Source organism: Grampus griseus (assembly GCF_964374135.1).
Source record: "Grampus griseus genome assembly, chromosome: 2".
NCBI classification, from domain to species: Eukaryota; Metazoa; Chordata; class Mammalia; order Artiodactyla; family Delphinidae; genus Grampus; species Grampus griseus.
Genome location: NC_139018.1, coordinates 151,424,693 through 151,491,590, shown reverse-complemented (window position 1 = coordinate 151,491,590; position 66,898 = coordinate 151,424,693). Strand labels below are relative to the sequence as shown.

General features: G+C 48.0%; 1 protein-coding gene across 2 annotated transcripts; it reads left to right on the top strand.

Annotated features, from left to right (window-relative positions):
* Nucleotides 1–6,209: 6,209 nt before the first annotated feature.
* ASB13 (ankyrin repeat and SOCS box containing 13) lies at nt 6,210–33,338 on the top strand. Of its 2 annotated transcripts, XM_082648629.1 has the most exons (7): nt 6,210–6,306; nt 19,844–20,031; nt 21,176–21,326; nt 23,560–23,694; nt 29,993–30,184; nt 31,380–31,411; nt 32,358–33,338. In XM_082648629.1, the coding sequence occupies exons 1-7, from the start codon at nt 6,264–6,266 to the stop codon at nt 32,547–32,549; spliced, it is 933 nt and encodes a 310-aa protein (XP_082504755.1). In that variant the 5' UTR covers nt 6,210–6,263; the 3' UTR covers nt 32,550–33,338. The 2 variants fall into 2 exon arrangements, with proteins under 2 accessions (XP_082504755.1, XP_082504756.1); XM_082648630.1 differs by having other exon boundaries at nt 31,380–32,485.
* Nucleotides 33,339–66,898: the final 33,560 nt, after the last annotated feature.

The following is a 66,898-nucleotide window of genomic DNA, read 5'->3' as shown; positions in this document are numbered from 1 at the left end:
GAAAAACCATATGATCATCTCAATAGATGCAGAGAAAGCTTTTGACAAAATTCAACACCCATTTATGATAAAATCCCTTCAGGAAGTAGGCAGAGAGGGAAGTTACCTCAACATAATAAAGGTCATATATGACAAACCCACAGCCAACATTGGTCTCAATGGTGAAAAACTGAAACCACTTCCACTAAGATCAGGAGCAAGACAAGGTTGCCCACTCTCACCACTATTATTCAACATAATTTTATAGTTTTGGAACTTTTAGCCACAGCAATCAGAGAAGAAAAAGAAATAAAAGGAATCCAAATCGGGTAAGAAGTAAAGCTGTCACTGTTTGCAGATGACATGAAACTATACATAGAGAATACTAAAGATGCTACCAGAAAACTACTAGAGCTAATCAATGAATTTGGTAAAGTAGCAGGATACAAAATTTATGCACAGAAGTCTCTTGCATTCCTATACACTAATGATAAAAAAATCTGAAAGAGAAATTAAGGAAACACTCCCATTTACCACTGCAACAAAAAGAATAAAATACCTAGGAATAAACCTACCTAAGGACACAAAAATCCTGTATGCAGCAAATTATAAGACACTGATGAAAGAAATCAAAGATGATACAAATAGATGGAGAGATATACCATGTTCTTGGATTGGAAGAATCAATATTGTGAAAATGACTATACTACCCAAAGCAATCTACAGATTCAATGCAATCCCTATCAAACTACCACTGGCATTTTCCACAGAACTAGAACAAAAAATTTCACAATTTGTATGGAAACACAAAAGACCCCGAATAGCCAAAGCAATCTTGAGAAAGAAAAACGGAGCTGGAAGAATCAGGCTCCCTGTCTTCCGACTATACTACAAAGCTACAGTAATCAAGACAGAATGGTACTGGCACAAAAACAGAAATAGATAGTGGAAAAGGATAGAATGACCAGAGATAAACCCACACACATATGGTCACCTTATCTTTGATAAAGTAGGCAAGAATATACAATGGAGAAAAGACAGACTCTTCAATAAGTGGTGCTGGGAAAACTGGACAGCTAAATGTAAAGAGTGAAATTAGAACACTCCCTAACAACATACACAAAAATAAACTCAAAATGGATTAAAGACCTAAATGTAAGGGCAGATACTATAAAACTCTTAGAGGAAAACATAGGCAGAACACTCTATGACATACATCACAGCAAGATCCTTTTTGACCCATCTCCTAGAGTAATGGAAATAAAAACAAAAATAAACAAATGGGACCTGATGAAACTTAAAAGCTTTTACACAGCAAAGGAAAACACAAACAAGATGAAAAGACAACCCTCAGAATGGGAGAAAATATTTGCAAATGAAGCAACTGACAAAGGATTAATCTCCAAAATTTACAAGCAGCTCATGCAGCTCAGTATCAAAAAAACAAACAACCCAATCCAAAAATGGGCAGAAGACCTAAACAGACATTTCTACAAAGAAGATATACAGATTGCCAAGAAACACATGAAAGAATGCTCAACATCATTAATCATTAGAGAAATGCAAATCAAAACTACATTGAGATATCATCTCACACCAGTCAGAATGGCCATCATCAAAAAAATCCACAAACAATAAATGCTGGAGAGGGTGTGGAGAAAAGGGAAGCCTCTTGCACTGTTGGTGGGAATGTAAATTGGTGCAGCCACTATGGAGAACAGTATGGAGGTTCCTTAAAAAACTAAAAATAGAACTACCATAAGGCCCAGCAATCCCACTACTGGGCATATACCCTGAGAAAATCATAATTCAAGAAGAGTCATGTAACACAATGTTCATTGCAGCTCTATTTATAATAGCCAGGACATGGAAGCAACCTAAGTGTCCATCGACAGATGAATGGATAAATAAGACATGGTACATACATACAATGGAATACTACTCAGAGTACATTAACCTATGTATAATGGGAGTAGCAGGAGAGGAGAGAGAACAGAGAAGGAAATATATTTGGAGAAATAATAGCTAAAAACTCCCCAAATTGATGGAAAAATAATAATATAGACATCCAGGAAGCTCAATGAACTCCAAGTGGTATAAATTCAGAGAGTCACAAACAAACACATCATAGGAAAAAAATGCTCAAAGTCAAAGACAAGGACAAAATCTTGAAAGCAGCAACAAAAAAATAACTTGTCGCTTATAATAGACCCCTGATAAGATTAACAGCCGACTTCTCAGCAGAAACAGTGGAATCTAGAAGACAGTGAGATGACATATTTAAAGTACTCAAAGAAAAAAAACTGTCAACCAAGGATCCTATATCCAGCAACTTTATGTTTCAAAAGTGAAAGTGAATAAAAGACTGTCCCAAATAAACAAAAACTGAAAGAATTTTTTGCTAGCAGATCTGCATTGCAACAAATACTAAAGAAGTTCTTCAGGTTGAAACCAAGTGACCACAAATGGTAATCTGAATCTGCATGAAAAAGCAAAGAACTCTGGTAAAATTTATTACATAAAGATAAAAAACAGTATAAATGCATATTTTTCTTCTTCATTCTCATAACTAATTTTAAAAGCCATGAAATAATATGTACATAATGTAATATTGGGCTTATTGGGGCTTATAACATGTAGAAATGAAATATATGTACAGTACAGTTGCCAATAAAAGCACAAAGGAGGTAAGTGGGGGCAAAGCTGCATTTGGCTAAGGAAATGACAACAGATGGTAAGGTAATAATTATAAGAATGTATTCTTGGGTTTGTAACATTTGTATGTGTAATATGTATGACAATAATAATGCAAAAGGAAAAAATGGATTAGATCTAAATAGGTGTAGCATTTTTATATATCACTGAATTAAGCTAGTATAAATCTGAAGCTGATTCCGATAAGATGTATATAGCAAACCCTAGAGAAAAACTAAAATAAACAAACAAAATTAAAGAAATGAAAATGCTACAATAGAAAATATTACTTAATGCAAATGAAAGCAGTAACGGAGGAACAGAGAAACAAATAAGACATGAGACATATAGAAAACAAAAAATAAAATGGCAAGACATTAATCCAACTATATAAATATAATTAAATGTGAATGGATTAAACAACAAATCAAAAGGAGAATTAGTAGAGAGTTCAGCAGAATGGATTAAAAGATGATATAACTATAGTCTGTTTGCAGGAGAGACACTCTAGATCCAAAGATATAAATATATTGAAAGTAAAAGGATGGGAGTATATTCACCCATAAGAAAGCTGAAATGGCTATACTAATATAAGACAAAACATACTTTGAAACAAAAAAGATATTCCTAGAGATAAGGAGGGAAATTTATATAAGTATCAATTCATAAGGAAGAGATACCAGTTATAAATAGATATGCACCTAATAACAGAACTCCGAAACACATGAAGAAAAAAACTGCAGAAATGAAGAGAGAAATAGGCAATTAAACAACATAGTTGGAGACGTCAATACTCACTTTCAATAATGGATAGAATAATAAGATCAACAAGTAAACCTTCTTTTCCTAAGTTCCCCCTTGAGAGGGCCTTGGGAACCACGGAGGAACTGCTCCCCAAATGTGTGTGGAGCAATGGATCTGTGTGGTGCAAAGGATTGACTGTGATGGCACTGGAGGTGAACTCGTTCAAGAGCACCTGCTGTGGAAGTGTAGTTGAGTCACGGACTCCAGCAGCCAGCCCACTGGACCCACCATGGCATTCACATTTCCTTCAGGATGCTCCTAGACAGTAACCATTGGCATGGAGAATTGGGAAATTTTAGGCAAAACAAGTTTAATCACGCATTAATAGTTGTTAAAACTAAAAACACCAAAACAGCATTTTGCTTTCTGGCCATGATGAAGTAACTGGTGTCATTTTAGCTTTTCACTATAAATTTCTGGAAAACTGGGAAAAACATTTACAACAACTATTTTCAGACTTTGAACAAGAGATAGCCCAGCACTTTGATCCCTGAACTGAAAGAAAGTGAACAAACAAGCTTTCTGACTGGATGCATGTATTGCACCATGGGTGGGAAGGGAGAACCCCACATAGAATGATGGTATTGTTGAGCTAAGGAAACAGAAATTTGAGTTTCAAGAAACTAAGGTGGTTTGAATTTTTGGGACAGTACACAAGGAGGAGAAAGATATGTGAAGAACTCCAGAAATTTGCATAGGGGTTCACTAAAGTCTGACTGAATACTAAGTTTCACATGTATAGCGAGAGACTCCAAGAGGTCAGGAAAAGAACTCCCAGAAAAAGACTCCTGGGGAGCTGTAGAATTACCAAGTACCAGAGCTCACACAGGCTTGGAAGACATTTGAGTTCTGACCTACCAGAGAGGAAAGAAAGACCTTGCTGAACACCTGGGGCATTCAGGAGAAACCCCTGAAAGCCTTGCCTTAGTAGGTTAGCAAAAAAAATAGTAGCCTTAGAGATTAACAAAAAAATAGATAAATGAATTACTACATAATAAGTATTTTGGGAACAATTCTTTTTAAGTTCAGAAAAAAATTACCTTAGATTCTACACATAGCAACAAATTCCAGATGGGTTAAAGACTTAACAGAACAGAACAAAACAGAATAATATACATATTCTGGCTCTTGGTGGGTAAATACATTCAGAATATTGAAGATAAAAGAAATACTCTAAGAGAATATATTTCTGAATATATAAAAACTTAAAAAATCTTTTCTACAAGAAAATGTTGAAATCAAGCAACAGAGTGGAGAAAAATTATAACATAGTAAGCTAATAATAAGGAAATGTTTGCTTTCTAATATATTTAGTAAATACTTGCATACACATATATGTGTGTATATATGCATACAGATACAGATATAAATACATCTATACATAAGTATATAAATATATGGTATATACATATATAAATATAAATTTTAAAATATAGTCTATACTCAGATCTAGATGATCCTTTGTTAAGGAAGAAATATTGAAGAAAATACAAACATACAAACACACGGCATTGTCATAGGGAAAAACATAACATCCCCTGGGCAAATATATTCATTAAAAAATGTACTGCACTTAGTAAAAAATGCAAGAAACTTGCAAGAAAAATGCAAGAGCCTAATTTTGGTAGACAAGTGGCAAAAAGGTTATAAACACATATTGCTAATAGGCTTGAAATGTCACTTCCAGGCCTGGGGCTATGAATTTCCCCGCGCTTGGGATTCGGATAGACGGGGTTCAAACCCTTGTGGGTACAGCGCCGGACTGGTGGTAAAGACTCAGTCTTAGGGGAGACCTCTCCTGGGTCTGCTCTCTGCTAGTCCTTATGTGTTTCCAGATGGGATCATTCCTGCTATTTTTACTTTTCAGCTCAAACTAACTTCTGCATTTAGGCTCAGTACAGGTCCCGTGATGTGGCTGCAATCGATTACGCAATCGCCCACTTGGAATCATTTGTAAACAGTCTTCATTTCTGTCATGAGACTTCAAAAGGCGTGGTGTATGCGTGCGTTTTAACGAAACTGAACAATTTGGAATTTATGATTTCTCTGGAAAGATGAAAGAAACAGGGGTATGCCAACTCGGGTAGGAAGTGTGTCTTTAAAATGAAAGTATGGGGGGAGGGGCGGGGAGGCTCTGGAGCTTTGCTGAGGTCGATTCAATACAAAGGAAGGTAGTGAGTTGTAGCAGCTGGACACTTTTGCACACGGACACTTAGACACGTGGACACGTTTTACACACGGACACAGGACATGTTCTGCACGTGGACACATGGGCGCAATTTGCATGCACATACATATTTTGCACACGGACGCTGATTTTGCCCGTGGATACTTGGACATGTGGAAATGTTTTGCACACGGACACTTGTTCTGCACTTAGACACGTTTTGCACACTGACACGGACGCGCTGTGCACATGGACATACGGGCACGTTTTGCATGTGGACATATTTTGCACCTGGACACGTGTTTTGCAGAGGGACGTATGGACACGTTTTGCACACTGACACCCTCTGCACATGGACACACGGCACGGTTTGCACAAGAATATTTTGCACGTGAACACGTTTGCCTAGCAAACACCAGCGGCGAGCGCGGAGTCAGACGCAGGTGTCTGCGGCTTGGCGAAGGCCCTGAGCTGGGGGAGCCGCGCCGGCCGGGCCTGGAACTACAACTCCCAGAGCGCGCGGCCGCCTCTCCTGGACGAGCGGCGACGCCGATTGGCCCCGCCCAGCGGGCGGTGCTAGTGGCGGGGCCGCAGAGCCGGGACGCGGGGAGCCGGTGGCATGGAGACCCGTGCCGCAGACGGCAGCTTCCTGGGCGACTTGGGTACGTGCGGGTTGCCGGGAGCGCGGGGCCGCCTTCGTGGACCGAGAGCTGCATCTGCTTACATTCGCCCCGGGCAGGGACGAACCCGCTCCGAGGGGTCGTCAGGGGCGTCTGGCTGGGTCCGGGTCGGAGGGCCGTGTCTTTAAAGGAGCAGGTCCGGGGGTCCCATGCAGCTCAGACGCGGTTTCTGCGTCCGGCTCCTGGTCCCCTGCCGGCCGGGTCATCCTTGTGACTTCAGAACCGGAGACCCACCGGAGCGCTGCGCACCCTGGGGAGGATGCGGGACTGTGCGTGGTCATTGCCAGGTTCCGAGGGGAACCTAGGAAATGCCCACGCGGGACCACTCGTAGGGCAGCCCTGGCACGGGCCCGGGGTGGGAGCTGGACCGTCTTCCAGGCGCCCTGTGGGAAGTTCGTGCGCAGGGTCGTTCGCATGCAACGGATACACCCAGGAATCCAATCCAGAATGAGCATGTGCCCTTGTCGCACTGTGTGAGACATGCGACCTCGGTTCTTAACTGAACCTTCTTTACCGTTTGGGCAACCCGAGAATAAAATGGATTCGAGGGCAAAAGCCCATTCTTTGGGGAAGCAAACTTTCCCGCCTACGGAGTAATTCTAGGGCAAATGAGCAGTGAAAACACTTCCAAAGACTGCAAAGAAAAAAATAATCTATAAAGTATTTTTACACTGATAAAAAAAATGTAGTGCGAATGAAAGTGAGAAGTCTTATGGGTTAATTTAGCTTAAGACGAAGTGCAGTCCTCGCAAAGCTATTTTAGTTGATTTTGCAAAACAGCCACCTGCCACAGGATCAAAGGCATTTAATAAGCATCTCTGTTTTTACTTGGCATTCCACCCCAGGCAGGCACAGGGCTTTGACCCTGCCAGTGTGTGCTGTGTTTGGTTGGTTTACCGTGGAAGCTTTTTAAACACGTTTTAATATTTTTGTTCATGTGCAAGGTTCAATAGCATAGCATCACTTCCGAGTATGTTTTTTGTATAGTTTAAGGAATGTATCTTTAAAAGAAAAACATATTCTAAACTAATAGATGCACCGTTTCTGGGATTTGTGGCTACTTTTGACATTGTCATTGTTTAATTTCATATATTTCTCTCAAAATACATCCTACTGACAGTTTTATTCTCAACACTAATGAATAAACTCAATGTGTTGAATCCAGAGCGACACTGCTATCCCAGCAGAAGTAGAGGCCCATCATAGGAACTTTAATGCATTTTATCATTCTGATCTCAAATTCTATACATGTGGTATACTCTAACCAAACCGTGTAGCTTTATTTTTATTTTTTTAAATTAAAAAATTTTTTTATTGGAGTATAGGTGCTTTACAATGTTGTGTTAGTTTCTACTGTACAGCAAAAGTGAATCAGCTATACGTATACATATATCCCCTTTTTTGGATTTCCTTCCAATTTGGTCACCACAGAACACTGAGTAGAGTTCCCTGTGCTATACAGTAGGTTCTCCGTAGTTTTATTATTATTTTTTAATGAATTTATTTATTTAATTTTTTTGGCTGCGTTGGGTCTTCGTTGCTGCGTGCGGGCTTTCTCTAGTTGCAGGAAGTGGGGGCTACTCTTCGTTGTGGTACGTGGGCTTCTCACTGCGGTGGCTTCTCTTGTCGCGGAGTACGGGCTTTAGGTGCACAGGCTTCAGTAGTTGTGGCTCGTGGGCTCTAGAGCGCAGGCTCAGTAGTTGTGGTGCATGGGCTTAGGTGGTCCGCGGCATGTGGGATCTTCCCGGACCAGGGCTTGAACCCGTGTCCCCTGCATTGGCAGGCGGATTCTTAACCACTGCGCCACCAGGGAAGCCCTGTAGCTTTATTTTTAATGTAACACCTCACAGAGGTAAAGGTTGCAGTCTTATAATATGGCCTTATCAATAAGAACCAAGAATTTAGGGCAAGTCACATCCTAAAGTGAATCAGTGTTTGTTACTTAGCAAATGTAATTCATATCATTATTGACCCTAGGTTGTGTCTATTTGTAAAGTTGAAAACGTGACTCTCGTATTCAGCATCTGTGCTCAAGGGCTTCTGACTTGGAAGCAAGAGGTTGGCAGAAGATGAAAGGGTGCCTTAGGGATCTGGGCTCTAAGCAAGGTGAGCTGCTGGTGTTCTTCAGTTATCCTCAGCCGAGAAGTCTAACCAGTTCATTGGCCTCTGGGGTGTTGGGAAGATGGGATGGAGAGAGAAAAGGAGAGGCAGCCCCTGGGACCGTGATGAGAGCCACTGAGCTGCTTTGCTGTGGGCCAGGCGCTGGCCACGAGCCCTGTGACAGTTGCAGGACAGTCATCATTATCGATTAACTTAGAGGTGAAACTGAGTTCGCACAGCTAGGAAGTCACAAAGCTGAGGTTTTAACACAGGTGGTTCTTTTTTGTTTCGTTTCTTTTTGCTTTGCTTGTTTTATGTTAAAGATCCTTTTGTTCTTCCTATCAGATAGGTTCATCTGTAATCAATTTGTAGGGCTGCCTGGAGCGCTGAGCTGGTTTTGTGACTGGGATGGATGAGCCATGTTCGCTGTGGGTTCTCAGGGGACTGGGGAGCACCGCTACCAGCCATCATCTCTGTACTATAGCACCTTTCGGGCTCTGAGAAATGTCTTTGCCTCCAGGGGTCCACAATCAGGATGGTAGACTGATCTGAGTCCCCGGGCCCGGGAACCTGTAGCCAAGTTCATCCTTTTGTTGAGTCTGTGGAATTGGATTTTTTTTTTTTTGCTGCGCTGCGTGGCTTGCGGGATCCTAGTTCCCCGACCAGGGATGGAACCTGGGGCCCTGGCAGTGAGAGCAAGGAGTCCTATCCACTGGACTGCCACGGAATTCCGGAATTTGATTTTTTAAACATAGAATTGTATGGAAAGTACTCTGAGAGATCTAGATAATCAGTGCCCTGGCTGGGAGGTCAACTTCCTTAAAATCTTCTCAAATCGTGCTTCTGTTTCTGCCTTAGCGAAAGCTGCATTCTAGAAGTGTCTAGATGTGTCCTTTAGTGGAGAAGCCTCTGGGCACTATATTACACTGCTAATAACAACGTTTGAAGGAAATTAGGCTGATTTTAACACCAGCTGGGATTCCGGGTAGTCACTGCGGCCAGGAGTGGCTGCCGACTATAGCAGTACAAGTGAGTTTTGATTTTTTTGGTATAACCCTCCTGCCCTGGTCATCAGCACCGTGGGGTGGGAGGGAGGCAAGGGGAGGGGTTGGGTGGCAGAGAATTGGATAAGCGGTTAGTAGGGGCTGCTGAGTGAGGGCGAAAGTTGGATTCGGGCGTTTCTCCTTAAGCATGTTTAGGAAGATCTTTCTTTCCTTTTCCCTGGCTGTCTGCTGCTTCGGTAACCTCTTCCCGCTTTTCTCTTTTGCTTTCACTTGTTCTCTTTCACTTTCCTTTTGCCTCTCCTAACTGAGCTTTGACTGTCTTGTCCCTGTCGGAAAGTAAACCTTTTCTCTTTAATTTTTATCACATTTAACAGATCTTAAAACCACGTATGCCAACCTCAAGTTTACTGACAAACAGTATTTGGGGTATTCATAATTAAAACACTGAAATAGAACTTGTTGAAAAATCTCTTCAAGAGTAACAAAATTCTCAGCCCCAGTTTCTAAATAAGTGTTTCTACATATAAAAATGAGTTCCATTTTCCCTGAGAATCAAGGTGACTGGTAATATCAAGCTCACTGAACTTTAATTCGGACAGCATGTTAAAGATGGGTGGTCGCCACAAAACATTTATTAAGCACCACCTGTGCCAGGCACTTTGCATGTATTGTGTCTTTGGTCTTTGCAGCATCCTCTGGAGCAGGTCTGTCGTTCTCAGGTGCTGGTTTCTTTGTGCTTCTGGGGTTTTGCCCCTATTTTGTTTTTTCACTCTTTACTGTCAGATGGATGGGTGCACTTTGCCATGATTTCTAGGTCCTTTTAGCTCTTCAATTTGTTTTTGCTTTGTACACACAAATCCTTGGCCTTCTGGGACCTTGGGGGACAAGTCACTCGGGACCCCTGACTTTCCCGAAAGCTGAGTTTAGCCCGCTGAGAGCGGTCCTCAAAACACCAGCTCCACTGTGGCTTCAGCAGCCGCTCCCGGCGGCTACATCTGCACACAGGTGCCCCACGGGCATGGATGGGGTATGGGGAGGCTATCCACCATCATTTCAAGAATATTTATCTACTGGGGTATTTGGGGAGAAGGGCTTATTTCAGAGCTGCAGCTGTGGCCGAGAAGGACATGTCTGCAGCGAGGGCCCTGGGCCCCCCTTCATGACATACCTGGAGCAAGATTCCTGGCCCAAGCAGCATTGAAGGGTGCCTGGTGGATACTGAGCACATTGGATCCGCTTGTGGTGTAGGTGTTCTCCGTGGCGTTTGGAAAACACTTTGTTTGAGCGGGGCTGCTGTGTGGAGGGGCCCCTGGCTGAGGGAGGAGCGGTCAGGGTCAGGGTCTGCACAGGGGTCGGGTTCTAGACTCTGGACAGGTGGGTAGGGCCGATGAGTGCTCCGCTCTGCATGTGGAACGGGAGCCCGGCAGGCCCTGCACGTCGCAAGGCCAGGCTCTCGAGGAGGGCCGGTGGGGCCCTGGCTGAGAGCTGCGGTTTGGGCTCAAAGAGCAGGATTCTGGGCTCTGGATGACTAAGCAGGATGTTGGTAAATTGGCTCTCTGGAGAAAAAAGGAAAAAAAAAAAAAAAAAAGGAAACCTGATCTGATTTTCTGCTTTCCCTGGTGTAAATACTCACCCTCACGCTGATTTCAGCTCCCAGGGGTTTCCGCCTGGTGGACTTGCTGAATATTGAACAGTCGGCCAGGGGAGCTGGTCTGGAACACCCACTGCTGGACACGCGTAGAGAAGGCGGGTGCCAGGGCCAAGGGGCTGGGACTCCATGCAGGGGACTCATGCGGGATCCAGACGCTGGAGCCGGAGTCCCAGGTGGGGCTTTGGAACATGACAGGCAGTAGAACTGGAGGCTGGGACCCAAGCAGGACCAGCAGAAATAGAATGATGCTAACAATCCCATCATGGTCATAGTGTGTGCTGTCGTCGTACACTTGCCTGCCACCGTGCCGGTCGTGCCCAGCAGGATTTCACTGTCATTACAGCCACCCCAGGGGAGTAGGCAAAAACATCGCCATTTTATATGAGAGAAAGCTGAGGCTTAAAAAAAATTGATGTGTAATTGAAAACTGAGGCTTTGAGAGGATAAGTGACGTGCCCCAGGTCACGGGGCTAAAGGACAGACAGGCGTTGGACTCACGAGCTGAGTGGTTCCTGAGGCTCCTCACCATGTATCCCGCTCCCAAGGGAAGGCTGACGCTGAACCACTTGAAGTGTTCAGCTGGGGTTTCTTGACTCCCGAAGGCTGGGCCTGGGCCGGGCAGGGCCAGCCCTCAGATGTGAGAGTGTCAGGGCCCGGCCAAGGTACACAGGGGTGTCGGGTTGGGAGTCAGCAGGTGCACGTCTGGTGCCCAGGCTGGATCAGTCAGGTCAGGCAGGGGTGCAGAAGAGTGGCAGAAATGTTCTCAGGCGTCTGTCATTCCTTCTCGGGGTGACCTTGCACTTGTCCGGTAGAAGATCCTGTAGGTGGTGTTGGTGAGACTCTAGTGTTGCAGATGACGGTTTTCACTTAGTCCTTCGTGAGCTTGGCTTGCCAGCAGCCACTCAGCAGAAGGAGTGACACAGGTATCTCCGTGGCCTTGAACCGAAGCCCGGGCAGGAGGCAGGAGGGACCTGGGCGCTGCTGTCTGCCCTTTAGCACCAGCGCCCTGGTGCTCTGTCTTCTGGGGACTGCAGCCTGGGCTCTGCTACAACAAACTCCTGTTTAATTGATGCCCTGGCCGCTGGCACGGCTGGAGTGGGCAAGGCCAACGTGTGGCCCAGGTCAGTGTCAGGGCTGGGCAGGCCTGTAAGGGGCCGGTAGTGGGGTGTACTCTGGCGGGGGCAGACCCAACTGCAGTAGAAGTTTTCCGGCAAGTACAACAGGCTTCTGGAGGTATTTATTTGATACCTGTGTGTCAGGCGCTGTGCTGGAACAGGAGGTCGGCGGCTGCGGTCCTGTCCTAAAGATGCCCGTGGAAGGATGGAAGAGGCGTGAAATCAGGTGCAGCTGTGTGTACAGAGGTGGCTTACAGGAGGGCCTGGGTGGGCAGGCTGCACGCTGGAAGGCTTCCTGAAGGCGCTAAGACTCGGTCTCGGTGGGGAGGATGGAGAGTGGGGGGCTGAGTGGGGCACAGCACCCCCAAAGGCACAGGCCCTGGACCACCCGACCCTATGTCAGCTACATGAAGCTCAGCGTAATTGGAGACAAGGGTGTGTGTGTGAGGGTGGTGATGGGAGGGTGTGGGGGGAGACTGGAAAATGGGGCTGGGACTCCATCCTGGAGGGTCAGTTTGCCTGGCTTGCAAAGGAGTGTGGATGCTTTTCTGGAATCAGGAGCAATCTAAGGGTCCTGAGCAGGCCCCCCGTGACCCGCTGATGACCTAGCTGCATTAGGGAGGGGGCGAGGGGAGGGGGTGCTGGGGCAGGGGAGCACCAGAGGGGGCTGTTGACGGGATGAAGGGAGGGAGGGTGACGGGAAGGGGGTGCTAGGAGTCCACTTATGTGGCAGGGCTGGGATTTAGGGGAAGGCTCATCCCCGAGGGAACTTGCCAGAGGGAGGGTCTCAGGTTTCCAGGGCGGCCCCTCTCCCAGGGCGATGGTACAGGGGTGGGGGCATCTGGTCACAAGTGGGGTCCAGGCATAGGGCCAGAAACAAAGCCTGAGGTCAGTGGGTTGACCAACGTACAGCGTTTTCCTGCCTCTCTTCCCTGCTAGCAGACGTCTTTTTGCTTTAAAGTTGATAAGTACGTGTCAGCCGTCCCCCGTCTTCTCTCTGGTGGGGGGTCGTGGGAGGGGGTCGGGGGTGGATGCCTCTGAGCTTCCCACTGAGGACCAGCGCTCCTTCATGCAGCTGCAGCCCTGTGGGCCACCAGGCACCCCGTGTTCTTTATCTCTGGGGTGGCTCTCCCCTCCCCCTGTGCTTCTCGGGGTCTCCAGAGGCCATTGAGGCTACCACCTCCCCCTGACCCCCACCTCCCACTGTAAAGGTGTCCCCCCAATGACATCCTGTGGTTGGTACCAGCTGTGGGTGACAACCTCCCCCATCTCCGGGGCCTCCTCCATCTTTGTTACTTCTTTAAAAAATAATTTTTAGGGCTTCCCTGGTGGCGCAGTGGTTAAGAATCTGCCTGCCAATGCAGGGGACACGGGTTCGAGCCCTGGTCTGGGAAGATCCCACATGCTGCGGAGCAACTAAGCCCATGCGCCACAACTACTGAGCCTGTGCTCTAGAGCCTGCGAGCCACAGCTACTGAAGCCCGCGTGCCTAAAGCCCGTGCTCCAGACTTCCCTGGTGGTGCAGTGGTTAAGAATCCACCTGCCAATGCAGGGGACATGGGTTTGAACCCTGGTCCGGGAAGATCCCACGTGCCGCAGAGCAACTAAGCCCATGCGCCACAACTACTGAGCCTGTGCTCTAGAGCCCGTGAGCCACAGCTGCTGAGCCCGCGTGCCACAACTACAGGAGCCCACGCGCCTAGAGCCTGTGCTCTGCAACAAGAGAAGCCACTGCAATGAGAAGCCCGCGCACTGCAATGAAGAGTAGCCCCCACTCGCCACAACTAGAGAAAACCCACGTGTAGCATCGAAGACCCAACGCAGCCAAAAATAAATAAAAATTTTAAAAGTGACATTTAAAAAACATAATTTTTAAAGTTTTAATTGTGGCTAAAAACATAGAAATGGTTAAGATGGTAAATTTTAAGTGTGCAGTTCAGCAGTATTAACTACATGCACATTTTGGTACAACAGAGCTCCAGAATTTTTCATCTTATAACACAGGAAACTCTGCACCTGTTCACCTTCCCATTTCTCCCCTTCCCCACCCCCGGCAGCCACTATTCCATTTTCTGTCTCTACGACTTTGATTCTAGGAACCTCATATAAGTGGAATTGTACAGTATTTGTCTTTTGTGACTTGCTTATTTTACTGAGCATCATGTCCTCAAGGTTCATTTACGTTGTAGCCTGTGACAGAATCTCTTTCGTTTTTAAGGCTGAGTAATAAATATTCCATTGTGTGTATATATCACATCTTCTTTATCCATTCTTCCCTTCATGGACACTTAGGTTGTTTCCATGTCATGCCTATTGTAAGTAATACAGCAGTGAATAGGGGTGCACATATCTTATCGAGTTAGTGTTTGCATTTTCTTAGGATAAAAACTGCTGGATCGTATGGTAGTTCTGTTTGAATTTTTGAGGAACCAGAATACTCTTGTCCAAAGTCCTTGCACCGCTTTACATTCCCATCAACAATGCACAAGCGTTCCAGTTTCTCCACATCTTTGGCAACATTTATTTTTTGTTTTTTGATAGTAGCCATCCTAATTGGTGTGAGGTGGTATCTTGCTGTGGTTTTAATTTGCATTCCTCTGATAACTGGTGATGTTGAATATCTTTTCTTGTGCCTGTTGACCATTTGTATATCTTTTTTAGGGAAATACCTATTTAAGTCCTTTGTTAATTTTTTAATTGGGTTATTTATGTTATTGAGTTGTAGGCATTCTTTATATATTCTGATATACATGGTTTACAAATATTCCTCCCTATCCTATAGGTGCCTTTTCACTGTTGACTGCGCTCTTTGATGCACACAATGCTCTCCTGTGTTATCACACCTGCTGCTTCTGATCTCTGCCCTCAGTTGCTGCTAAGACAACTGCAGCTGATGTTTATTCACTAGAAAATATGGTTCCCAGTAAGTTGCACTTCCTCTATAGACTGGTCATAAGGAGATAGAATTAGATTTTCTTTAAAAAATTTTATGTCCATACTTTATCATTCACATTAGTAATTCCTTCCATTCATTCGTCCCTTATGCACTCAACAAGCAAGTGACGTGAGCATCTTTTTTGGGCCTCACACTGTGCCAGGTGCTGGGAATAGAGCCAAGCCAGTGATGCCCAGCAGGCTCACTGCAGCCCCGCCTCCTCGGTGATGCTTTCCTGATGGGCTGTCTTGCTTCTAAGTTCCCGTAGCGTGACCTGTTCCACCACTGTCGCAGTCGTCCTGTCCTGTTGTTCTGAATTGTTTCCCCACCCTCCCCAGCCCATGACCGTGACCTGCTGATTGCCATGTCCATCCGTCTCTGTGCAACGCGGTGGGAGAGGCTGCATCTACCTGCACAGGCTGCTGAGGGATGCTCAGGCCTTCCCTGCACCGCCTTCCTGAGCTGCACTTTCCTCCTTCCTGCAGGACCCAGGACTCGCCCTGCTCTCCTCTTTTTACTCAGTCTGCCCTTGGGGTTCTGCTCCCTCCAGACTGACTTGAGAGTGATCCACAGCTGCTTTCCACTACCCACCCCACAAGACAGGCATACGGGCGGCCATTCATCACGACTGGGAGACATACTGGGGTCCCCAAGCTTGGCTTACTTACTTACTCCTGGGACAGTAAGTAAGAAGTTCCCCAAGCCTGGCTTTTACGTTTGTGGGGATCAGATCTTCCTCTGCATTCCAGTCCTCCCTTCATTTCCCTGGCCCCCATGACCCCTGTGGGGTCGCACAGTTAGGTACAATGAGGGGGTTAAAATACCACAAATAGACTCCATTTATGGAGCACTTACTCTGTGCTGGGCCCAACGCTAAGTGCTTTTACTTTCATTCATTTAATTTTCATAACCCACCGATGAATGAACTATATTATTATCCCAATTTACAGGTGACAAAACTGACAGTCAGGGAAGCTATTTCTCGCACAAGCTAATAAACGGCCACGCTGAGTTTTAGCCCTGAGCCGTTTGGCTCTGGAGAACCCTGAGCCACGCATCATGCGGCTCCACTGCGGGGGTGGGGTAGGGCTGTAGGTCGGCGGAAATGAGGGGATCTCCAAGAGGGGACGGTCATCAACACATAACCCGGGGGTTATCCACCTGCCAAGGAAACACATTCACCCCAGATATGGTTCGTGAAAGTGCTTCTGATAAGACTTGGGAACCATGTGGTTGATCAGAAGGTTTTCTAGGGAGATGTGATAATAAAATGTAGTTATAATAAAAGGAAACTGCTTATTATGAAGAGGTGTGTAATGTGGTCATCTGCCGAAGTTGGGGCTTGACAGTAAGGATGTGTCAGCATAATCCAGCACTGTTGTCATTTATGACGTTTTAAAAGAGTGTCTAGAAGACTGCCCTGTATCCCAGGTGCTCTGACGGGTGTTGAGAAAACGTCCTGTAGTTTCTGCATCTGGGGAGTTTACACTCTGAGTTTGCATGCGTTTGTCTGCACCTGGCTTAAACCGTAAAGAAACATCACCCTCACACCACGGGAAGCCTGGCTGTCAGGGCTGCAGGCCCCACGTGACCAGTGACTCACCTGGTGCTTCCCATCCTCAGAGCCGACGTTAGGCAGGTGGTCCGACGGCCACGGCACTTCCCAGCTCGCGTCTAGGCAACATCGGGGGCGAGGGGTGTGTCGAAACTGTGAACGCTGTCAGCAGCCTCTCCCTCATGTGTCGTTCACTGGAGTTGGGTCAGACGTCCTACGGGAAATGGGAATCCTGTGGTTAACTTAGACCGCTTGTCTGGGTGGGATGGATACACGGCACTACTAGTCTACTGCTGCTGCACGGCAGGCAGCCAGGTGGGGACCGCAGCACAGTAAGCCCTGGTGGAGGCACAGACGAGGGGCTCACCCAGCACGGATGAGGCTGAGGCTGGGCAAGGCCTCCTGCAAACCTGACCACTGCACTTCAGTCAGGAAAGGAACAAGCAGGCGTTATCTAGGATGAACAGGGAGGGGTGGAAGGTGAGATAGAGAGGCTAGAGGTGGGGAGAGAAGGGGGAGAAGTGGTGTCGGTTCTTAAGTGTGGTCTCCAGACCAGCTACATCAGCATCGTCTGGGCACGTTTTAGAAACTTAGATTCCCAGGTCCCACCAAGACCCACTCAGCTCTGGGGGTGGGGCTCAGCAGCCTTCGATTTCACAAGCCCTCCAGGCGATGCTGATGGAAGCTCCAGTTTGAGAACCCTTGGCTAAAACATGGGAGGTCAGGGTGCTGCATCTCGTGCACCTGGTTCTCTAGAGCTGAGGGCAGGGGAGGGGGAGAGGTAAGGCATTGTGGAAGAAAGGGGGGATGTTAGAGAATTTTACTCCTTTTTGGGAGAGGAGTCGTGCCTTTGTTTATTTCTTAATCAACACATTGTTGTTGAATATGTATTTTACGAGGTTGGAATGCAAAAATAAATAATTATAGTTTGAGATGAATGAAAATGAAGAGATAACATACCAAACTTATAAGCTGCAACTCATGCCATACTTAGAGAAGATTTATAGCTGTAAACGTTTACATTAAAAAAAAGAAGAAAGAGCTCAAATCAATAACCTAATAACCTTTCATCTTAAGACATTGGAAATAAAAAAGCAAACTAAACCTAAAGACAGCAGAAGCAAAGAAATAATAAAGATTAGAGAGGAAATTAATGAAATAGAATAGAGAAACAATGCAGAATATCAACAAAACAGAAGTTGGTTCTTTGAAAAGATCAACAAAATTGACAAGTCTTTAGTTAAACTGACCAAGGGTGTGTGGGGGGGAAAGATGCAAATGACAAAATCAGCAATGAAAGAGGGGATGTTATTATGGACATTACAGACATAAAATGATTATAAGGGAATACTATGAGCAATTGTTTGTTAGTCTGCTTGGGCTGCCATACCAGAACACCACAGACTGGAGGCTTAAACAACACGTTTATTTCTGAGGTTCTGGAGGCTGGACGTCCAAGATCAAGGTGCCAGCAGGCTTGATTTCTCCTGAGGCTTCTCTCCTATGCTTGCAGACAGCGCCTTCTTGCATGTCCTCACATGGTCTTTCCTCTGTTCATACTCATCCCTGGTGTCTGTGTGTCCTAATCTCCTCTTCTTATAAGGGCACCAGTCAGATTGGATTAGGGCCCACACTAATGGCCTCACTTTATTTGGAGTTACATCTCCAAATACAGTCACATTCTGAGGTATTAGGGGTTAGGGCTTCAACATATGGATTTTGTGACAGGGGGCACAGTTCAGTCCATAACAAATTGTATGCCAACAAATTAGATAATGTACATTAAGTGGACAAATTCCTAAAAAAGATAAACTACCAAAGTGGACTCAAAAAAAAAAGGAATAGATTTGTAACAAATGAAGAGATTGAATTATTAAAAAAACTTAAATAAATGAAAGCTCAGGCCCAGATGTCTTCACAGATGAATTTGACCAAATATTTAAAGATTGAATACCAATTCTTCATAAACTCTTCCAAAAATTAAAAGAGAGAATACTTCCCAACTCATTCTCTGAGTCCAGTATTACTTTGATGCCAAAACCAGACAAATACATCAATCACAAGAAAAATGACACTTATGAATGTAGACCCCCAAATTCTCAAAATATGCACCAACCAAATTGAGCCATGTATAAAAAAGATTATACACCATGACCAAGTGGAATTTATCCCAGGGACGCATGGTTGGTTTAACATCTGAAAATCAATCCATGTAATACAGCATTTTGACAGAATTAAGGAAAAAAAGCCAGCCTGATCTTTGCAATAGATGCAGATAAAGTACTTGACAAAATGCAACACCCTCTCATGATAAAAAGACTCAACAAACTAGAAATAGAAGAGAACTTCCTTGACCTGATAAAGGGCATTTATGAAAACCCACAGCTCACATGGTGGTTCGTGGTGAAGGACATAGCTCCAGGACCAGGAACATGGCAGGAGGTGCCTCTCGGCACTTTTGGTCAACGTGGGGCTAGACGTTCAAACCAAGGCAGTTAGGCAAGAAAAAGAAAAGGCATTCAGATTAGAAAGGAAGAAGCACAGCTACCTCTATCTAAATGCATATGACATGATTTTGTATGTAGGAAATCCTGAGATTTCTGCTAAAATTGAATAATTAAATCAAGTCCCTACTTTGAAGGCTCTCCCAGGCCAGGAGTGGGGACAGTATAATTGCTGCATTATAAGCATGTAGATGTCAGGGTTGTGGGAGACGTGTCTTCCGGAGAAGGAGCTATTTCAAATGGGTCCACGTGGGTGACATAACATCTAAACAGGAGATGCAGAATGGATGATCGGGGTGGGGGCAAAGGTGGGCTTCTCAGGCAGAGAGAATATATGCAGAGATGCAGGTGTGCAAGGGCAGGGGGCCACATTGAGCCAGCTGTGTGTCTGGAGAGAGGGGGCTTGTGTAGGGCAGTGGTGGCAGATGGGTCAAGGAGGTGAGCAAGCTCCAGATCATGAAGGACCTTGCAGGCCTCACCAAAGACTTGGACTCCACCCCTGGGCAGTGGGAATCACTCAAGGGTTTTGAGTAGGGGTGTTTGGACCAATTACACCACTGTGTATACAATGGCTTGGGTTTCGTAAAGGGTCCTGGGGTTCATCTGACCTGGACAGAAGTGGCGTGCTCTTAGCACTGCATGTTTTTCTTTCCAGGTTTCTGGGTGGAGCGCACCCCCGTGCACGAGGCAGCCCAGCGGGGGGAGACACGGCAGCTGCAGCAGCTGATCGAGAGTGGGGCCTGCGTCAACCAGGTCATGGTGGACTCCATCACGCCCCTGCACGCGGCCAGCCTGCAGGGCCAGGCGCAGTGCGTGCAGCTGCTGCTGGCCGCCGGGGCCCAGGTAAGCCACCTGCAGCATGGTCCCCAGACTGATGGGACCAGCTCCAGAGAAAAAGAGGCTTGGGAAGAGCGTTCTGTGTTATGCAACACATGGGAAGAAAGGAAACCACTGCAGGAGGCTGAGAAGGAGAGGAAGGAGGAAACCAGAGTGGGCTGTAGTGGAGGCTGAAGGAGGAGGGAGGGCTGGTCTCCATGGCAACCACACCCTGAGAGGACCGGTGAGGGTGCTCGTGGACCTGGCTGTTGGGAGGTCACTGGTGGTGGAAGAGAAGTCCGGGTTAGCAAAGTGATGGCATGCTCTGCTCTGCATGTGGGCAGGCAGGCTGTGGACACAGAGGCGGGCTGCCTACCGGGCTGGCGGGGCCTTGACGGCAGGAGCCTTTTGGGCTCAGAGAGCAGGATGACTAAGTGGGATGCTGGCAAACTAGCTCTGGAAGGACAGGTAAAAGGAACAAGAACAAGATTCTGATTCGCTGCTTTCCCCTAGTTTACGTACTCACACCACAGCCCACGTGGAGTCCCCAGCATATGGTATCTGGTATCCGGCTGGTAGAATTGCTGGGTATTTACCAGTTGGCTGGGCGAGCTGGTAGGAGCTGCCCTGGGACAGCGGTGGGGGGTGAGGAAGAAGGGAAGGCTGTGTTCTGCTCACTCTTCCCAGAACTCAGCTATGAAGGCGGTTCCAGAGGAAATGGAACAGGCTTCAGCGTGAACCCAAGTAAACAGCTGAATTTGGACAAATTCTAAGCAGAATCTGCCAGTTTGGGGAGTTGCCTTTTCCTGCCTCATGATTTTCCAACTAGAAGAGGCATGTTAAACAGTTTCAGGCACACCTCCTAGCTGAGGCTGGAGTTAAAGCCCGTTTTCACACCCCGCCTGTGCTTAGTAGGTGTTGGGGTGGTGGCCGGAGTGAGGCTAAGCTAAAAAAAGCCCCCAGTTGCACGCCCGCTGTACTCAGGCGGCCAGTAGACACGCCCTACTTTCTATCTCTGAACCCCCTTGCCTGGCACGGCACCTCAGCACGTAATAGAAAACCTAAGAACTTCGAAAAACTACGTGGTGTTTCAAAGATGAACGTGCATCAGGATGAGAAGGCGAGTGGCCTGCACCTTGCCCTCTGATGCTCGTTTCCTCCCCCCCTCAAGGTGGACGCCCGCAACATCGATGGCAGCACCCCGCTCTGTGACGCCTGTGCCTCGGGCAGCATCGAGTGCGTGAAGCTCCTGCTCTCCCACGGGGCCAAGGTCAACCCGCCCCTGTACACGGCATCCCCGCTGCACGAGGCCTGCATGAGCGGTGAGTCGGGTAGCGGTGATAGCCAGGAGGGGAAGCCATCCGCTGGTGAAGCCGGGCTCCTGGGCTGGGTCTGGCTCTTGGTCCGTCAGCCGTGGAATCTGACGCTTTTCCTCCTGGAGATACGGTCCTCACCCAGGGCTGGGGGCTGAAGGTAGGGTTCTATTTCTAGCTCATTCGGTGCCTTTCAGATGCTAACCCTGGAAACGGATGCCCTCGGCAGCCGCTCACTTAGTGGCTGCTGTCGTTCTGGCCTGCAGGCCCCTGATCTTGTGGGGAGATGAGGCCCAGACGCACCCCCAGGCAGGAACTCTCAGAGGAGCCGAGAGCTGGTCCTCAAGGCTCAGGGTTGCCCTCTGAGAATAGGTGGATTTCAGACGGTGGGAGGATATGGCTGCTCCAGCCTCGCTGGGTCAGACGTGCCCAGCAGAGGAGCTACAACAGGCAGAACTGGAAGTTTGGGGTGAGGCCAGCTGATGGGCAGTGTTTCAGATGACAGACCAGGGAGTTTGGGTTCGACTGTTTTGAGCAAGGTTTGCACACTTGTGTCTTGTGCTTTGGTCGGCACGGTGTTCGTCTTCGCTGCATTTGTTAGGGTGCGGGGTGTGGGCTCTTCCACGGCTGCACACAGGGCCAGTCTTTGCTGCCCTCACCCCGAATCCCACAGTTAGGTCACCTTGGTCGCCCACAGGCACTGGGAATTGCTACAGACGGCTCTGAAGGTTTTTGAGCAGATGCTGAATGATAAGAACACATTTTTGAAAGGTTCGTTTAGTGGCCATCCATGTGCAGCGTAGGGGAGGGAAGCTTATTTTTCTTCCTTCACCTATCTTTGGTTCATTGGCCGGGGCCCTGCCGATGAGACTGACAAGGGACCAATTAACAAGAGAAAAACAAGTGGAAGTTAGCGTGTGCATTGCACATACGCACGGGAGAGCTCAGGTAAAGGGTGGTTAGAATTGGGGTTTATGTAGCATTTTAACAAAGAGCAGTAATTCTGTCGAGCAGACACAAGACCAACGAAAAGGACTATGAGCTTCTAGGGATGATAAGTTATATGAAGGCAAATACAGCGGGGAACTCCTGGGAGACAAAGGCCAGTTAGTAAGATTTGCGGTGTGGACTCCTCTGGTGCCGGCTCTGGGCTGATCAGGGTCTAGAGTTGTCCCTGGTGGTTCACTTCTGTCCTTCCTAGTAGAGACGGGAGGGGACACCTTTATACATTTATGTCCTGCTTTTAGGCAAATGGGGGAAGACAAGAGAGCTTTTCTTGTATCTGCTGCTTTTTACTTGTCTTCAGCTCCAAACAGTCCTTATGCCAAAGTGGCATATTTTGGGGTGGCATATTCTGCTGCCCTTCAATATGAAATGGGGGGGGCGATATCCTGGAAATGAAGAGATGAGCTGGGGGCCATCGCAGTGACCCAAGTGCAAAGCTCTTGGAGCCCAGGTGGGATGGATTCATGTGCAGAGCTTTGAGGGAAGAATCAATGGGATTTGACGTGAGGGAGAGGAGAGCATGGCGTCAAGACCGACTCAGGGTGAGGAGGAGGCTGGCTGGGGAGTGGGGGGAGGACCTCGTCGTGGGGGGCATGTCCCCCGGTGAAGGGCCAGCGCCCGGTGGTGGAGGTGGGGCTGGGTTTCAGGGCTGGAGGTGGAGAGTCGGTGCCAACAGCCAAGCATGATCAAGGGGTGAGAGAGGATGGAGTCTGGGACGGGATGAAGCCTGACCCCAAACCAGAGTTAAAGATGCCAGAGAGGAGCCGGGAAAGGGGCCAGAAAGGTGTCTGCTGAGAGGGGGCAGGGAACCCAAGCAGTGGGGAAGTCTAGGGAAGTTCATCCAGGCGGCTTGGCGTTCCTGACACAGCTTGGGGGACAGCTGGAGGTGGGGAGCCCCTTCCTTTTCCCCCGAGGGCTCGAGAGCAGTGAGGAGCCTTCTCTGCGTCCACAGCTGGTGAGCCCAATTTTGTGTTCTCCCAGCACGGGCGCTAGCCGTGCCCTCCCTCCCTTTTTCCCACTGCCTGGTGAGCTCGGGGGGCCACTGAGCTCCTGGGGGAAGGACACCCACGCCGTGTCCAGGACCCACTGCTCCTGGTCAGGATGCAGGCCCACTTCCCTTCCCTCCTGCTGCCGCCAAGCTCGGGGCTCACCTGCTCCAGCAGCCGCGTGTCTGCCAAGCCTGTTATTTCAAATATATGTGATACGATGCCTTTCCTCCGTCTCCATTTCTTTTAAGGAAGTTCTGAGTGTGTGAGGCTTCTTATTGATGTTGGGGCCAACCTGGAAGCGCACGACTGCCACTTTGGGACCCCTCTGCACGTGGCCTGCGCCCGGGAGCATCTGGACTGCGTCAAAATGCTGCTCAATGCAGGTGCGTCATGTTTATACCTGCCCGGCTCACTGCAGGTGCGTGGTGTTCACCTGTGCTGCAAGCTGGCAGAGAGCTGACTGGTGCAGTCAGGCAGCCCAGGTTTGCAGCTGGTTCTCCCACTTGTCAGCTGAGTCCTTGGGCCTCAGTTTCTGCATCTATAAAACCAGACAAATAAAACTTATTTTGCAGGACTGTTGGGAGGATTCGTGATAACATTTCCACAGTACTTGCTGAACAGTAGGTGCTCAACGAACATGAATGATTATTTTTGGCAGCCGCAGGGGATTGTCCCCAAGGCCTGCCTGGTCTGAATCAGGAGATGGGGTCCAGGGGAAGCGGGTCAGTTGCATCAGGATCCAGGAGGCTGTTAGGTGTCCTAAGGATAGAGAGGTTCCCATGGTGAAAAACAAAAACGAAATAAAAAGAACCCACCAAGAGGCTTCCCTCGTGGCGCAGTGGTTAAGAATCCACCTGCCAATGCAGGGGACACGGGTGCAATCCCTGTTCTGGGAAGATCCCACATGCCACGGAGCAACTAAGCCCGTTCACCATAACTACTGAGCCTGCGCTCTAGAGCCTGCAAGCCACAACTACTGAGCCCATGCACCTAGAGCCCGGGCTGTGCGATAAGAGAAGCCCGCACAATGAAGCCCGCGTACCACAACAAAGAGTAGCCTCCGCTCGCCACAACTAGAGAAAGCCCGCACACAGCAACGAAGACTCAACGCAGCCAAAAATAAATTAATTAATTTATTAAAAACAAACAAACAACCTGCCCAACTGAAGCTAGAGTCAGGACCTGTTGACCACAGAAGTTTTAAAATGTAGCCAAAGCGGCTATGGGCAAGGAGTTATTATGAACCCAACTTAAATTTCTTTTTTTTCAAGATTTTCTTTATAAAGTAGGGTCACATCTAATGCATTCTTTTTTTCTTTAATTAATTTACTTACTTTTGGCTGCATTGGGTCTTCGTTGCTGCACGTGGGCTTTCTCTAGTTGTGGTGAGCGGGGGCTACTCTTCATTGCGGTGAGCGGGCTTCTCATTGCGGTGGCTTCTCTTGTTGCAGAGCACGGGCTCTAGGCGTGTGGGCTTCAGTAGTTGTGGCTCGCGGGATCTAGAGCACAGGCTCAGTAGTTGTGGCGCATGGGCTTAGTTGCTCTGCGGCACGTGGGATCTTCTGGGACCAGGGCTTCAACCCGTGTCTCCTGCACTGGCAGGCGGATTCTTAACCACTGTGCCACCAGGGAAGCCCCCAACTTAAATGTTTTGTTGAGGGAACATTTTAGCTCAGCCATCTTGTCCATTCTGGGGGCAACCTAGGGAAAAACCAAAATGGTTCAGAAATAGAGGATGAATTCTTTCCGGATGACGGTCTTTTGAGCATCAGTTATATACAGTTTTCTACTACTGAGTCTTATTCACTTTAGCATGCCACCCTTAAGTGTTTTCAGTGAACACGCTTCATTTTGTGTAAGGTTAGTCACTGGGGTAGTTTTTGTTTTTTACGCAAAGATTAAATATCTAGATTAGAAACAGTGGGTCTTCCAGCCGAGTTGCTCATGGGATGGTTGGATCCCATTTTTACCAACGGCATCTACCTATTGTTCCTGTTGAGATTTTTTTTTTTTTTTTTTTTTTTTTTGCGGTACGCGGGCCTCTCACTGTTGTGGCCTCTCCCATTGCGGAGCACAGGCTCCGGACGCGCAGGCTCGGTGGCCATGGCTCACGGGCCCAGCCGCTCCGTGGCATGTGGGATCTTCCCGGACCGGGGCACGAACCCGTGTCCCCTGCATGGGCAGGCGGACTCTCAACCACTGCGCCACCGGGGAAGCCCTGTTGAGCTTATTAAAATAAAAATTTCATAGCACAGCCACCCTCTGCGGGGCGCCTGGCGTGCACGTGTGCAGTACACCTTCATCTGTTTTCTCTCTGGTTCCTTTCTCGTGGTTGGAGGGGAGAGGATCAAGCGAGTGGTGTAACCCACTGTCCTTTCCGTGTCCTGAGGACCCTGTGTAAGTGATGACTCCTTTGTAAGAAGTAGGAAACCAGCTCCCCTCGACCCCTGGGTGATGGAGTTTCCTGGTTCAGTAACCGAAAGGATCAGAAGTAGAGCAGATTTCAGGGTCTCTCTGACGCGGGGGGCTCAGCAATGTCAGCAAGAACTCACCTCGTCTGAATCTTACATCTCTGCCTTCCTCACCGTTCCCTTTATCCCACGCCTGGCGTCCCTAGTAGGGGAGAAATGGCTGCAGCAGCAGAGTTTGGCTAAAATGCAGATTCTTGACTCCTGAGGCTTCTGATGGCTTCCTCCCCTCAGAAGAGCGAAACTCCCCCCTCACACCTCCTCCATGTCCCATCGGCCTGAAATGGGTTCGTGTCCAAACCTTATCCCATCCCTTTGGCTGAATTGTGCCACATTCTGAGCGGCTGGGGTCTGGGTTGAGGAGAGGGATTCACCCAATCAGGGCCCAGCCCTGCCCTAAGACCTCTGCCCCGGGACCCCTGCCCCACACCACAGGGTGCAGCTCCTGGGTGGGAGGCAGCCATGATGTCCATGACGGCCTTAAGCAGGGGATCCGGTGGTTACAAAGGGGGTTTCCATCCCCTGGGAGTGAGGGCTGAGGAGACTTCCCCTGGGGCAGGATCCTGAGGTGTCAGTGTCTACCACCAGCTCCAGATTTCATCCCTGATTCTGTTGTAATCTCAGATGGTCTCCTTGACACCCCTTCCTAGATCACATGCATTCTTTTTTCTTCTTAAAGAAAACTACTTGTTAACTATGGAAAATCTCAAACATACGGAAAAGTAGAGAGAAGAGGACAGCATATGCTTTATTTTTAGAGTAGTGATTTGTCACTTTTTGCTGGAACATCTAATGAAAGCTATGGACCACATCTCTAGAAAAATACACGTGCAGGTGCTTTTGCACGCGATTTTGGAGAGGGCCCTGGCCCCGCAGGAGGAGCAGAGCCGTCGGGGCCACGTGGTGCCCCCCGGGGTGGACTCAGAGGCTTTCTGTTGGCAGCGAGGTCAAGCTGCCAAGCTGTGGATTATTTTTGCAGAGGATTGCGGCCAAGGGGGTGAAAGTCCAGTTATTTCTGGTGAGGTAACTTTTAATCTGGTCCCCGGCAGTAAATATTTAACCGTGCTGGGAGCGTTCAGAAGGGGCGTCCACCTTCCCAGCAGTGCTGGTCCCTCACGTCTCTGCTGTTGTCTCAGTGAGCGAATCCCAAGACGCTGTGCTTGCCACCCCGTCCTGGGCATTGCGCTGGGTTCTATTTTTATATATATGTGTATTAAAATTTTTTTTATTGGAGTATAGTTGATTTACAATGTTATGTTAGTTTCAGGTGTACAGCAAAGTGAATCAGTTATACATATACATGTATCCACTCTTTTTTAGATTCTTTTCCCATATAGGCCATTACAGAGTATTGGGTAGAGTTCCCTGTGCTATACAGTAGGTCCTTATTAGTTATCTATTTTATATATAGTATTGTGTATGTGTCAGTCCCAATCTTCCAACTTATCCCTCCCCACTTCCTTTCCCCCGGTAATTGTAAGTTTGTTTTCTACATCTGTGACTCTATTTCTGTTTTTGTAAATAAGTTCATTTGTATCGTTTTTTTTAGATTCTACATGTATGCGATATCATATATTTGTCTGTCTGACTTACTTCACTCAATATGACAATCTCTAGGTCCATCTATGTTGCTGCAAATGGCATTATTTCATTCTTTCTCATGGCTGCGTAGTATTCCATTGTATATATGTGCCACATCTTCTTTATCCATTCATCTGTCAATGGACATTTAGGTTGCTTCCATGTCTTGGCTATTGTAAATAGTGTTACAATGAACATAGGGGTGCATGTATCTTTTTGAATTAGAGTTTTGTCTGGCTATATGCCCAGGAGTGGGATTGCTGGGTCATATGGTAGCTCTATTTTTAGTTTTTTGAGGAACCTCCATACTGTTCTCCATAGTGTCGTGCTGGGTTCTTGGTGGGCATGTGACAGCCCCTGTCCTTGTTCCCGGAGGTTTTACTGAATCCACTCTAATCCTGTTTTGCTTTGAAATCAGGCTTTTGATCACGAGCAAACATTGATCCCTTCTCTCTGACGCGTGAATGGAGAATTTTTAAGGCCTAGGTGGCGTCAGGTGTTTTGCTGGCTCTGGCTTTTGTCCTCAGTTCCAGGCAATGTCATCGTTAGTCCCATAAAGCCACTTTCTCCCTGGCTTCTCTGTCCCTTCTTTCCTCTGCCCCCCTCCCCATCCCACTGTTCTAATGAGTATCTGTGTGTTATTGGTTGAGACATGAACTTTTCATCGCGGTAAATGGTGTTGTTATAGATTTGACTCTCCTTCCTGTTTGCTCACCCATTCCTGAATTTTCGAGACCCACCCGTGTTGCTCCAGGAAGCTCTGGTCTGTTGTTTCCAGCTTCTGCGGAGATGCCAGCTGCCCCTCTTAATCACCAGCCTTCTCTCTGCGCCCAATCCAGTGATACCAAGGCACATTTTAAACAGATCCCATTTGTCCCTTGGAACAGTCACCCCGCCAAGCCTTGTGTACCGAGAACCCACAGTGGGCGGGAGGGAAGAGCTGTTCAGTGCTGGTTCTCCTTGACCTTGAGAGTGACTCTGCTTCCCCACCCACCCTTCTCCATCCCTAAAATAGAGACAGCCTCTTTCCTCCCCGATTGGCAAGAATATTGAGAGCATTAATGACCTGAGAGGAAGCCACAGGGACTTTAGATTCTGCAGACTTTGCAGCTTATTTTTCATTACAAGTTTAATGTTCAAATTCATATTTGCATTATGACTGCAACACTGTAACATTACTTATTTGTATCAGCAATATTGGAAGAAACCCCTGATGTGGTAGATTGGTTAGATTGTGGGGAAAATGCTTCTTTTATTTCATGGGTTGATTTTTACTATTATTTTTGTAATACGTATCTGCTAAGTTAAACAATTAGGTAATTCATCCTGCTTCCTAACTGACGGATTCTTTTTCCTGAACTGCCGTCTGAGTTTTGACTCTGGGAAGTATGGGAGCTTTTCGTCACGTGTGTTGTGTGCTTGCATGCTTGCTATCTTCTTAGCATCACACAGGCCGCTTTAGGAACACAGTTCTTATATTCTACTAGGGGATTAAAATGATTTTAAGTCAGAAAGCAGTTTTCAAGTATTTTTGAGCTGTGGGACTAGAACATCTACTAGCCTTATACCCCCTCATTTCCTCTTGTTCTGACCCTCAGAATTTCTTATTACACAGTGACATACTGGTGATCTGACTTTTTTTAAGCCTCACCTTGATAATATTTTATGATTGTGATTTGAATCTGTTATTGGAGGGAATATCTTCACTGATCCTGGGCTCTTTGCTGGCTTCTTGAAAATACTTTTCTCCCATCTCCTTTCTCTTGTAACCTCCTTATCCACTTGGGAGCAGACCTCAAAGAAGTTGGTATTTTCTTAAAAAAAATTCTGAGGCTCCAGGGGATCCCACTGTATAGAATGGTGATGGTCGTGCCCTAAGAATGGTGTTTTACACAAATCATATTTTTATCAAAATCTCTTATTTTTAAAAAGCGTCTAAAAATGCTGTGTTTAGCTATTACTTGTTTGCATCTTTCTGAATGTCTGCTGTCATCCCGAGAGTGAGGTGGATGGCAGAGCTGAATTCACAGTTACTATACTTCCTCTCTATCTGAACTTCAGGGAATTTGGGGGGAACATTCCCTATTTTCCCTTTGAGCTTCCCTTTTGTAAAAGATTTCTTATATTTAATGTTCATTCATTCATACAACACACATTTTTAGAGCCACTGTCCTGTGTACGTGGTGTGTGCGTGCACGTGATGTGTGTGCCTGAGTGCATGTTTGTATCTGAGGTGTGTGCAACTGTGTACCTGTGTGCACGTGTGTGTGCCTGTGTGTGTGTGTCCATGGTGTGTGTGTGTGTACACGTGGAGGACGGCAGGAGAGCTTGAGCAACTCACCTGAGCTTCCAGAGCCTCAGGACCTGGGGACAGACAGCATAGGGCATTAGAGCAGCCTCTGAACTCACAGGGAAGGTTTCTGTCTTGTTTTTCTTCTTTTTGGTTGTTTCCAGTTATACTTCTTTTTTAGCTCTCTTTTCCTAAGGAAAAATAAAAGGAATCAGTGCTTCTGGATTTTGAAGAAGGTTTTGAAAAGGCTGCAGCAGAGTCTTGATTTTGTTCCCGGGGAGGGGTTGCCGCTTTTGTGTCCTGTGCTCCTTGGTGACGTTTGTTCCTGCTCCGGACCTGCAGGGGCCAACGTGAACGCGGCAAAGCTCCACGAGACGGCACTGCACCATGCAGCCAAGGTGAAGAACGTGGACCTCATCGAGATGCTCATCCAGTTTGGAGGCAACATCTATGCCCGGGACAACCGGGGGCGGAAGCCATCCGACTACACATGGAGCAGCAGTGCCTCCGCCAAGTGCCTGGAGCACTATGAGAGTGAGTGTGTGTCGTTTGTGTGACGCCTGCACTAAGGTCTGCAGGGGAACCTCATGCAGGAGGGCTTTGTTCTGATCACGTATCAGTTCATCTCTGAGTCAGTCGTTTCTTGACTCAGACTGGGTCCCTATGAGGCCGATGATATAGATGCAGCCCTCACTCTTCAGGAAACAAAGGACAAACCATCTGGCTAAGACAAGACCTCCTCTCTGGGACACAATTTTAAATGAGTTTACATAGAATTACAGTCACAAGAGGCTTTCAAACACTTATCAATTGAAAAAGAGCCCATTTATTCCACATTTTGCCAACCTTACCCAACCAAAATCCATCATGAGTTTAGAGGCAAATACCATCCACGTCTACTGGGGAAACATTTCCTAGAAGGTGTTTCTTTTCCTGCATTCAAATAATTTGGGGGAGGAAGTAAATGGGAAAATGAATGTCACTAGTAATTCTGTTTATTTTTCTTTCAGGGAGCTTTGTCTTTCATAATGTTTCATAAGTTGAGAATACTTTCTTTGGTTGATTTATACTTTGATCAAACACAGATGGTCCTAAAGGCAGCCTTCGAGGCCAGGCTCTGCTCTGTACACATTCCCGTGGCCCAGCTGCCAGGGACCTCCAGGCACTTTCCTTCTTTGGCCCTGGTGTCCATCCCTCGTGAGCTGTAGCTCCAGGCTTCATCTTCAGGCCTGTGGCCCTGACCCTCTGCCACCAGGATGTGCATTTGTGGACTGTCTGCCCCTGTGGGTCAGTTCTCCGTGGGTCCCTGTGGCCTGCAGCGATCAGGAGCAGAGCAGAGCCAGCACTGCCCGCCCGAACCCTCCCCCAGCCCTCATTTGTCTGGAAGTTTGACAAACAAGCCTACTAGCTGTAGATTAGTGCTTTGCTGGCAAATATGTGTGCTGAGTTATAACGTTATGGGGGAAAAAAAATCACAAAACCCCAAAAGCCAGAAGCTCACAAAGTGAAATCCCAGTGGCCATGACCTGAATTCCATTTCCTGATCTTCCATCCTTGGTCCCTATTTGTCCTTCCTGGTCGCCTTCCAGAGAAGGTACTCAGGGTTCAGCCTCTTTTCAGGAAAAGGGAGGTGTTTTCAGTTCCATGTTGGTACTTGTTAAGTTGAAGGATGCTGTGCTTCTTTCTTAAGTTAAGCTAACCTCACGTGCGTCTTGTCCCCTTTTTCCAGAGACACCTCTGAGCCTGTCCCAGCTCTGCAGGGTGAGCCTGAGGAGGGCGGCTGGCGTCAGGGGGCTGGAGAAAATTGCCAGGTTGAACATCCCTCCCCGGCTCATTGACTACCTTTCCTACAACTGAGCTGCAGACACGGGGTCAGGGTGGGCTGGTGACACCGGGCTGCTGGCCTTGCTGAGCCCAGCGTTGGGCCACAGGGTTGCTCTGCCCTGGGTGCCTGAAGCCATGCTGTTGCTGTAGAGAACTGGAGTCTCTCCGGGCCGTCCTGTTTCGTCTTCTCTGCAGACCCTTGGCAGGTGTTTCTGAGGCCCTGGGAAGGCCCTGGGCTGGCCCTCCTGGGACTTCAGTCTAACTCTGGCATCCTCCCGGCCATGCAGTTGTCTCTCTTCACAGATCCCTTGGAGGGATCGTCAGGAAAGACTCTCCCAGGAGCACAAGGGAGCCCGGTGGGGCTGGGGGTCCAGGGCCCTGATGCTGATTCCACATGCCCGGGAATGATTCCTTCATCACCAGGTGGCCCTGGGTGTTCAAGAGGAGGACCTGTGCTGAAGAGGGGTGGGGCCCTGGGAGGGGGGTCCTGACTGCGGCCTGGACGCCACTTTGGGGACAGCCTGCCACTTGGGTGCTGTTTTCTGAAGCCACAGTTGGCACTTTCCGAGACCCACCTGCGCCCAGGTGTACCCATCACTCAGGGGGCTTTATACGGGTCTTAGTGGGGGAAGCCTCAGGCTTCTTATTCCCCACAATAAGCTCAGTGTTTCTTAGGAAGTTTTTCTTTGAGGTCTTAATTCTTTTAAAAAGTGTATAAAGCAAAAACTTCTAGACACATACGCTGTAACACTTAGGTTTCGTTAACAAGTCTCTAAAGCAACAGGTAAAAGGAAGGCATCTCAGCACATCTTCCCAGGGCTAGTGATCCAGTGTGAAGCACTGTTAGGAAGCTCTTCAGAGATTGTTTTTCATCTCTCTACAGCTGCCAAATGAATCCTATTGCCACCCTAAGTTTTGCTCATTCCTTGAAGCTCTGCAATTGCAATTGGCAGGAGAGGTCGCTGGCACCTGGTGGGTACTGTCAACCGTGGACTTATGCATTTTGTGGATACCTAAGGAACATCTGTTATGCTTCAGGCACTGGCTCAGTGTTTTGAACTGGCTAAGAATGTGACTCACCATCAAGGCAGGGAAAGAAACGGTTTCACAATCTGTTTCTTTAGTAATAGAAACAAGTAATTCTACATGATAAACCATGAGGTAACATGACGTAGTATGTTTAGACTGCATCTGTCTGCTTAAGATTCTATATCATAGTTTAAAAAACGAACCCAAAACCCGGGAGTTAAACTAGAGGACTTCTGTATAAGTAGTTGAGGTCTATTTGGTTTCAGGGGAAATGGAGAAGGTACCGCTTGTGAACCCTCTTGAGGGTCAAGCCTGAAGCCATCGTCCCCAGAAATGTGACCTCACCAGATTCTCCCAGGAGTGTGGGGAGCAGAGTGAGCGGGGATGGGCCAAGGCTACGCCAGCTGTGCTCACAACCAGAGGCACCTCTTGGCAGGTCTGCTTGGGTGGGGCCCAGATCTGGTGGAAAGTTCCATGCTGGCAGCCGTGGGTATTTTCCAGCTCCTCGGTTCTGGCTGTTGTTACGATGGTGCTTCATCGTATGTGGAGATAAGAGCCCCTCCCATTCGGCTGCAGGTGTACATGCACGTTCTGGGTAAATCAGTGTATCTGCGTGTACTAATAAAATTAAAAAGAGCTTTGGGTTCTGCCCTTTCATCTTTGTAACAGGAACTTGCCTCTAGCCATGACAGTTGCTAACATTTCCACACGCGGAGTGCTCAGGGCAGAATCCGGTCCCCATACTCACTGCTCAATAAAGGTTGTTGGAGAGAGTCCATCCTTGTGTTCACATGGCCCTTTTCTTACTTGGGTGTGTGTGTGTGTCAGCTTCATCCTACGGGAGTCAGAGGGGCCACTGTCATCTCCTCTGGGTTTTAGATGGTCAAGTGATGTCTGTCTCACATTCCCATCTTCCCCCCTCTCTGTCCCTGATGCTGGTCTCAATGCCACCCACATGCGGAGAGACCCTGCCCAAGGGATCAGATGACTAAGATTCTAGGGCCTCCAGTACCTACCCCTCCCCATCTTTACTGAGATGTAATTGACATAAGATTCTTCAGTCTAGACCCATCCGTAGGGTGGGGCTGAAGACATCTCTCCAGCCCTCTGAGCCTGGGTCTTCCCAGCTGCAGGAGAGGGATCAAAGGTCAGACTTTGATCACTGAAAGGATGTTGATGATCAACCACTGAATCTTAGCAGTGAGAAAATGAGGCCCTGTTAGGCTCAGATGTTTTTGTGAGGCCAAAATTAGGTGATTAGAAGATGCTTTGAAAACTGAGATGTGCTCCTCAAATGTAAAAGTTGTATGTATGACTGTACTGTGGCTTTGCTGATGTGTGTAGATCTTACAGCCATGTAAATGATTGTCTTCTGACTTTGGGATAGGACCACCTATTTCAGGAGTAATCGATTCAGAAGTCCTCGCAGTTTACATTTTAAAACTCAATGTGCACCTAGGGAACTATATTTAATATCCTGTGATAAACCATAATGGAAAAGAATATGAAAAAGAATATATATATGTGTATAAATGAGTCACTTTGCTGAACAGCAGAAATTAACACAACACTGTAAATCAACTATACTTCAACAAAATTAAAAAAAAATTCAACATGCAGCTAACAGATTTGGAGAAGACATTTGCAACACTGATATAAATGGTGATCGAAATATATAAGGATGTTTTATAAATCATTCAGAAAAAGATTAACAACCCAGTAAAAAAAACAGGCAAAGACGATGAACAAGAAATTTACAAAAGCGGAAACCTCAAATGTCCCGTGGAAAGGATGGTCACTAATGAAGAGAGAAATGCAAATTAGTGAATACACAGTTCAACAAAATGATACTGTTATATACCAATATCTTGACGAAAATGAAAAGGTCTGACAGTTACTTAATGTTGATAGATTGTATGGGTAAATGGGAACTCACAGACTGCCAATGGGGATATAAACTGGTACTTGTGTTTTGGAGAGCTATTAAATGGTACTGTTAAAAGTGCTTATACCACATGTGCACAGCATTTCTATTTGTTGGGGAGTTTTTTTTCCCCTTCCAGTTTTGTTGAGATATAGTTGACATACGGCACTGTATAAGTTTAAGGTGTACATCGTGAAATGATGACCACCTTAGATTTAGCGAATATCCATCATCTCATACAGTTACATTAAAGAAATAGAACCCTCAGAATGGGAGAAAATATTTGCAAATGAGGCAACTGACAAAGGATTAATCTCCAAAATTTATAAGCGGCTCATGCAGCTCAATAACAAAAAACCAAACAACCCAATCCAAAAATGGGCAGAAAACCTAAACAGACATTTCTCCAAAGAAGATATACAGACTGCCAACAAACACATGAAAGAATGCTCAACATCATTAATCATTAGAGAAATGCAAATCAAAACTACAATGAGATATCATCTCACACCAGTCAGAATGGCCATCATCAAAAAATCTAGAAACAATAAATGCTGGAGAGGGTGCAGAGAAAAGGGAACACTCTTGCACTGCTGGTGGGAATGTGAATTGGTACAGCCACTATGGAGAACAGTATGGAGGTTCCTTAAAAAACTACAAATAGAACTACCATATGACCCAACAATCCCACTACTGGGCATATACCCCGAGAAAACCATAATTCAAAGAGTCATGTACCAAAATGTTCATTGCAGCTCTATTTACAATAGCCCGGAGATGGAAACAACCTAAGTGTCCATCATCGGATGAATGGATAAAGAAGATGTGGCACATATATACAATGGAATATTACTCAGCCATAAAAAGAAATGAAATTGAGCTATTTGTAATGAGGTGGATGGACCTAGAGTCTGTCATACAGAGTGAAGTAAGTCAGAAAGAGAAAGACAAATACTGTATGTTAACACATATATATGGAATTTAAGGGAAAAAAATGTCATGAAGAACCTAGGGGTGACAGGAATCAAGACACAGACCTACTAGAGAATGGACTTGAGGATATGGGGAGGGGGAAGGGTGAGCTGTGACAAAGCGAGAGAGTGGCATGGACATATATACACTACCAAACGTAAGGTAGATAGCTAGTGGGAAGCAGCCGCATAGCACAGGGAGGTCAGCTCGGTGCTTTGTGACCGCCTGGAGGGTTGGGATAGGGAGGGTGGGAGGGAGGGAGACGCAAGAGGGAAGAGATATGGGAACATATGTATATGTATAACTGATTCACTTTGTTATAAAGCAGAAACTAACACACCATTGTAAAGCAATTATACTCCAATAAAGATGTAAACAAACAAACAAAAGAAATAGAGAAAAAATGTTTTTCCTTGTGATGAAAACTCAGGATTTACTCTCTTAACGACTTTCATACAATGTACAGCAGTTAATTATCTCTATCACATTGTACGTTACATCCCTAGTACTTATTTAACTTGTAACTGGAAGTTTGTACCTTTTGACCGCTTTCATCCAATTCCCCCTGGTATTTCTACTTTAGCGAATGTACCTTAAAGAAACGCTCAGATGTATCAAAAGGAGATGAGTGGGGATGTTTAGTGCCGCAGTGTTTGTCATAGTGAAAGACCCCATCAGTAGGGGAGAAGTTGTACAAGATATTCATGTATTCACATAATGCTTACACTCCGTGACAGTTAAGATGAATTAAGAGTTACATGTCTTACCACTAATGGATCTAAAAATTATAATGGCAAACGAAAAAATGTTGCCAACCTTATTTACATGTAGTATGAATCCATTTGTATAAACTGAAATACAAAACAGTCTAACAATACCCGTGTGTAGTGAACACACATCATGGAACCCACACGCCAGTGTCACGCAGTGGTTACCTCTGTGTGAGGAAGAGACATGTGACTTGGGGATGGGAACAAAGGGAACTTCAACTCTGTGAGGTTTCATTTGTTTTAAAAAAAAGACATGAAGCCAATATGACAGAATGCTGCAATTTGTTCATGTTGGGTGGTGAATATGTATGTGGCATTAATATACATGTAATAACACACGGGTGTTATTCTCCATGTGTTTCAGCATTTTTATTCATAACAAAAATTTAATGCAGAGGAGGGACAAAGGGTAGAATTATCTTAAAAAAAAGAGATCTGTGTGACTGTTATTAAGTGGATTCTGTTTAAGAATCCCTCTCAGCTTCCTATTGGCGATGAGGTCGTGTTTTGGGTTCTAAGATCTTGTATTCATTCCACAATATGTGCTGACACTTTTTTAAAAAAATTAATTATTTTTGGCTGTGTTGGGTCTTCATTGCTGTGCGCAGGCTTTCTCTAGTTGCGGCGAGCGGGGACTACTCTTCGTTGTGGTGTGTGGGCTTCTCATTGCGGTGGCTTCTCTTGTTGGAGAGCATGGGCTTTAGGTGCGTGGGCTTCAGTAGTTGTGGCTCGCGGGCTCTAGAGCACAGGCTCAGTAGTTGTGGCGCACGGGCTTAGTTGCTCCGTGGCACGTGGGATCTTCCTGGACCAGGGCTCGAACCCGTGTCCCCTGCATTGGCAGGCAGATTCTTAACCACTGTGCCACCAGGGAAGTCCCTAACACTTCTTTTTGACCCACCTCGTTCATGGACGAGGAAACAGGCTGCGGCTACTTCCTTAGATAAACTAGGCTTTAAAAGCCCTGAGCGTGCTGCGCGCTGTGTGGCTCCCAGGGCTGGCCTGCATCTCATCGGAAGGAAAACGTCAGGTAAGATCCCTTCCATTGCTTGGCCTCTCCTGCTTTGGTGTGACTTACTCCCTGGATGACTGTGAACCTTCCAAAGTCCCTAGCTTCCAAATCCCAGCCGTTGGAGAGATCAAAGTGTGTTCCTATAACCGGAGGAACCAGTTCACAGCAGGAAGACTGGCCTCAGGTTCCTGGGCACTGCCCAACCTCTGCAGGTGGAAACAAAGGGAGGGGCAGGAAAGAGTGGGTCTCCTGGCTGCCTGTGTCCCCATCTCCCTCAAAGGAGGTGAAGTCTCCTCCCTCCCTCCTGCCCTCACTGATGCCTGCACAGAGATACTACATGGGGTGACCCATCGATACTCCTAGATGAGCTTTGGCATTTGTTAAAAGCAAGACAACAGACCCCAATAAAGCCACTTATGCTAAGCCCCACGTCACCAAACCGAGACATAATTACAGTTTCCAGCCTCCCAGAACTGAACCCAGAGCAGTCAATCAGGAACCACCTGACCAGCACTAGTTACACAATCTGCCTGACAGACCCCTGCACTCCCTAAAGAAAAGTGACCTTGCAGTAACCAAGCCGCTTTTTTTGCCTAAAATAACTTCCTTAACCTGGCTCCCCCTGGCCTATCAAAGTCTCTCATTTTGTACAGCTAGACGGACGCTGCTAGACTTGACTCAGTTTCCTCAAATAAACTCTTACAATTTTTAATATTCCTCAGTTTATCTTTTAACAAGTTCTTGCAGACACAAAGGATGCCTTTGCAAGCCCATTTCCTCTCCTGGGCTGCTTTCCTTCCGGGGGTAACACCCCTCACGTTTAAGCATTTGAGTTCCTTTATTTGGGAAAATGAGCCTAAACCTGGCTCCCGGCACGAAGCTCACCAGCTCACGTTGTGAACAGCTATGCTGTCCCAGGGGAGTGCTAGCAGGCTGATTGCTTTCCCACCCTCGGCGGCCCCGCAGCATTGACTGTTCTCCCTGTAATGGCCTGGAAAAGACTTCCAGATCCCGGAGACTTTGCTTCCTCTTTCTTCAGTGTGAGTACCATATGCATCGACAGCTAAGCCCATGTTATGTTGGAGTCGAAGTCTGGTGATCTCTGGCAGTTTGAATGCAAATATGTCCTAAGTTGGCCCCATCTAAACAGGGTGCCTCCTAAAAGCCTAATGTCTCAAAACCACAAATAAAGGGAGGAGAGATTCGTGACAAGTCTCTCTCTCACACACAGTTCCTTCCCCGTATAGAATTTGACTTCCCAACAGCTGGTCTCTAGGTGTGTAGTTCTCAGGAACCACAGACCTCAGAGATGAGAATTGGCAGCTGAACTCTGAGCTGGGTGTGCAAGTGGCTTAGCTCTCTGCTTTCTGCATGATCTACAGAGAACACTCCCACTGCTTCTCGTTGTTCACCAAATCCCGAGGCTCATTCTGCTGTGGTAGAGGCAGGGCACTGGATGAGATGAGAAGCAGAACATTCTCTCAGCCCCTTGGTCCACTTACCCCTCCCTCCCTCCCTTCCATCCAACTTTCCATCCATTCATCCATCCTTCCTTCCCACATCCATACATCTATCCTTTTTTTCTTTCTTGTTTTAACCAGTTATTCTATTTTCAGTTCTCTGCTGGGCACTGAGGATACCAAAAAACCCCACCAAAACCCAAAAGCAACATCCCAAACAAACACAAATCCTGGCCCTGAAGGATCTGAGATCACTTCTCAGGGAGCAGACACAGGAACTGCAACTGGAAACAGGGCAGGTGAGGGTCATGAGCCCCAAACAGGAAGGAAGCTCCAACTCTACTCTTAGGAGGGAAAGAGAGAGATGACCTTGCTTCTGTTTCTCAGGTCTGGGGTTAATAAATACGATTGCATTCATTTTTATATCCATGGTGTTGTATAGTTTACAAAGCTTTATAAGGACTTGAATTATTGGCAGGAGTGAGTGTGAAGATGCAAAAGACTCATTGATGCAGTTTCTCTTGTTTCATACTTTTCTCCCAAACGCAGAAACAAGAGACTGAAGTTTAATTTTACACGTGTGAAGTGTTTACTCTAATCCCTTCTTATGCTTACTGTTTCCAAAGACCTGGAGGAGACTTTTACAAAGGGCCAGATTGGGCCACGCAGGGAGCAAGAGATTTTGCCTGTGAGCCTCTGGGGATCTATACCATGCAGAACACGGACAGATGATTAAAAAAACTGAAATTAATTGAGCTGTAGGAAAAAAAAATCATCACAAGCTACCTTCAAAGAATCTAATCATTACTTTTTCCCCCCCTTTTTTTCTGGAGAGTCAGAGGGGTCCCTTGCTTCTTTTAAAAAAGCAAAGAGTGTACAGCAAAAATAGGAGTTAGTTCTACTTAATAACCACCTGAAAAGGGATAAGGGTAGCACAGCGAGAGGGTGGAAGGTGGAGGCACGGAGGAGGGGAAAAGGAGAGAGAGCTAGTGGAAGATGGGTGGGGCACCGGGTCCTGCTTGTCGGGATTACCAGTTCTACCAACTGCCCTTGGCATCTCACAAGAGAAGACTGGCCAAAGCTCTCAGAACAGGCTGACAGTAGGGTGCTGTTTCTGACATATAGGGCACCGATTAGAGCAATATTACCTGCAAGGCTTGAGGACATCAACCTCCACACCTGTAAGCCAGGGAGCCACACCTGAAAGGCAGCCCCAGGATCAACTCCACATGCCTCTAAAACAAGGGCCGCACAATCGCGGAGACCTGATCAAACCGAATGACATTTCTAATCACAAGGAAACTAATCACGAGGAACCAGACGGGGGACTTTGGTTCTTAGTTGAACACATTGCTTTACAGAAACAAATATGACAAGCTCCCAGCCCAGCCTGCAACAACGTGTTCCTTTGTGTTTTAGAAACATGTAATCGGTTTAACTGATTGCCTGTGATGGTTAGAGCATCCTGCTAGGGTCTGCCCTGGTCACAGAAGAATAAAACCCAAAGCAAGGCAGCCAGCTGACTGCAAACTCGAGGGCTCTGCTCAGGGCTGTGGGGACACTGCTCGGGGAGGGGCCGTCACCCACAAATGGAAGCATGACGGAGTCCAAAGGCTGGATGGTGAAGGATGAGGACCGAATGCACTCGAGACTAAACAAAACAATTTCAAAGACAGGCATTTGGTTTATATTGAAATTGAGAGAAAGCAGGAGGAGGAAACCTTTACCGAGATGCCCAAGGCACTTCTGGTTTTAGAAGTTTGTAACATGGGTTGTCCCACCGATGTGACTTTAAACGGAGGTGGTGCCTTTTGTCACAGGTATGCCTCCAGGACTCCTGTGAGTCACCTGCAAGTCCAGTTTGGTGCCCCAAATGGGAGAAGAGTGGGAGAGAGAAAACGAATAATGAGAGAGAGGAAAATAAATTTCTAAGTTATTGGGCAAAAGTTGGATGAGAAAGAAACAAGTTAGGGGTGAAAGAGATGTTGAAAACTTGTCCCAGCAGAGTTTGGTTACTACCTGGAGTAACAATCAGGGGTGGGAGGCCTCGGGGTGGATTGGGAGGAAGGGATTCTATGAAGAATGTGATGGTTAATTTTATGGGTCAGTTTGACTGGGCCAAGGGATGCCAGGTAGCAGGTTCGACATTATTCTGGGGTGTCTGTGAGGTTCTCTTTGCAAGAGATGAGCATTTGAATCAGTAGAGTAAGAAGACCACTGTCGAGTAAAGAAGATGACTATCCTCAATGTGTGGGCACCATCCAATCCTTCGATGGCCGGGAGAGAACAAAGACGGGGAGGAGGGGACGTCTACTCTCTGCCTGACTGCTGAGCTGGACGTGGGCTTTCTCCTGCCCTCTGACTGGGACTTACACTATTGGTGTCTCTGGTCCCCAGGCCTCCAGGTTTGGACTGAAATACACCACCAGCTCCCTGGGTCTCCAGCTTGCAGACAGATGGTGGGACTTTCTGCCTCCATAATCGAGTGAGCTCTGTGTGATAAGTCCCCTGCTCTCTGTCTGCATGGATATGCATATCCCATTGGTTCTGTTTCCGGGGAGAACCTTGACTAACACAAGAAAGGAGTATTTTGCAAATCTGATGGTCGTGATTCAACATGGTGGTGTCTATTGAACATAAACTTAGGACACACCATTTGCCAAGCAAAAATGTGGCTTAAAAATCGGCATTTATTAAAATATGTAGCATAGTCTGCTACCTACTAAGCACTGTCTTCCGTCAGGGAGTAATGCCTGAAAGCAGCTAGGCTGGCATTTCCAGGGTTGGGGTCAAACGGACCTAAAATATCCAGTCCCACACCCTGATCTGCCAGGAAGGAGATAGAGGTGATCATGGGCTTTCCTCAGCTTCTGTTCCAGTGGTTCCCAAACTTTTGCATGGATCTGAGTCACCTGGGAGGTTTGTTAAAACAGACTGCTGGGCCCCCAACCCCAGAGAACCTGATTCAGTCGGTCTGGGGTAAGGTCCAAAAATCTGCATTTCCAGTAGGTTCCAGGGGAACGCGGCTGCTGCTGGAGGGGTGTCGGGAAGACCCACACTTTGGGGACCACTGCTCTGCCTGCTGCGGTTTCCTCTTCACCAGGCTCTCGGATTTTAGCTTCTAGGCCCTGTTTAGTGAAATGTCCTTGACGTCTAGTACTTTAGGGAGATGTATGCAGCCTCGCGATGCCAGGCACAGCTGAGGCCATTTGCTGTCGTGGACCGTGCTCCGTGCTTTCTGGAGGAATCGCAGGGAGCCAGGCTTCTGAGGCTGCAGTCCTTGGAACGTTGATTCCCGGCTCCTGGCTACAAAGAATAACACTTTCTCTCTGCTGCCGTCTGTGTTGACTTCCAGATGCAGCCAAGCGTCTGAACCTCAGGAATACGCTGTAAGTGTATGGACTTGGTGCGGACAGATGGCTCTGATCACAGCCCCGGTGTGAATCATTATTTCCCTCAGGATGTTCCTTCCAATGGCTGAAGGAAGTGACAGATGACTGGAAGAGATCCAGAGACGTTGCATAAATCTCTGTCTTACCAGTGAACGAGGGCAGGCCACCGTGGATTGAGTTTCCTCTGGTGTTTTTTATATTTCCAAGTGAATCCAGGCCCCTGGTAAAGCCTGGCCCTTGAGCAGCTTCATAAAGTAAAGGAGAGGGCGTGCTGCCATTTTCTGCACTGAAAACAGCAGAATAAAACTGTAACTTGGGGAGCGGCTGCATCCGAGTGCATGGCAGGATGGGGATGCTTCTCTCCCTTCTGGGGATTTGCCAGACTGAACCCTCAGCTGCACCTTATTTCCTCAGGAGGTCCTTTTGCCCAAACTGGGACATCTGGTCCTCTTAGGAGATCAGAATGCCCACCTGGGCTGGTTCCTGGGGGGGACACTGAGGAAGGCAGGTACCCGGGGTCAGGAGTATTTCTCGTGGTGCTCAGGAAGCTACAGCCAGAGTGGGGACCCAGCCCCTGCCCAGTGCAGGCAGGACTTTTTTTTTTCTGTTATAGTTTTTTTTTTTTTTATTCAAACAGAAAGTCACAAAAATTATAATCATCCTCATCAGTTCACTCAGTGCCATGTAATTAATTTTTTTTCATCTTGATCTTTTGTTAGCACTTTTATGAATTCATCAGTTTTCCATTAGAGTTCTGAAAATGCTTATTCATTCAGTTCAGCAGTATAGTCAGTTACCAGAAACCTGTACTTGTCAGAGTCTTTTCCATGAATTCCTTGAAGATGAAACCCTTTTATAGGAACATTTTTGCAAAAGCATCAGAGTACACCCAGAACTGTCTGTAATTGACAAAAGACTTAAAAATGACCATGGTTAAAGATTTAATGAAAGTTCATAATAATGCAATTGACAAGGAAATTTAGTTATTTCTGAGATATACATTTTAAAATAATAACTAGAACTATGACTTATAACATTATACCAGAACATATAAGATTTTTAGGAATTTCATGTAACGTCTGAAACATTTATATTCACATATTTCCATACAAATAACCCAAAGAAAGTTTAGTACTAGTTTTGTTTTCTTTCTAATTTTGTTTTATTTACATTTTTATACAGTACTTATTACAGTTATTAGTCATCAATTTTTTTTTTTTTTTTTTTGGTGCGGTACGCGGGCCTCTCACTGCGGCAGCCTCTCCCATTGCGGAACACAGGCTTCGGACGCGCAGGCTCAGCGGCCATGGCTCACGGGCCCAGCCGCTCCACGGCATGTGGGATCTTCCTGGACCGGGGCACGAACCCGTGTCCCCTGCATCGGCAGGCGGACTCTCAACCACTGCGCCACCAGGGAAGACCTAGTCATCAATTTTATACACATCAGTGTATACATGTCAATCCCAATTGCCCAATTCATCACACCCCCACCCCCACTCTCCCGCGGCTTTCCTCCCTTGGTGTCCATACGTTTGTTCTCTATATCTGTGTCTCAACTTCTGCCCTGCAAACCGGTTCATCTGTACCATTTTTCTAGGTTCCACATACATGCGTTAATATACGATATTTGTTTTTCTCTCTGACTTACTTCACTCTGTATGACAGTCTCTAGGTCCATCCACGTCTCAACAAATGACCCAATTTTGTTCCTTTTAATGGCTGAGTAATGTTCCATTGTATATATGTACCACACCTTCTTTATCCATTCGTCTGTCAATGGGCATTTAGGTTGCTTCCGTGACCTGGCTATTGTAAATAGTGCTGCAGTGAACATTGGGGTGCACGTGTCTTTTTGAATTATGGTTTTCTCTGGGCATATGCCCAGTAGTGGGATTGCTGGATCATATGGTAATTCTAGTTTTAGTTTTTTAAGGAACCTCCATACCGCTCTCCATAGTGGCTGTATCAATTTACATTCCCATCAACAGTGCGAGAGGGTTCCCTTTTCTCCACACCCTCTCCAGCATTTGTTGTTTGTAGATTTTCTGATGATGCACGTTCTAACTGGTGTGAGGTGATACCTCACTGTAGTTTTGATTTGCACTTCTCTAATAATTAGTGATGTTGAGCAGCTTTTCATGTGCTTCTTGGCCATCTGTATGTCCTCTTTGGAGAAATGTCTATTTAGGTCTTCTGCCCATTTTTGGATTGGGTTGTTTGTTTCTTTAATATTGAGCTGCATGAGCTGTTTATGTATTTTGGAGATTAATCCTTTGTCTGATGATTCGTTTGCAAATATTTTCTCCCATTCTGAGGGTTGTATTTTCATCTTGTTTATGGTTTCCTTTGCTGTGCAAAAGCTCTGAAGTTTCATTAGGTCCCATTTGTTTATTTTTGTTTTTATTTCCATTATTCTAGGAGATGGATCAAAAAAAGATCTTGCTGTGATTTATGTCACAGAGTGTTCTTCCTATGTTTTCCTCTAAGAGTTTTATAGTGTCCGGTCTTACATTTAGGTCTCTAATCCATTTTGAGTTTATTTCTGTGCTTGGTGTGAGGGAGTGTTCTAATTTCCTTCTTTAACATGTAGCTGTCCAGTTTTCCCAGCACCACTTATTGAAGAGACTGTCTTTTCTCCATTATATACCCTTGCCTCCTTTGTCATAGATTAGTTGACCATAGGTGTGTGGGTTTAATCTCTGGGCTTCCTATCCTGTTCCATTGATCTACGTTTCTGTTTTTGTGCCAGTACCATATTGTCTTGATTACTGTAGCTTTGTAGTATAGTCTGAAGTCAGGGAGTCTGATTCCTCCAGCTCCATTTTTTTCCCTGAAGACTGCTTTGGCTATTCGGGGTCTTCTGTGGCTCCATACAAATTTTAAGATTTTTTGTTCTAGCTCTGTAAAAAATTCCATTGGTAATCTGATAGGGATTGCATTGAATCTGTAGATTGTTTTGGGTAGCATAGTCATTTTCACATATTGATTCTTCCAATCCAAGAACATGGCATATCTCTCCATCTGTTGGTATTATCTTTAATTTCTTTCATCAGTGTCTTATAGTTTTCTGCATACAGGTCTTTTGTTTCCCTAGGTAGGTTTATTCCTAGGTATTTTATTCTTTTTGTTGCAATGGTAAATGGGAGTGTTTCCTTAATTTCTCTTTCAGATTTTTCATCATTAGTGTATAGGAATGCAAGAGATTTCTGTGCATTAATTTTGTATCCTGCAGCTTTACCAAATTCATTGATTAGCTCTAGTAGTTTTCTGGTGGCATTTTTAGGATTCTCCAAGTATAGTATCATGTCATCTGCAAACAGTGACAGATTTACTTCTTCTTTTCCAATTTGTATTCCTTTTATTTCTTTTTCTTCTCTGATTACCATGGCTAGGACTTCCAAAGCTATGTTGAATAATAGTGGTGAGAGTGGACATCCTTGTCTTGTTCCTGATCTTAGAGGAAATGCTTTCAGTCTTTCACCATTGAGAATGATGTTTGCTGTGGGTTTGTGGTATATGGCCTTTATTATGTTGAGGTGGGTTCCCTCTATGCCCACTTTCTGGAGAGTTTTTATCATAAATGGGTGTTGAATTTTGTCAAAAGCTTTTTCTGCATCTATTGAGATGATGATATGGCTTTTATTCTTCAATTTGTTAATATGGTGTATCATATTGATTGATTTGTGTATATTGAAGAATCCTTGCATCCCTGGAATAAATCCCACTTGACTGTGGTGTATGATCCTTTTAATGTGTTGTTGGATTCTGTTTGCTAGTATTCTGTTGAGAATTTTTGCATCTATATTCATCAGTGATATTGGTCTGTAATTTTCTTTTTTTGTAGTATCTTAGTCTGGTTTTGGTATCAGGGTGATGGTGGCCTCACAGAATGAGTTTGGGAGTGTTCCTTCCTCTAAAATTTTTTGGAAGAGTTTGAGAAGGATGGGTGTTAGCTATTCTCTAAATGTTTGACAGAATTCACCTATGAAGCCAACCGGGCCCGGACTTCCGTTTGTTGGAAGATTTTTAATCACAGTTTCAATTTCATTACTTGTGATTGGTCCGTTCATATTTTCTACTTCTTCCTGGTTCAGTCTTGGAAGTTTATACCTTTCGAAGAATTTGTCCATTTCTTCCAGGTTGTCCATTTTATTGGCATAGAGTTGCTTGTAGTAGTCTCTTATGCTTTGTATTTCTGCACTGTCTGTTGTAACTTCTCCTTTTTCATTTCTAATTTTATTGATTTGAGTCCTCTCCCTCTTTTTCTTGATGAGTCTGGCTAATGGTTTATTAATTTTGTTTATCCTCTCAAAGAACCAGCTTTTAGTTTTATTGACCTTTGTTATTGTTTTCTTTGTTTCTATTTCATTTATTTCTGATCTGATCTTTATGATTTCTTTCCTTCTGCTAACTTTGGGTTTTGTTTGTTCTTCTTTCTCTAGTTCCTTTAGGTGTAAGGTTAGATTGTTTATTTGAGATTTTTCTTGTTTCTTGAGGTAGGCTTGTAGAGCTATAAACTTCCCTCTTAGAACTGCTTTTGCTGCATCCCATACGTTTTGGATCGTTGTGTTTTCATTGTCATTTGTCTCTAGGTATTTTCTGATTTCCTCTTTGATTTCTTCAGTGATCTCTTGGTTATTTAGTAACGTATTGTTTAGCCTCCATATGTTTGTGTTTTTTACATTTTTTCCCTGTAATTCATTTCTAATCTCATAGCACTGTGGTCAGAAAAGATGCTTGATATGATTTCAATTTTCCTAAATTTACTGAGGCTTGATTTGTGACCCAAGATGTGATCTCTCCTGGAGAATGTTCCATGCACACTTGAGAAGAAAGTGTAATCTGTTTTTGGATGGAATGTCCTATAAATATCAATTAAGTCTATCTGGTCTATTGTGTCATTTAAAGCTTCTGTTTCCTTATTTATTTTCATTTGGGATGATCTGTCCATTGGTGTGAGGTGTTAAAGTCCCTCACTATTATTGTCTTACTGTCGATTTCCTCTTTTATAGCTATTAACAGTTGCCTTATGTATTGAGGTGCTCCTATGTTGGGTGCATATATATTTATAATTGTTATATCTTCTTCTTGGATTGATCCCTTTATATTATGTAGCGTCCTTCCTTGTCTCTTGTAACTTTCTTTATTTTAAAGTCTATTTTATCTGATATGAGTATTGTTACTCCAGCTTTCTTTTGATTTCCATTTCATGGAATATCTTTTTCCATCCCCTCACTTTCAGTCTGTATATGTCCCTAGGTCTGAAGTGGGTCTCTTGTGGACAGCATATGTATGGGTCTTGTTTTTGTATACATTCAGCAAGCCTGTGTCTTTTGGTTGGAGCATTTAATCCATTCACGCTTAAGGTAATTATTGCTATGTATGTTCCTATGACCATTTTCTTAATTGTTTTGGGTTTGTTTTCGTAGGTCCTTTTCTTCTCTTGTGTTTCCCATTTAGAGAAGTTCCTTTAGCATTTGTTGTAGAGCTGGTTTGCTGGTGCTGAATTCTCTTAGCTTTTGCTTGTCTGTAAAGCTTTTGATTTCTCCATCGAATCTGAATGAGATCCTTGCTGGGTAGAGTAATCTTGGTTGTAGGTTCTTCCCTTTCATCACTTTAAGTATATCATGCCACTCCCTTCTGGCTTGTAGAGTTCCTGCTGAGAAATCAGCTGTTAACCTTATGGGCGTTCCCTTGTATGTTATTTGTCATTTTTCCCTTGCTGCTTTCAAGAATTTTTCTTTGTCTTTAATTTTTGCCAATATGATTACTATGTGTCTCGGCATGTTTCTCCTTGGGTTTATCCTGTCTGGGACTCGCTGCGCTTCCTGGACTTGGGTGGCTATTTCCTTTCCCATGTTAGGGAAGTTTTTGACTATAATCTCTTCAGCTATTTTCTCAGGTCCTTTCTCTCTCTCTTCTCCTTCTGAGACCTCGATAATGTGAATGTTGTTGCGTTTAATGTTGTCCCAGAGGTCTCTTAGGCTGTCTTCATTTCTTTTCATTCTTTTTTCTTTATTCTGTTCCGCAACAGTGAATTCCACCATTCTGTCTTCCAGGTCACTTATCCGTTATTCTGCCTCAGTTATTCTGCTATTGATTCCTTCTAGTGTAGTTTTCATTTCAGTTATTGTATTGTTCATTTCTGTTTGTTTGTTCTTTAAATCTAGGTCTTTGTTAAACACTTCTTGAATCTTCTCGATCTTTGCCTCCGTTCTTCTTCTGAGGTCCTGGATCATCTTCACTATCATTATTCTGAATTCTTTTTCTGGAAGGTTGCCTATCTCCACTTCATTTAGTTGTTTTTCCGGGGTTTTATCATGTTCCTTCATGTGGTACATAGCCCTCTGCCTTTTCATCTTGTCTATCTTTCTGTGAACGTAGTTTTTGTTCCACAGGCTGCAGGACTGTAGTTCTTCTTGCTTCTGTTGTCTGCCCTCTGGTGGATGAGACTATCTAAGAGGCTTGTGTAAGTCTCCTGATGGGAGGGACTGGTGGTGGGTATAGCTGACTGTTTCTCTGGTGGGCAGAGCTCAGTAAAACTTTAATCTGCTTGACTGCTGATGGGTGTGGCTGGGTTCCCTCCCTGTTGGTTGTTTGGCCTGAGGCGACCCAACACTGGAGCCTACCTGGACTCTTTGGTGGGGCCAATTACAGACTCAGGGAGGGCTCATGCCAAGGAGTACTTCCCAGAACTTCCACCACCAGTGTCCTCGACCCCACGGTGAGCCACAGCCACCCCCCACCTCTGCAAGAGACCCTCCAACACTAGCAGATAGGTCTGGCTCAGTCTCCCCTGGGGTCACTACTCCTTCCCCTGGGTCCCGACGCGCACATGACTTTGTGTGTGCCCTCCAAGAGTGGAGTCTCTGTTTCCCCCAGTCCTGTCAAAGTCCTGCAATCAAATCCCACTAGGCTTCAAAGTTTGATTCTCTAGGAATTCCTCCTCCCGTTGCCGGAACCCCAGGTTGGGAAGCCTGATGTGGTGCTCAGAACCTTCACTCCAGTAGTTGGACTTCTGTGGTGTAAGTGTTCTCCAGTCTGTGAGTCACCCACCCAGCAGTTATGGGATTTGATTTTACTGTGACTGCACCCCTCCTACTGTCTCATTGTGGCTTCTCCTTTGTCTTTGGATGTGGGGTACCCTTTCTGGTGAGCTCCAGTGTCCTCCTGTCGATGACTGTCCAGCAGCTAGCCGTGACTCTGGCGTTCTCACAAGAGGGAGTGAGCGCACGTCCTTCTGCTCCACCATCTTCGTCCCTTATCTAGCCAGGACCTTTAACCTGGCTCCAATAGCATTCCACAAGGCCAGAGATAACAGCTGTCCATGTTATTGATGTTCCCTCCTTCCCCCCCATCTCCCCTCCTTCTTCCCTCCCTCCCTTCCTTCCACCTAGCCATCCATGCATCCATCCATCACGTCTGTGTGTCTATGTATCTATCTGTCATCCATCTATCTATGTCTATCATTTATCTGTCTATGCCTTATCTAGTAGAAATGTATTACATGTCCAATACACGGTTCTGAGCTGGGTGTTGGGAGGGGAAAGCAAAGCTCTTAGGTCCCCTCCAGGACCTAAGTGATATCATCTCTTTTCTGGGGTTCTCTTTTAGGATGGGGGAAACTTTCCCTAAATCTCCCTAACAGACATCCCTCATCTTTCTGCAGCTCCCCCCAGCCCTGCCCCACCGCCCACTCAGCAGACATTGGGCAGATGTGGACTAATGTTCATTCCTGAACCAATTGCTGGCAATGAAGTGATGGAGATTTGCTTAGACTAATCACTGGGGTGAAATGGGTGTTGGGGGCCCACAAAGGGACCGCCAGGGAACACAGTAAAGGCCACCTACTGTGGCCTAGGACATGTGTGACGTGGCATCAGGAAATACAGTGGAAAGGAAGGAGGGCAGGGAGATTTATTCTGGAGGCGGAGGGGACCTTCTGAGGGATTTTAGGGAATAACAGGAGCTGGGAGACAGACAAACAGATGCAGAGGCTGGAGGCACGAGATGCGAGGCCCGTTAAAGTTTCTTTGAGGAGTGGGGGAGGGGGAAGGAGAGGTGGCAGTGAGGGACAACAGTGAGGAAGGTTGTGCCCTCCAGCTCAGATGTAAAGCAACTGGACTGACAGAATGACTGCATTAAGTCTGGATGGTGGTCTCGTGAATTTAAGCCTGAGTTCCTGGGAAAATGGCAGTCAGTCTCCCTCTCTCTCTCTCTCTCTCTCTCTCTCTCTCTCTCTCTCACACACACACACACACACACTCACACACACACACACACACACACACACACACACACACACACACACACAGTAAAGGGATCAAGACATGGAGCTGGTTGACCACCCCCTTCACTCAGCTTAGGACCCCGGTTCCACCTGTAGCATTCCCTCAAGACCAGGCTGAAACGTCAGCAAGACCCTGTGCAGGTTTGGGGATAAGGTGTGCAAAATGCAACCTCCTTCTAGACTTTGCCCCAGCTCTGCTGGCCAAGAAGATGCGTCCTCACCTAAGGCTTGGACCAGCCTCCCTGGGCACCTGCTGTGCACGTAATACAGGAGGGAGGAGAAGGACTTTTCTGCCATGAGGGCCGAGGCATGTCTGTGTCCCCCTTGGAGCCAGATGTCATGTCCTTGCTCTCTTGTCCTCCTTTGGGACAACCTAACCTGACTCAGTTCTGGCCCTGCAGGACACTGGACTTGTAGGAGGACCGGCCGCTGGGCAGAGCAGAGGCCACATTTTCTCTGACACGGCCTCACGCCAACATTTAAGGAGCGGGGAGACAGGAGGGGCAGCAGAAAGAGTTCCCATCTGAGCTGAGGGAAAGAAAACACTATTTTCCAAAATAGCATATTCTCAGGAAATCAAGCATTCAAAGGGAGACGGAAGCTTAAAGTCCAACACACTTCACCTGGAACAGGTCAGATACACGGCCTAAGTGAGCCCGGAGACCCATCAGGGCCTGTCAGCATTTTACTCCCCCAGATAGAAGAAGACCTTTTGATTTAGACCAGAGAGAAGAAATCCGGGCAACTGGGACTTCCCTGGTGGGCCAGTGGCTAAGAATCTGCCTTGCAATGCAGGGGATGCGGGTTCGATCCCTGGTCAGAGAACTAAGATCCCACATGCTGCGGGGGCAACTAAGCCCACGTGCCACAACTACTGAGCGCTCGAGCCACAACTAAGAGCCCATGTGCTGCAAGCTACAGAGCCCACGTGCTCTAGAGCCTGCACATCACACCTAGAGAGAAGCCTGTGCACTGCAATGAAGTAAGACCTGACACAGCCAAAAATAAAAATCAATAAATATTAAAAAAAAAAAAGAAGAAAGAAATCCAGGCAACTGAATTCACATCTCCCAGGTCTGTTCCTGCTTCTCAAACAGCACATCAGTCAAGGAAAATCTCAGGGTTGGGTGCACCCGCCTGAACTTAGGGAAGGTGCCAGCCATGGCTCACCGTCCGAATGTAGACTGGCAGACCAGCATGTCCTTGTCCCACAGGCTCAGAGCTAAGCTACGTGCTGAATTATGTTTGCCTTCAAGGACACTTACCCCAAAGCTTGGTTAAAGACCCCATCTCCAAATGCAGTCACGTTGGGAGTTATAGATTCAACGTGAACTGGGGGTAAGGGGGATGTAGTTCTGTCCCTAACATAGCAATATTTGGTTTACTTCCTCTGTACTGTAAGATTCTAAAGATCTGAGACCTTTTTTTTTTTTTTTTTTTTTTTTTTTTTTTTTTGCGGTACGCGGGCCTCTCACTGTTGTGGCCTCTCCCGTTGCGGAGCACAGACTCCGGACGCGCAGGCTCAGCGGCCATGGCTCACGGGCCCAGCCGCTCCACGGCATGTGGGATCTTCCCGGACCGGGGCACGAACCCGTGTCCCCTGCATCGGCAGGCGAACTCTCAACCACTGCGCCACCAGGGAAGCCCTGAGACCATTTTTTTAAAATTAATTTTTATTGGAGTATAGCTGTTTTGGGGACCATGTTATATTCACCTTCCCCAGTATCTGGCACAGAGATAATCCACACATACTGGTTGAATGAATGGATGAAGGCAGGGCTACAGGGCTGCCATGTACAGCTGCCCAGGCTGTGTACTTCACAACTCCACCCAGACTACCGTGTGAATAGAGCCTCCTGGAGTTATGTAGGACTATGTCCAGTTGGATGACCATGCTCCTTCTTCCAATGAAGAGAATTTGGGGTGTGCTTTTTTCTTAATTTCCCCTAAGTTGCTCTGCTTTGCTCCCATAGCTGTGTAAACTCTATGTACCTCAAGTGTAAGTATTATTATATCAATCAGGCTGTGAATAACAGAAAGCTGACCTCTTGTCTTACACAAAGGAGGATTCATTATTTTTACATAATAAGTCTGGGGGTAGCTAGGTACTGCCTGTGGTTTAGAGCAGAGGTTGACAAACTTTTTCTGTAAAGAACCAGCTAGTGAACATTTTCAGTTTTTTGGAACATATGTTGCAACTACTCTACTTTGTCATTACAGGGCAAAGTCAACCACAGATGAATTTCATGGCTGTGTTCCAATAAAACTGTATTTACAAAAATAGGTGGTGGGCCAGAATTGGCTCATGGGCCACAGTCTGCCAACCCCTGGTTCCACGGAAGATTGAAAAGAGAGAATGCCAGGGAGGAACGGTCGGGAAATGGTTAAGATGGTCCTGTGCTGCAGAAGGTTCCTAAGCTCGCAGACCACAACAGCTTGTCTCCACAGTTGCCACAAGTTCAGCTGCCCTTTGGGGTTTCTGACCTTTGAACCAACAGTGATCAGGGTGTCCTGGCAAAGCGACCCAGTCTCACGACCCGTCCACAGTGCCTGGAGGGTGAAAGAGGCCACAGCACCCTATCCTCAAGCCAGAGAGTCAGCGAAAACCAGAGATAAATCAGGGCAACTTCCACTTCAGCAATCAGCCCCGCCATGCTGGTCGTCGGCGACAGACTGCCACCCAGAGGGACACAGAGTAGACCCTCCGGGCCCTCTGTGACTCCCCCGAAGCCTGGTCCTCTCTCCCCTGCAGAGGGAGATGTCCTCCTTCCCCACACACACACCGTACCTCCCACGGCGGCACATGGGCCTGGGCCCGACCCTTAGTGGAGGCTCTAACCACCCACCCGCCCGGCCACGCGGGACTGGCCACTTCTAGACGGCGTCTGTCCCCTCTTTGCACACCTCAGGCTTTGCTCTGAGATGACGGTGAAGCTCTTACTTACTGGCCTTCATTCTCTCCTTGGAATCGAAGCAAATGAGTCTGCTTTTCCTCCCGCCTGGCAGTCAGTCCTGCAAAGAATAACGATGGAGGTTATTCTTCTCATCTCGGGCTGTCACAACGCAACACAACAGCACAGGCCAGGGGCTGAAACAACACACATTCGTTTCTCACTGTCCTGGGCACTGCCAGGCCCAGGTGAGAGCCTACTTCCCAGCTTGCAGACAACGGTCTTCTCCACGTGTCCTCACAGGGTGGAGGGAGGGAACTCTGGTCTCTCCCTTCTTGTAAGAAAACGAATCCCATGACCCTCATGACTTCATCTACCCCTAATCACCTCCCAAGGCCCCGCCTCCACGTACCATCACAGTGTGGGTTAGGGCGTCAACACAGGAATCTGGGGGGACATAAGCTACCAGTCTGTGATATTATTATTAAGCTCCCATTTCTTGAGACTCTACTGTATATCACAGGAGCTGTATTGGGGACATATTCCTTTCTTCTCTGTTTTTCAGATGAGAGAAGGTTCTGAGAGGTTACACCATTTATTCAAGATTGTCTGCATGTCTCAGAGAACAGATGAGACAGTCCACTCTGTGTAAACAAACGAGGATGGCCTAATCTTGTTCCTTCTCTGGAAATGTATTTTTTTGCCTTCATAAGAGCTCCAGGCCGCATTGTGACTGTCGTGGGCCCGAGTCACGCATGTCATGTGTTCATGGTCTCCTGCCCCATTAAAACACACACACACACACACAAATTATATTTCATGATTGTGTTTGTAGGATTATTACATATTACAGGCTGGATTATTATATATTCATCATTATTATATTCATTTTCTTCCTTCTTTATTTTGGAAGAACTTCAAGTTGAAATGTTTTCACGGACTCTTAGAAGCACCACGGACCAAGCACTGCAGCACCCCTGCCTGGAAAAGTCAGCCTGATAACGAGCAGGCCAGGAATTTAGCCACTGGGCTGCCGAGGGGCTGCTCTGGGGGAAGTGGCACCTGGGCTCTGTAACTACTGAAGCCTGAGCCAGGAGAGATCCCCGACTTAAGCTTTTTAACCTCAGCAGGAACCTCTCTTAAGCTTGGGGTCCTCCGTGTGTCTGCAGCTCTCATGGATGAACTAAGGGTTCACCCCAATATTCTGGCCAGCCACTTGAGGAGTCGCCATACACACAGACCCCCTTAGCCTCACTGGCTGATGACCTGTGGGGTGAAAGGTGCCATGGGGGAAAGCCTGGCATTCTGGTGTTTGGCCACAAGGGGGCACCGATGGTCCGGCCTGCTGCCTGGCACCCAGGCCTGGCCCTACCCGCCTGGATCTCAGCCCTGTCAGCCTGGCTGCCCCCTTTCTGGCCCAGGTTTGCTGAGCTGTGTGGCCCTGGGGCAGGAGTGTCACCTCCCTGGCCTCAGGCTCCTTACTGAGACACTCAAGGTGGACTGTGAAGATCTCTGAGGTCACTTCTGCTCTCAAAATTTAATTCTGCAGGAAATACAGCTGGGCCAAAGCACAGCTGTGGGCCCCAAGGCCGGTTTCGCTTCTGCTCTGCAGTTACCCTGGCTGGGCGACCTGGGCTAAGTCACTTTCCCTCTCTGGTTTGCACTCACTTGCTGTAAGAAAGAGGCCTTTCAGTGGGCCACCAGCTTGTCTGGAGTGTCCCCGGTGACCCTGACTTCTCCTGCTGAGAAAGGGCTGGGGGCTGGGCCATTGCAGAGAAAGGGGGCTGGACGCAGGCTGCTGGGGGCACACCTGGAAACCAGAACCTTCTGTCTTCTGCCTCCAAGGCCCAGAGGAACTCCTGGTTCTGGGGCTGCAAAACCAACCCCAGATCCTCCAACAAGAGCTTTCACTGGCTCTGCCTGGATCCCACTGGGATGAGGGATATTAAATGGTTGCTTTTTGTGGTAAGTGTCTCCACGTGGCTGTGAATTCCCTGGGATTTGAATACCCGGTGTCTCCAGTGCCTGGCCCAGTGGCTGGCAGCAGGCCCCACAATGAGCAGACGTGCTGCACAAGAGTCAGCTGGGGGCCAGTTAAAAATACAGAGTTCCAGGCCTGTTCCTGTGATGGATTTTGTAGCTCTGAGTGGGCCCCCGAAAATCAGCATTCTTTCAACGGGCTGCTGGGTAAAAACACCCCACAGAAATGTTGAAAGAACGAATAACTTTCATTAGTGGGTGGGGTTTTTTCCCCCTATCCTTTTTTTTTTTTTTTTGGTTTCTTTTTGTTTTAAATCGTATCTCAGCACCTTGGAATTTGGGGAAGAGGGATGTAAAAATAGCCATTTTTCAGAGTCAGGCTTTCCCATCTCATGTTTAGTCTGGGACCGCGTCCTCAGCCTCTCCGGGGCTGTGGTCACTGTGGAATGCTGGTGGCAGTGCACGCCGGGCGCCCCTGAAACCCCTGGCGCTCAGCCCCCCGCGCCTGCCCAGGGCAGCTGGGCCACCACCAGCCGCCTCCTGGGGCTGGCCGAGGGCACGCCTGAAGCGTCTCTCGTCCTGGTGGGCCTTGATTGACCCCGCACAGGAGAAACAGTTGAGCGGATAAATGATGTCTGCACCAGAGAACAATCTAACTCACAGACGCAAAGTACCTGCACCTGAGGGTACTACCGCCCCACCTCCTAAACCCCAACCCCGGCCAGGTGGGACGACGCCACCGCCCCTCCTCCTGCCCTTGGGGAGGCAGCCCCCACCCCCTGCAGGGGTGCCGGGCCTCCGCAGGCCCCCTCCGGGCTGCCTCCCCCTGTCAGGGCCCCGACACCCACACAGCCTGCACACTCTCCCCGCTCCGTAAGCCAGGCTCCAAAACCAGTCTTAACAAGCTCACCAAAGAGGAAAGGGGGGGGGGAGTTAAATAAAAAAGGGTATCTTGGCCTCAAAACCCAGAACCCGATTCACTTCCAAACCACATAAAACAGCCAAGTGACAAGGCTCCCGCGTCTGGGCTGAGGGCTTTGCCTCGGGGGGATCCCCCCCCGCCCCGCCTCGGAAATGGGCGTCTGGAAGAAGCGGGTTGTGGTCAGACCTGCTCTCTCATCGCGCCCCCTCCTCGGCGCCCCAGCGACCCCCATCCTCTTGCAGAGCAGAAAGGAGAGTCTGGCTGGTGGGTTTCCCGTTAACTCTTCCAAGCGTTCCTGCCCCAGGCCTGTGCAGTTCAGCCCCTTCGTCCCTCCCTAGGAGGGGGCACAGCCCCAAGCCCCCGGGCCCTCGCCTCCCTTCTCTGCTCACCTCTTCCCGGAGGCAGCAGCCAGCCCTGCGTGGGGTCTCGGGGCCTCTGAGTCCGGGCGTGGGGCGCGCAGGGGAAGCGCCAGCGGTCACTCGGAAGACAGCTCCGGGGGGTCAGCCTGCTGCTGCTGTTGCTGTTGTGCTCCGTGAGGCTCCAGGGGCCAGGTCCTCCCGCCCCGCAGGCCCCTCTTCTCAGCACCGCGCTGCTAAGGGCGGGAGCCGGGCCACTGGGCGGGCGGCACCGACAACGCCAGGCGCTCATGCACGCGCCCACGCACCGCGCATGCGTCGTCTCAACGTTCAGTGAGCCTTGAGCACCTACTCTGCTCTCTGTAGACCCGCAGGCGGGCGGTTCCAGACGTTGGGCTGGAGAGACCCAGGCTCTGAGTTACAGCTCGGCCAGGCTGCAGAACCACAGGGAGCCGGGGCCTGAGCCTGGGCTGGCGGGCCAGCGGCCGCAGCTGGGACCCATTACCTGGCATGGAGAGCTCGGCCGCCTCGGGTCAGGTGTCTTTCCTGCTTGGAAGAGGAGATGAGGGTGCCTCCCTCGACCCGTGGAGCAGTGCAGGCCTGTGTGGTTGATGTGGCCGGCTGGGGTCCTGCCTCCACCACCGCCTCCTCTGATCCTGCACTTCCCCCGCAACCCCAAGCCCTGTCTGGGAGACGCCCTCCAGGACACGACAGCCCACATTTTTTTTTTTTTGTCTGCGTTGAGTCTTCATTGCTGCGCTCGAGATTTCTCTAGTTGCGGCGAGCAGAGGCTACTCTTCGTTGCGGTGCACGGGCTTCTCATTGTGGTGGCTTCCCTTGTTGCAGGGCACGGCCTCTAGGCGCGCGGGCTTCAGTAGTTGTGGCTCGCGGGCTCTAGAGCGCAGACTCAGTAGTTGTGGCACACGGGCTTAGTTGCTCCGCGGCATGTGGGATCTTCCCGGACCACGGATTGAACCCGTGTCCCCTGCATTGGCAGGCGGATTCTTAACCACTGCGCCACCAGGGAAGCCAGACAGCCCCCAATTTTTTGTGCCTCTGAACTAGATGCTCTGTGAAGCTCAGGCTGGCGTGTCCCTCCTCCCGGCCAGGCTGGGTGATGAGAGGTGAGGACAGCCTCCCAACTGTGCTTTGCCCCTTTTTCAGCAGTGCTATGCTGCATGGTATTTAACCTTCTGAGGTTCAGTTTCCTCACTAGGAACATGGGGAGCCTCGTAGTTCCTACATCCAAGAATCCCAAAAGACTCCTTATTATTCAACCTTCCCGGGATGGTTTCAAAGTAAAATGCTGGAGAAACAGTCCTCATAAAGGCTCATTTTATGGAAGTCTTCTAATGTGTCAGGTGCAGTCCAAGTGTTCACACGAATTATCCCATGACATCCTCAGACTACATCTGTGGGGTAGATATCACCATGATCCCTAGTTGGCTAAAGAAGAGCGGATGCCCAGAGGACTTAGGGAACGTGCACAAGGTCACACACCTATTGGTGGTGGAGGTGAGACTCCAGCCTGGGCGTTGTAGCCCAGAACCCCTGCTCTTTGTTTTCCGACTTTATTATGGTATAGTGGACATGACATAGTGGAAGTTTGAAATGTACAACCTGGGAACCCACACTTGTAATCACCACCCTGTCCCACCTTCCAGTGTGGAAGCGTCAGCCAGAGCCTCCCCTGCTTTTAGAGCTCCTAGCATCTCCTTTCAGAGCTGGAGGAGCCCTATCCTCCAGCTTTTGGATGAAGAGGTGATGTGTGCAAAGTGACTAACCAGCGGTGGGGCAGGGAGCTTGCTCTGAAGCACACAATGCTTGCCGCTTTCAGAAAATTTCCTCTGGCTTGAGTCTGTCCAGAGATCTCAAGGCTCCTTTAAGACTTGGAGTCACTGCGTTCCACGGGGCCTTCTACTCACTATGTGCGTCCGAGAGGTGCCCTGCTGCCCCAGCCCGAGGGATGAGTTGGCAGAATCTTCTGGCTCTGGTCTTGCCAAGCTCCGCCCACACCTGCTAAGAACACTTGGTCCTCAGGGCAAGGCCCACTCTCCTTGGAGTGCTATTCAAGGCCCTGCTCACCTGCCACCTGCTCCATCCCATGTGGAGAAGTCAGCTCTAGGGTCTCCCTGGACGCCCCTCCCCAGTGGCACCTGTACCCTTCCTCACACTCATGGCTCACACATCCGTCTGACCCGTAAACTCCTTCACGTGTCTGTCTCCACTTAAGCATCCCATGCTCTCACGGAAAATTGTGGATGCTGACAGCCATCCCTCAGATAAGAGGGTCAGAACTCAGGATGGAGAGGGGTTTTCCGTCCACCCCCAAGAAAATCAACATAAGAAGCAGAACCAGAACCCAGATCCGAGGTGTCCTGGGTGGAATTGTTTACGGAGGGACATTGTCTCCCCGCCCAACTCTACCCCAGGCACTGAGAAGGAGCCCATTGGGGGTGGGGTCATCACACACAAGCTGCGGACTGGCAGAGCGCCCCCCCAAACGTATATGACTGTGCTTCCAACAGGTGAGCATCTCCTACCACGAAAACCTACTCCCCGGATTCCTCCTTCCCCAGACTCCTGTACCCAGAGTGAGAGAATGCATAAAAATGAAACATGTTGCCCCAACCCCCAAACACCCTTTGTTAGAGTGATCCGGAGGATTAAATGGCTGGTGGAGACCACAGGATTTTAAACTCAGGCTCCTGTGGACAGATGGGCACCTGGCCTTGAGGGGAGAGCCCAGAGGAGGGGCCGGGAGGGCAAGCAGATGGAAATCTGGCAAGAGCAGGAGGCTGCTGTGAGCGGCGGTTAGGTGAGGAAAACTGAGCTGGTGTGAGCAGAAACCATGGGAAGGAGAAGGCTTTTCCAAGAAATTACAGCGGTGTCGCCTTCCAAGTGGCTGGGGACCTCTGCAGACATGATCTCATTGCCCCTCCCCCCAGGGCCTCTGGGGGAACCCGGGGTCAGGGGTCTCTGCCCCGGCCTGAGTTCAAAGAAGACTCCACCTGCCGACTCTCCCAAAGAGGCCTGAACCTGGCGTTCCCTCACTGACAGCGGAGGGACCAGAAAACTCCCCTCACAGCTGATTCGACAGAAGTCTCCTCAAGCTTCAAGGGCCCTTAAAAGCACTTGAAATCTCTCAGGACAAAAATGACTGTAACAAAAACAGTTATTCAAGGAGAACTGTTTCATTCTGTACCAAGGGAGTTGACTGTCTATTTGCTTTGGTAAGAGTGGGCCTTGGACCCAGCCACTCTGCTCAGGGTTCTCTAGAGGAACAGAATCAATCGGATATATAGACATACAGAGGAGATTTGTGATAGAAATTGGCTCGTGTGATCATGGAGGCTGAGAAGCCCCACCATCTGCCATCTACCAGCTGGAGGCCCAAGTGAGCTGGGGGTGGGGGGTGATTGAGTCCAAGTTCGAAGGCCCAAGAACCAGGAATAATTGTCGATGTCCAAGGGATGGAGGTCTCAGCTCAGAGCGAGCAAACTCCCCCCTTCCTCCATCTTTTTGTTCTATTCGGGCGCTTGATGGACTGGATGGTGCCCACCTGCGTGGGCAAAGGTGGTCTTTCCTCAATCCACCAATTCAAATGCTAATCTCTTCCAGAAATACCCTCATAGCCACACCTGGAAATCATGTTTACTGGGCATCGCTTAGCTCAGCCAATGTGACACATGAAATGAGCGATCACGCCAGTGGTGTGGATGGAGACACTTGCGTGCCTGGTGCAGTGCGTAGAGAGCATTTGGGGCATCAGCTAAATGATGTTTCTGAGCCTCTTCTATGCCATTAGCACTTTGCTAGACACTGGAGGTTACATGAGCCAGAGTGAGACCTTATCAGCAGGTGGCCGTGTGGCAGTGGGAGCAGAGTCAGCTCAGAAGAAGAGAAGTTTGGTGGCCCTGGGCACTCTGGGAAGGCTTTGTGATGTGCCATCGTTATGAGCCAGCCCTTGTCTGTCAGGTACCAGCTGTGTGCCAGCTCTGCGCTAAGTGATCTCTAGACACCATCCCATAATATAATCTCCATAACAACCCTGGGGGCTGTATAGCTGCAATTCCCATTCACAGCCCTTAGAGCAGTGCCAGGAACTGTCCATTGATGTTCTTTAGTGAATGGTTGACAATAATGCCAATAATGCCATTGCAAAGTAAGGAGACTGAAGCCACCGAAGAAAAGTAATTTGTCACTAGTTGCCAAGAATGAGAACAAGGGAATGGGCTTCCCTGGTGGCGCAGTGTTTAAGAATCCGCCTGCCAACGCAGGTGACGTGGGTTCGAGCCCTGGTCCGGGAAGATCCCACATGCTGTGGAGCAACTAAGCCCGTGAGCCACAGCTACTGAGCCTGCACTCTAGAGCCTGCAAGCCACAACTACTGAGCCTGCATGCCACAACTACTGAAGCCTGTGTGCCTAGAGCCCATGCTCTGCAACAAGGGAAGCCACCACAATGAGAAGCTCGCGCAACGCAACGAAGAGTAGCCCCCGCTCGCCGCAACTAGAGAAAGCCCGCACGCAGCCAGGAAGACCCAACGCAGCCAAAAATAAATAAAAATAAAGAAATTAAAAAAAAAAAAAAGAACAAGGGAAGAAGACCCAGACCCCCAGGGTCCCGGCAGTTAGAGCCCAAGCCTCAGAGCCGGACAGTCCCTCCTGGACCAGGCTCTGCCTGTGAGTGTCTGACCCTGGGGAGAACATGGACTCTGAAGGCATTGACTGGAATATGGAAATAACAATATTTCTTTCAGAGGGCGGTTGGGAGGATTAAATAATATAACAAATAAACTTGCTCAGCACAGGACTGGCCTAGAGTAATTGTTCAATAAATTACTGTTATTTCATGAGCTTCACTCGAGCCCTGGGTGTATGACAGCCTCTTAGAGTCAGGCTTCACCTCCTGAGATTGTGTTTTATCAGCCCTCCTTTGATGCGACGTCTTCCTGAAACTTCGGGCTAATCGTCCGAATCTTCCCACATTAACACAGAATGACTCATACAGGAACCTAACTAAGGCTTTTTAGTGTAGACATTCTCATTTTTGAGAGAAAACAGCCCTGTTTATTTTAGCTGCCAACATGATTGAAGTTAGAACTTGCTGACCGTGGTCATTGAAAGACACTAGAATAAATGACCAAAGGCTTTTTGGAACTTTCTTTACCTAAATACTTTGAAGAATAAGGATATTAGAGCTAACAAATAAAAGAAAGGAAGGAAGCAAGGAAAGGAGGAAGGAAGGAAGGGGAAAAGGAAAAAAGAAAGATAGAAGGAAATAGCTAAAATACCACAACCAAGAAGAATGAAAACCAATTGCTAATCAGGCTCCTATCTGAGTGTCAGTTGTGAAAAATATTTGTTGACTTAACGAAGATCCCATATCTTGCGTGGGGTTGTTATAGGAAGGTATTTATTGCATCTGAGCCGTGGCTATGAAATCTGCGAGCTGTGACACCTCAGCCATTTATCCTCTGCGGATGAAGGGAAAGCAGAACTCACATCCAAGGCAACCAGGGTGTCTGCGGGGCAGAGGTAGTCACATTGGGGACGGCTGGGGGAAAGGGAAGAAATCAATTTCTCCATCTCTGTGGTCACAGGGCTGTGGTCTGAGGCAGATGTAAGAACACGACGTCCTCCAGGGCAGCAGCATCCGGTTCCCTTTGCTGCCAACCTAAAGAAACTCGAGGAGTCCCAGCAGCTGGGGCCAGGGCAGTGCCGGAGCCAGCCGTGGTGTGCAGATGAAACGCAGGTTGGGTGGGGTGTAGACCTACAGAGAGACTCGTGGGAGCCGCTGACTTTCAACCCTCCTCTTTTCCAGCTCCCACTATTTATTCTGGCTCCTGGCAGCAGACCCCTGTGGGGACAGAGGGACCTCATGGAACAGGGGCAGGGAGGAGGCATTCGAAAACCACAGGGTTAGTGATGAGACAGGGCAAAACAAACCCAACCAAAACAGGGAGCTTAGGGCGGGTCGAGCATGTGGATTTCAGGACTATTCCATGACTGTCAAGGGCAGGGCGCGGGGCTAAACACACCCAGATTCCTGGCTCTCGGCAGACCTTGATTTCCTGAAAAACTTCCACAAAGTGATCCCAAAACCATGATGCACTGCCCTCTGCCCCATAATCACAAGCAGCAGCTTTGAGGTTGATGAATTCGCCTGTGATTCCCCCTAGAGACCACCGAGGTTTCCGTACACCTTCCCCGCCCCATGCAGCTCCTTGGGCTGGGTGAGCCCGGCACCTCGTGACCCCAGCACAGACTGGACCAGCATCCGTCTCCAGCATCCCCAGGGATGCCACCCCAGGTCCCGACTGGCTGGAGCTGTGGGTTCATCCCCTCCAGCTACAAAGCCTTTCAGAGCCGGGGGTCCACCTGGAGCTCTAGCATGGAGCAAACCCTGTGGTCCTAACCACCTGGACCAGAGCTTTCAACCTTGTGTTCCTGCCTCTTTTGTTCATCCTGCTTGCAGGGGTGAGGGAGGTGGAGTACAGAACCGGACGGATCTCAGGTTCAGTCTCGGGGGTAGGGGGGACGGACACTGAAGGGGCACCTTCCTGGTTGGGGGCCTGTGAATGATTAAAGCCTCTCCCAGCCTCCGCCCATCTCTCTGCTGGGACTGGAGACATGTTTTTCAAGGATGTCACGGATTGCCTGTTTGTCTGCATTTGTTCCCTGATCAGTGGGGCCGTGGGGAGGTGGTCTGCATGTGTCTGGCTTACTGGGCCCTCCAGCGCCTGTTCACACGTTGGGTGTTGGGACCGTAGGACCTTAACTGGTGAAAGGTCAACGGTCACCTTGATTGTTTCCAGGCTGCCCCACCTCCCCCTCCCATCGAACAAACAAAACACACAAGCAGACAGATCCTTCTGACGGCCCAGACCTGACTTGCTTGGGAGGAAATTCTATCCTGGCCAGTGGGTTCAAGGGGATTGGGAACACAGGCCTTCTCCCTGCTTCCTAACTGTACAGGTCATCCCGTGAAATGGTTTGGCTCATGAAATTTAAAAAGGAGTCAGGACGAAGGTAGACTGGATTCAGGATGCCTCCAGACCTTCCCTTGTTCTTTCTGCTTCTGCGCAAAGGCGTCAGATCTTTCCAGTCCCATCCTGGTCCGGTTTCACCATCTCTAGGGGGTCTGGTTGTGCGGGACCAAACACACACAGGCCATGTCTTCGATTCTATGCTGAAGAGAGTACTTCCGGGGGACCAGGGGTGCGTGGTTAGGAAAAAGAGCCACCACATACTGTTAACCTAGCAGAACTGTTTGGGAATGTGGATACCCATACCAGTCCTGCCTTCCGGTTTCCAAGGATGACCCAAAGCAGTGAAGACTTTCCTCTCTGAACTGCTCACCTGCAAGGAGAAGTGGTCCAGGACTCAGCTTCTCCTTTTCCTCTTCACAACACCTGCCAACACTCGACTCAGAGCAAGCTTTTTTTCAGAGCAGACCCGAAGAATATGTAAGTCCACAAACATTTCAATTAGTGGGATGCTGGCGAGACTGCAAACAAAGCCTGAGGACGTAGAAACTCCAGTGGATCTGCTTGGCAGTCACATAGGTTATACCTGTTAAAAATCACCAGTCACTCACGGAGGAAACGATCAGTGAGCTCTCACCACTCTGCACCAGGCCCTGGGCCAGAGTACAGAATACCAGAGTACGCTGGTACGGCAGGGAGCAGGCAGGCGCGGTGCCTGCCCTCAGGATGTGAGCTTCCTTCCATGCCCACATCAGTACCCCAGCATTTCCCCAAAGCTTGTCCATTTTGAGTTTTCCCACAAATAATGTTTCTATGTACCCAAACCAAAAGGCCCCAGGAAGGAGAGCAAGGGTGCTGCAGAGTAAATGTTTGTCCTCCACCAAATTCATACACTGAAGCACTAACCCAAGGGGATGGTGTCAGGAGGTGGGGATTTGGGAGGTCATGAGGGTGGAGGCTCCCATGATGGGATTAGTGTCATGATGGGATTAAGGAGCCCAGAGAGCTCCTTCGCCCCTTCCTCCAGCTGAGGACACAGCTGTCTGTGAAACAGGAAACGGGTCCTCAGCAGACACAAACCCTGGCCACACCTTGATCTTGGACTTCCAGCCTCCAAAACTGTGAGAAATAAACGTTTGCTATTTATAAGCCGCCCAGTTTGTGGTGTTGTGTTACAGCAGCCGAGCTCACTAAGACAAAGGGGTGACATTAAAATTCCCCCAGCCCTGCTACCTACATTAGAGCCATTGGAGGCGGATGGCTTCTTGGAGGTCACAGGGAGACGCCTCTTTAGGTCTAAGAGGGTGTAGTGTCTGTACAGTGAACGGTGGAGAATCACTGCTGTTCCAAGTACCTGGTTCAAATCTTACCTCTGCCTCTGCCTAACTGTGTGACCTGGGCCAAAAGAGCTAACATCTCTGGGCCTCCATTTCCTCAGCTGTACATTGGGAGTAAAATCAGAATTGATCAGTGGCTGGAACGGGGCCTGACACCCAGCTTTCATGGTGGCTTCTGATAACTCCCACGCATGTTAGTGGGAAGCACCATCAGATTGTTGATTGTCCATTTTCTGTTAGACCCCTCAGTCTGCACTGGCTGGGGTCACAGGCACAGGGGTACGTGTGGAGAACTCAGGTTCTGAATGCAGACCCGGGCCCCATCCTGCTGTCGGGAGGCTGCCTGGGATGGCACATGGCATGGACGCCGAGATTAGTGTCAGTCAGATGGTGAGCAGAGGGACAGACTGTGGCAAGGTCTTGCTGCCTCTTCAGAGACAGGCAGTGGAGGAGGTCCTGGCACAGAATGTCGAGCTTGACCTTCAGCTCTGGGCCTGATGGACCATTTGGGGAGGAATCGCTGGTTTTCTGCTCTTTGGAAAGGATGCACCTGCCTTGCTACATGCCCTTCTCTCACCAGTCCACGGGGATGTGAGGACAGGTGAGCAGACCGCCCAGCTGCCTGGAAGAACAGCGAGGCCTCGACGGGACTCTGTCCCCTGTCTGTGGCCGCATCCCTGTGACTGTCAACCACACAACCTTCTAGCGCCTCTTCCCGTCTCCTCGGCCATGCGTCCCCAGGCGCAGACAGCAGTGACCACGAGCAGACACCCCTGGCCCAGGCCAGTTCCCCGAAACTCTTGAGGACTCAGGAGATTGCGGCTGCTGAACTTGTGCTGTGAGAGCTCAGAACGTAAACGAGCGGCGTGTGGACCGTGCGGAGGGACGCAGACACCCTCGGCGGCCCGTGGTCCCCGCAGCGACGGCGCCTCGGTGGCCAGCTCGTTCAGAAGTGAACCAGGAGGTTGGCCGGAGGAGAGAGCTGGATGGGCAGGCATTCAGGCGACTCACCGACTACAGATTCAAAGAGAGAAGTTCGTACTGCACACCCTGAAGAGGAGGGACCCCTTTTCCAGCCCCCATGCAGAGCCCACCAGGCAGCAGGCAGAAAACTCAGGTTCTCAAACCCAGAGTCACCTCCGCTCAATCCTAGTCTCCCGCCAGGCTCTCACGGCGACCAAGAAAAGGACTCGGTGACTCTGCATCCAGACTCTTCCACCCCATAGGTAGCGGACCAGATAATGGATGGTCCAAATCAGGCCCTTTTCAGAGTGAAAGGGGGAACGCAGTAATGATGCAGGACTTGGATGGACCCCAGACTCTAGTGCAGGGACCGGGAGGCCTGATTGCAGTCCAGCACCACCGCTCATCTGTCTGGGCTGTTTCCTCATTGTAAAATGTTGTTGTTTTCATGGGATACTTTCTGACTCTAGATACCCAGCAAACGTCGGCCGCTTTACAGGAGTTTATCTCATTGTGTGTGTGTGAGGCAATCTACTCCACTTATTCTAAAATATCTCCTAGAAGGAAGGACCTTCTCAGCCGAACTTACCTTTTAAGGAACCAAGCAGAATTTCCTGCATGTCAGCCTTGGTGATGTTCGCCCCACAGCCAATGAGGCTTTAACAGTGAAATACAAGCATTGTTTCCCTTCATCCCTGTCTTTACTTCTCTTAGCAGAGCAGTGATTTCTCATGCTCTCTTTCCCATAAACCTCTCACTCACCACTCGAACTCCCACACACCCCGCCAAGCAAAACAGAAACAAAATTATAAATGATCTAAGACCAGAATAGGTGCTTCCTGATACCACTCCTGCAGACATCGCAGTTTATGTCGCCAAATCGCTAAGCTCATCTTCCCAGACCCCACCCCCACCATGTCCTCCTCTGCCGGGCACTGCACAGCTGCAGGTCCCTGCTGGCCCCTGGTCCCTCTGAGTGCATCGGCCCTTCCTCCTTGGACGTGTCTCTCAAACTTCTCCCTTCCCTGCCCCCATCACTGCTGCTGCCTCCCGCTGGCTCTTCTGCTTCTTCACGTCACCAGACAATCCTCCCAGAATCTCTCGCTCATCACGTTGCCCATTCTGCTCAAGGATCTAT

Coding starts and splice junctions, on each gene's coding strand:
- ASB13 (XM_082648629.1), top strand. CDS start 6,264: ATGGAGACCCGTGCCGCAGACGGCAGCTTCCTGGGCGACTTGG. Junction 30,185..31,379: donor GTGCCTGGAGCACTATGAGA/GTGAGTGTGTGT, acceptor CCCTTTTTCCAG/AGACACCTCTGAGCCTGTCC. Junction 31,412..32,357: donor GCCTGTCCCAGCTCTGCAGG/GTGAGCCTGAGG, acceptor ATCTCTCTACAG/CTGCCAAATGAATCCTATTG.